Source organism: Megascapheus bottae, chromosome 31 (genome assembly GCF_031878675.1).
Source record: "Megascapheus bottae isolate mThoBot1 chromosome 31, mThoBot2.hap1, whole genome shotgun sequence".
Lineage (NCBI taxonomy): Eukaryota > Metazoa > Chordata > Mammalia > Rodentia > Geomyidae > Megascapheus > Megascapheus bottae.
The window spans coordinates 8,972,024-9,043,292 of record NC_143539.1 but is presented as its reverse complement, the minus strand read 5'-3'; the positions used below and the strand labels follow the sequence as shown (position 1 = coordinate 9,043,292).

General features: G+C 43.0%; 1 protein-coding gene and 1 pseudogene across 5 annotated transcripts; both read left to right on the top strand.

Moving 5' to 3' along the window:
• The first annotated feature begins 30,770 nt into the window (after positions 1–30,770).
• Positions 30,771–70,811, top strand: Lsm14a (LSM14A mRNA processing body assembly factor). 5 transcript variants are annotated; one of them, XM_090322241.1, is made up of 11 exons: positions 30,879–31,031; positions 47,099–47,262; positions 50,289–50,418; positions 52,132–52,254; positions 59,994–60,170; positions 60,670–60,735; positions 62,714–62,896; positions 63,018–63,189; positions 64,942–65,173; positions 68,905–68,953; positions 70,298–70,811. In XM_090322241.1, exons 1-10 carry the CDS (start codon positions 30,911–30,913, stop codon positions 68,926–68,928), a joined length of 1,392 nt encoding a protein of 463 aa, XP_090178367.1. In that variant the 5' UTR covers positions 30,879–30,910; the 3' UTR covers positions 68,929–68,953; positions 70,298–70,811. The 5 variants fall into 5 exon arrangements, with proteins under 5 accessions (XP_090178371.1, XP_090178367.1, XP_090178366.1 ...); XM_090322240.1 differs by lacking the exon at positions 70,298–70,811 and adding an exon at positions 66,630–66,686 and having other exon boundaries at positions 68,905–69,645; XM_090322245.1 differs by lacking the exon at positions 70,298–70,811 and having other exon boundaries at positions 30,771–31,031; positions 68,905–69,645.
• Positions 55,965–57,758, top strand: LOC150044008 (protein SGT1 homolog pseudogene; annotated as a pseudogene).
• Positions 70,812–71,269: the final 458 nt, after the last annotated feature.

The following is a 71,269-nucleotide window of genomic DNA, read 5'->3' as shown; positions in this document are numbered from 1 at the left end:
AAGGGTAGGGTAGTAGCCTTGAGCTGAAGAGCTCAAGGGCTAGAGGTAGGGTGGTAGCTCTTGAGCTGAAGCGCTCAGAATCAGTGTCCAGGTCCAGAGTTCAATCCCCATGATTCACCAAAAATCAAAAAACAAAAACAAAAACAAAACAAACAAACAAAAAAAACATGCTAAAACTATGCTCATGCCTGTAATCCTAGCTAGTCAGGAGGCTGAGATCTGAAAAATGGAAAAATGTGGTTCAAAGCTAGCCTGGACATGAAAGACTGAAACTCTGAGCTTCAACTACCCAGCAAAAAAGCCAGAAGTGGAGTTTGTAGGGTGTTTGTTGTTGTTGTTTTTCCAGTCCCAGGGCTTGAACTCAGCGCTTGAGCACGATCCTTGGGCTTTCTCACCACCAAAGCACCACTTCCAGGTTTCCTCTATGTATGCGATACCAAGGACTCAAACCTGGGTCTTTGTGCATGCTAGGCAAGCACTCTACCACTAGGCCAAACTCCCGGCCTGGAGTTGTGGTTTTAAGTGGTAGAATGTTAGCCATGAGCTTGAGTAGATAGGATTACAGGCATGAGCCACCCAGCCTGGCTTTAGCCTTCAGCCTTTTACATAGCAATAACCCCATACTGAGTTAACAACAGAATTAAAAAAACAAAAAAAGTTAAAAGAAAAAAAGAAAACACATGCCTTTATGGCATTCTGTGATAATGGCTTTGTTGCCAAAAGCCATATCAGCAGAAGAGGGAAGATTCAATTTATAGAATGTCTTCATGTTCAACAACAGCCTGTTTATGCCTACATGAACACATACCATGTACAATCTTTCCTTTCTCCTGTAAACCAAATAGGGACAAACATTCACCAAATGAATGGGCGAATCTTGCAATGGACTCAGCCAAAGTGAAGCTTTTGGAGATTAGATCCAACCCAATCATTACAATTAAAAGAAAAAAAGGAGGGTGGGGGGAACTACTTAAAACTACTCGGAGAACTGCCAGCAAAACTTCTCTTTGAGACAACGAAAACAGATGGAAAACTGCTCAGCTGTCTCAAGAATGTGGCACTTTTATAACATTTATGTCGCTCTTGAAAAAGAGTAAAAAGCAGCTTTAATTGACTTCTGGCTTGCCATGTCCTACTTCTGTCAAAACCTTCTATGAGCTTCTGTTTCTCTCTCTCTCTCTCTCTCTCTCTCTCTCTCTCTCTCTCTCTCTCTCTCTCTCTCTCTCTCTCTTCTCTCTCTCTCTCTCCCTCTCCCTCCCTCCCTCCCCTCCCTCCCCCCCCACTCTCTCCCTCTCTCTTTCTCATCCTGGAGCTTGAACTCTGGGTCTGGGCATTGTCCTTGAGCTTTCTCAAAGCTAACCCTCGACCTCCTCCACCACATGAGCCACAGCACCACTTGTGGATTTTTCTGTGTATGTGGTACCAAAGAATCAAACCCAGGGCTTAGTGCATCCTAAGCTAGAACTCTCCCACTAGGCCACACTCACAGCCTTTGAGATTTAAGTTAGAGGGGGAAAAAAAAATAAAACTATTGTGAGTATACCCTTTAATTACCACACATTTCTTTCTTGTGAACAGGATTGGGGCTCAGGGTGTCATGCTTGCTAGGCAGGTGATCTAACACTTGAGCCATCCCTCCAGTCTGCTCTTGCTTTAGTTTTCAAGTAGGATTTTGTATTTTCACAAGTGGCCTCAGATTTTGATTATCATACCTACAGTCTACTACTACATGACTGGTTTTTTTGTTGTTTGGTGGTTTGTTTCTTTGCTAATCCTGGGGCTCACAGCTGTCATCCTAGCTACTCAGGAGGCTATGATCCAAAGATCATGGTTCAAAGCCAGCCCAGGCACTACAGTTTATGAGATTCTTATCTCCAATGAACCACCAGAAAACCAGAAGTGGTGCTGTGGCTCAAGTGGTAGAGCACTAGCCTTGAGCTCCTGAGCTCAGGACAGTGTCCAGGCCCAGAGTTCAAGTACTACAACGGATTAAAAAAAAAAAAAGTCTCACAGACTTAGACTTTTCTGCCCAGCTGTCTTTGAACCATGATCTCAGCCCCCTGAGTAGCAAGAATGACAGCTGCATGGCTCACTGGAGTTTTTTATTTTTATTATTTATTTTTGCCAGTCCTGGGGCTAAACTCAGGGGCTAGGCACTGTCCTAAGGCTTTCTCAAGGCTAGTGGTCTACCACTTGAACCATAGCACCACTTCCAGCTTTTCTGTGTATGTGGCACCTATGACTCTAACCCAGGGTTTTGTGGATGCTAGGCAAGCACTCTACCACTTGGTCACACTTCTGGCCCTCACTTGAAGTGTTTTGTCCATTAATTACTTGTTAGTGTCACAGACATTCCTGTTGGAGTTGGTTTTGAACTATCATCCTTCAAATCTTAGCCTCCTAAGTATCTAGGCTTATAGTTCTGAGCCACCAGTACCCATACCATACCAGACTTTTTTTTCTCCAGAGCTGAGGACTGAACTCAGGGCCTTGCACTTGCCAGGCAAGGGCTCTTCTGCTGAGCTAAACCCCTAACCCCCCAAACTTTTTTTGGGGTCAGTTGTGAGGCTTGAACTCAGGGCCGAGGCTCTGACTCTGAGCATTTTTGCTCCAAGCTAGCGTTTTCCCACTTTGGGTCATAGCTCCACATTCAGTTTCCTGGTGGTTCAGTGCAGATAAGAGTCTCAAAGGGGGCAGGAGCGTGACCTAGTGGTAGAGTGCTTGTCTAGCATGCATGAAGCCCTGGGTTTAAGTCCTTGGTACCACATACACAGAAAAAGCCACAAGTTGGACTGTGGCTCAAGCGGTAGAGGATTAGCATTGGGAAAGCTCAAAGAAAGTGCCCAGGCTCTAAGTTCAAGCCCCAGGACTGGCAAAGAAAAAATAAGAAGAGTCTCACAGCCTTTCCTGCCTGGGTTGGCTTTAAACCACAATCCTCAGATCTCAGCCACTGGCACCTGGCTCACATCAGACTTTTTGGGGGGGTTTTGTTTTTTTTCTGTAATTCAGGGCCTGAGCTGCTTTTGCTCAAGGATAGCACTCTACCACCTGAGCCACAGTGCCACTTCCAGGTTTTCTATGTATGTGGTACTGAGGAATGGAACCCAGGGCTTCAAGCATGCTAGACAAGCACTCTACCACTAAGCCACATTTCCATCCCCACAAGACTCTGTAATTTAAATGGAGTCTCAATTTTTTTTTGCCTAGGCTGGCCTTGAACCTTGATCTCCTGACTCCTGTGTCTCCTGAAGACCTGTGGTTACAGGCATGAGCTACCAGGTCTTACTCATGCCATCATAATCCATCTTCTTCACTGGATTTTGAGGACCCACAGCCTCCTGACTTCCTTCCTGCCTTGTAGGAAATACTTAGATAAACTTCTTACTCATAAACTTCAGACACAATTCTGAAGTGTATACTCTATTCCTGAATTACAGGCTACCTAAACTATGACCTGCCCCTCTAGAGATGTGTACTGTTAGACTCGCTGATTACAGTCACAAAATTAAATGGATAATTATTAAATAATGCAATTACTGTCCATGAATAATGGATAAAGCAATCACCTTCACTAGAGGCCAAAGTTAAAATAATCATCGCACACACTAATCTGGTCCTTCATTTTAATTGGTTTTCTTTAACATTCCTCATAGACACCTGTACAAATGAGTGCAATTCATACCACAGAAATAAAAGAAAAGAGCTTTTTGGTTTGCTTAAGCACTTTTCTAACTGTGTTAATAAAATGAAAGCTCTTAAAAATTATTTCATACTAGACAGGCGCTGGTGGCTCACACTTGTAATCCTAGTTACTCAGGAGGCTAAGATCTGAGGATCGAGGTTCAAAGTCAGCCTGGACAGAAAAGTCCCAAGAGACTCATCTCTAATTAACCACTCAAAAACCAGAAGTGGTACTATGGCTCAAGTGATAGAATGCTAGCCTGAGTACAAAGAGACTCAGAGACTCGGCCCAGGCCCCGAGTTCAAGCCCCACAACTGACCCCCCCCCAAAAATATCATGCTGAAATCTTCTCTGTAGAGGCCCAAATTAGGAATTCCAGCAGAACTGAAACTTAGGTCCTGATCTTTAAAACTACAGAGCCGGTACAGTGGTCAGGCTCTGAGCTCAAGCCAAGGACTTGCCAAAAACAAAAAAAACAAAAACAACTATAGAGCTTGTTAAATGTAAATGAAACTACAAACTTATGTTTTGCCTGTAAAATGTTCTTATTTGAAATGTTCATAATTGTTATTAGTCAAAGGTCAAAGTGAACTGTATAGAAAATTACCACATAGCTTTTTTTTTTTTTTTTTTTTGTCCTGGGGCTTGAACTCTGGGCCTGGGTGCTGTCCCTGAGCTCTTCACCTCCAGACTAGCACCCTACCCCTTGAGTCATAGCACCACTTCCCCTTTTCTAGAGATAAGAGTCTCATGATCTTTAGTGCCGAGGCTGGCTTTGAACCTGCATCCTCAGATCTCAGCCTCCTGAGTAGCTAGGATTACAGGCATGAGCCATTATGCCTGACCACACATAGCTTAAAAAGAAAACAAAACTATAAAAGAACTAGTGAGCTGCTGAGTTGCTATCCATGTGACCTTCTATGACTTTCATGGTCTGATCTGAAAGGATTCAGCAGGTTCTCACTCTAGACTCTGTGTCAGCAAAGGGATCCCCTAAATTCATCTCTGACATGCTACAGATGCTTGGCTGTCACTCACCAGTAGGGGACACTGTACCCTGGACCTTTAAGGTAAAAACCACTCAAGAACAGAAGATTGTGAAGTCTAGATTTGATGTCTGTCCCTATGTCAGAGGCTGTTTGAGACCCTTAAAATGACAAATGAAATAGTATCGTGGGTGAGTCTTTTTTTTTTTTTATCTTTTTCTTTTCTTTCTTCTTGTCATCCATGGGGGGACTTGAATTCAGGGCCTAGGCACTATCCCTGAACTTTTTCTGCTCAAGGCTGAGATTGTACCACATGGCTCTATAGCACCACTTCTGGTTTTCGGGTGGTTCATCAGAGGTAAGAATCTCACGGACTTTCCTGTCCAGGAACAACGATCCTCAGATCTCAGCCTCTTGAATAGCTAGGATGACAGTTGAGCCACTGGCACTTGGTTCTAGGGTAAGTCTTAACTGCTAAGTCTTTCTGGAATCTTTTTTTCTTTTTTTTTTTGACCAGTACTGGGGCTTGAATTCAGGGCCTAAACACTGTCCTTGGGCTTTCCTCAAGGCTAGTGATTTACCAGTTGAGCCTCAGCACCACTTCTGGCTTTTTCTGTATGTGATACCAAGCAATCAAACCCAGGGCTTCATGCATGCTAAGTGAGCACTCTACCACCTGGCCATACTCCTGATCTTTCTGGAATCTTCTCACAGGAAAGTGATGTCTGTCACCAACCTGAGTGGACATGGAAGTTGATTCTTCCCCAGTTGAGTTTTCAGATAAGGATAGTCTAAAGAGTACATGCCTGTAATCCTAGCTATTTGGGAGGCTGAGAACAGGAACATTTCAGTTCCAGCCCAACCCAAGCAAGAAAGTCCTAGAGACTACATATCAAAAAGAAGGAAGAGAAGGAAGAAGAGGATGGAGGAGGAGGAGGAGGAGGAGAAGCAGCAGCTGCTGAAATTGATAAAGTGTGCTTTTTATCCCAGCTACACTAAGTGAAATAGGTGGGGGACAGTCTGGTCATGTCCTTAAGAGGGAAGGGACTGATTACCGTGCTAAATGCTGCTGATTTACAGAGACCAGCTTTGAGGACACATCCAAATTGTCCTAGACTTTTGGTTCTAGCCTTTTTATTGATTTCTTTTTTATTTGATTTCTTTTGTTGTTTGTTTGGTTGGTTTTTTGTTGGGTCTTTTTTAAAACTGCATTTCTTTTGTCTTTTCTTTTTTGGCACTGGGGATCGAACCCAGGATGTTGCAGTTCCTAGGCAAGCACTTTGCCACTGAGCTACATCCCAGCCCTGTTTGGTTGGTTTTTTGTTATTTTGTTGTTGCTGCTGGTCCTGAGACTTGAACTCAGAGTCTAGGCACTGTCCCTGAGCCTCTTTGTGCTCAAGAGCTAGCACTCTACCACTTGAGCCACAGCTCCACTTCTGGCTTTTTCTGAGTAGTTAATTGGAGATAGGAGTCTCACAGACTTTCCTGCCAAGGCTGACTTTGAACCTCGATCCTTAGATCTCAGCCTCCTGAGTAGTTGGGATGATAGGCTTAGGCCACCAGTTCTGAGCCCTGATTTCTGGCATGTTAATACCTTCATTATGATCCTCCCCTCATTTGCTACATTCTTGGGGAGGGAGGACCCAAACCTACTCTGCAGCTTGCATTCCATCTAAGGGTGTCATTAGACCTAGAATGGAAAAGCTTAAAGAATTAAATAGTGCTGGAGGCCTTGTATCTGTTGGTAAGCATTTTACCTACCCCATAGTGCGGTCCTGGTGTCAAACAGCTGTGTGTATTTAAAAAGAGGCCATCTGAATACTCCAGAGGGCTTTTTGAGATCATGAGTTAGAACTGTCTGGAAGATCTGATTGGTCCAATTGAACAAATAGACTTCCAATAGGTTTTAAAGCCTTCTGTCTCATTTCTTTGTGCGTTTGTTATTAGCTCCATAAATAATAAATAGAGGATTTACCCAGTGACTCATTTGTCTTTTCCTTTATCAAGTGCATTTCCAGTTTTAATAAATTGCTATTTTTCTACTATGAAATGTGTGCTTTCCTAGGCCTATCATTCAAACATAGGACTCTGGTGTGGATTTGTTGCTTTATCCGGACATCTGTTGTTCTGTGATAGTTTTTGTGGGACTGGATATCTGTTCATTTATTTCTGACTCTTGGCATATTCTTGGAGATGAGTGCTAGGAAAATGTGAAGCTTCTTTCACTTTGAAGTTCATAAGAAATAATTAAAGATGCCAATTTGTTTCTTCAATGTGTCTTTCTCTCTCTGTGTGTGTGTGTGTGTGTGTGTGTGTGTGTGTGTGTGTGTGTGTGTGTGTGTGTGTACTGGGACTTGAACTCAGGACCTGAGCACTGTTCCCTATACTTTTCACTCAAGGATGATACTCTACAACTTGAGCCATACCTCCACTTCCAGCCTTTTGCTACTGAACTGAAGATTTGAGGCTTATGGACTTCTCTCTATTGGCTGACTTTGAACCATAGCCCTCAGATCTCAGCTACTCCTGAGAAGTAGCTAAGATCACGGGCAGGAGCCACAGACACATGGAAACCTGGACCCTAATTTATGCAGAGTAATATCTGCACAAGTCATGTTCTGTGCCCATCACCAGCTTTTTCTCCCCCCAGATAGCTGAGTCATTTGTCTAATGCTCGATACTCAACTAGTAAAGCAACAAAGAACTGGTGCCAGTGGCTAATGCCTGTCATCGTAGCTACGCAGGAGGCTGAGATCAAGGATTGTGGCTCAAATCCATCCTGGGAAGGAAAGTCTGTAATATTCTTTTCTCTAACCACCAAAAAACCAATGTGGCGATATGGCTCAAGTGGTAGAGTGTTGGCCTTAAGCAGAAAGAACTAAGGGACAGTGTCCAGGCCTTGGGTTCAGACCACCACAACCAAAAAAATAAAATAAAGAGCAACAAAGAACATTTAGGAAAATCAAGACCGAGCCGAGTGCTGATTGCGTCTGTAATCCTAGTTACTCAGGAAGCTGAAATCTGAGGATTGTGGTTCAAAACCAGCTTGGGCAGAAAAGTCCCCACGAGAGTCTTATCTCCGATTAACCACTCAAAAACCGGAAGTGGCGCTGTGGCTCAAAGTAGTGGAGCAAAAGAGCAAAAGAGACTGTTACATTCCATGACAAATAACCCAAACATGTATCAAAGAACACACCAGAAACAAAGCAGAATGAAACGAATGAGAATAAAACACTAAAAGAGCAAAAATAAATTCATATAGAAGACAACTATTTTTCAAAATTCTTGCATGATTTTGGATGTTCCGTTTGCCTCCCAGCTACAAACACATTCTTCACCCATGCTGGGAAGAGCTGCACAAAGCAGAGTCAACATTCATAACCTAAAACCATACTCTCCGTGCTCAGCCTGGGGGCTTCATAGTCAGCCACTCATTTGTCCTCAGGAGAGGTTAGGGGTCGAAATGCAAATATGCAATCAACTGAATTCTTTCTCTCTGATAGCTGGGAAAAAATATGAACCCTACTGCTAATTTTTTTAAGAAGAAAAAAAAAGACCTATAAGCTTAGGGATGTTTAAATATCATTTTATATTACAAAATCACAGGGAGAAAAATGACAGAAAAGAACAAAAACACTTATCCTAGGTGAAATGAGTACACTAGAGAAAGGTTGACATATGTGTGACTAAACTCACTAAAGATTTATTGATTTATCAATCAGTACGTCAGCACTCAATTCTCCCTAAGGGGAAATTAACAATTCAATGAAACTAATATATTCTATTATGAATGAAGAAAATGAATCTGAAAATCAATTGTGTCATTATGTACCACAGCTAATTACAAAAAAAAAAAAAAGAGTATTCTTTTGGGGAAATATCTATAGTGAAAGCCAGGCACAGTGGCCAGCTCGTCAGGAAGCAGAGATCTGAGAATCAAGTCAGAGATAAACCACGCAAACACTTCCTGGAGATTTTATTCTCAAAAAACAAAAAAAAGTCAGGTGGGTGCTGGAAGCTCATGTCTGTAAAACTAGTTCCTCAGGAGGCAGAGGCTTGAGATTGCAGTTCAAAGCCACCATGGGCAGGAAAGTCTATGAGACACCAATGAACCACTAGAAAACTGGAGGTAGAGCTGTGGCTCAAAGTGGCAGAGTGCTAGCCTTGAGAAAAAAAGCTCAGGGACAGTGCCCGGATCCTGAGTTCAAGCCCCACAACTGACAAAATAAAAGCCAAACTAGGGCTAGAGTCTGGGCTAGTGTTAGAGTGCTTGCTTAGCATGCATGAACACCTGTGGTTCGATTTCTTGGTACCACATACATAGAAAAAGCACTGTGGCTTAAGTGGTAGAGCTCTAGCCTTGACAAAGTCCAAGGACAATGCTCAGGCCCTGAGTTCAAGCCCCACAACTGGCAAAAAAAAAAAACCCCAAACAAACAACAGATTAGATACATGGCTCAAGTGCTCAAGTGATAAGAGTGCCAACTGCAAGCAGAAAGGCCAAACACACACACAAGGCCCTGAGTTTAACACCCACTACTAGCAAAAGCAAAACCTGACCTATGAGTCAGGTACCAGTGGCTCATGTCTGTCATCCTAGCTACTCAGGCTGAGAGCTGAGAATCATGGTTCAAAACCAGCCTGGGCAAGAAAGTCCATGAGACTGATCACCAATAAACTCCTAAACAGCTGGAAGTGGAACTGAGGCTCTAGTGACTTTTGCAATTGCTATTATAAAACCATTTGGCCAGGCATGGTGGGTCATGCCTGTAATCCTAAATATTCAGGAAGCTGAGATCTAAAGATCCAGGTCCAAAGCCAAATCGGACACTGAAGTCCGAGAGACTCTTATCTCCAATTAACCACTAGAAAAAGGGAGTAGGGCTATGGCTCCAGGAATATGGTGGCAACTTGGAGCTGAAGAGCTCAGGGACAACACCCAGGTCCAGAGTTCAAGCCCCAGGACCTACAAAAACAAAAACATATACACTCCGTGTGTGTGTGTGTGTGTGTGTGTGTGTGTGTGTGTGTGTTATAGGGCTTGAACTCAGGGCTTCATTGCTCTCTGTGAGCTTTTGCACTCAAGGCGCATTCTACCACTTTGAGCCACAGCACCACTTTCAGTTTTCTGGTGGTTCATTGGCAGTAAGAGTCTAACAGACTTAGCCAGGTAAAGTGTCTCATGCCTGTAATTCTAGCTACTCAAGAGGCTGAGATCTAAGAATCACATTCCAAAGTCAGCTGGGGCATTAAAGTCCCTGAGATTCATCAACAAACACTGGAGAACTGGAAGTGTTGCTGTGGCTCTAGGAGCAGGGTTATAGCCTTGAGCTAAAGACCTCAGGGACAGCACCCAGGCCCAGAGTTCAAGTCCCACAATTGAACAACAACAAAAAGAGAGTCTAACAGAATTTTCTGTCCTGGCTGGCCAGCCTTGTACCATGATTCTCACATCTGAGCCTCTGGAGTAACTAGGATTACTGGTGTGAGCCACCAACACCTGGCTTCTTTGTGACTTTTTTTTTAAATGAGCTTGGATGCAACACAGAGAGAGTATCAGGGCCCACACACATCATCATGTATGACAAAGTGCCTTTGCAAGTTTTTGAAAGGGAATGAAGTCAGACACAGCAGCTCATCCCTATCAACTTAGTTCTTGAGGTCTAGGACCCAGAACCAGCACATACATACAGAGAGAGGTTTAAATTGTTCTTTCTTGGGCCAGGAGCATGGCCTAGCGAGGGAGTGTCCACCTAGCATGTACGAAGCCCTTGATTAGATTCCTGGGTACCACATACACAGAAAAAAAAATGCCTTTTTTTTTCTTTGTTGGTCATGGGGCTTGAACTCTGGGCCTGAGCACTGTCCCTGAGCTCAAGGATACCACCCTACTCCTTGAGCCACAAGCACCACTTCCAATTTTCTAGAGGTTAATTGGAGATAAGAGTCTCAAGGACTGGGCTGGGAGTTTGGCTTAGTGGTAGAGTGCTTGCCTAGCATGCACAAAGACCCGGGTTCGATTCCTCGGTACCACATATATAGCAAAAAAGCCAGAAATGGTGCTGTGGCTCAAGTGGTAGAGCCCTAGCCTTGAGAAAAATCCAGGGACAGTGCTCAGGCCCTGAGCCCACGCCCAGGACTAGCAAAAAAAAAAAAAAAGTCTCAAGAACTTTAGTGTCCAGGCTGGCTTTGAACCTTGATCCTCAGATCTCAGACTCCTCAGTAGCTAACAGGCATGAGCCATCGCACCCAGCTGCTCTTTCGCATTTTTAAAAAATTATTTTTTTGTTTGTGTGATACTAAGGAATTGAACCTAGGGCTTCATCTACATTCTGGCACGCACTCTACCACTAAGCCACATTCCCAACCCTTACTATTCTCTTTCTACGCATGCAAATTCAACTGCCATATTGTTCTTCATTCACCGTTTCCTGAGCCTCCCCGCTCTGGCTGGTATCCTCTCAGTTCAGAGGCTGTTCAATCTTCAATCTTCCTACTAAGGTATCCTTATTTAATTTATTTATTTTAAATCCCTCTGATCATTACATGCACTCTAAGCACATTTTGGCAACTACTATAGAACACTGCCCTCTGGTGTTCAACCCAGTCCATATACATATATATATATATATATATATATATATATATATATAATTTTTTTTTTTTTTGGTGGGTTATGGGGTTTGAACTCAGCCTGGGTGCTGTCTCTGAGCTCTTCAGCTCAAGGCTACTGCCCTACCCTTAGGCCAAGCCCCATTTCCTGTTTTCTAGAGGTTAATTGGCAATAAGAGTCTCCGGTTCTTTTGTACCTGGGCTGGCTTTGAACCTTGATCCTCAGATCTTAGCCTCCCTATACAGGAGTATAGGAGTGAGCCACCAGCGCCCGGCTTATATATATGTAAATATATATATCAAACAGAGATACCTTTTTTTTCTTTTCTTTTCTTCTTTTAAAAATGTTGGTAATAGAACTTGAACTCATGGCCTGGACATTGCCTGTGAACTTTTCTGCTTCAGGCTGATGCTCTACCACTTGAACCCACTCTACCACTTGAACCAGTTTTTTGCTGGTTCACTGGAGATAAAAGTCTGACAAACTTTTCTGCCCAGGCTAACTTTGAATCTCCATCCTCAGTTCTCAGCCACCCAAGTAGCTAGAATTACAGGGGTGAGCCACTGTAGGGTGCCCAGCCTACTACCAACAGACTCTTTTACTAGATACATTCAGCCCATGATTAAATAGTCCCAGCACATAGGCCCCAGCACCTAGGCCCATTATCTTCTTCCTGGAAGGAAGGAAAGAAGGAAGGGAGGAAGGAAGGAAAGAAGGAAGGGAGTTAAGAAGAAAGAGAGGGCCTAGACTGTGGCCTAATGGTAGAATGCTTGCCTAGCATTCACGAAGCCCTGGGTACCACGTACACAGGGTTCCTTGGTACCACATACCCAGAAAACCTGCTGTGATTCAAGTGATAGAGTGCTGGCTTTGATAAAGCTCAAGGACAGTGCCCAGGCCCCTGAGTTCAAACCCAGGACTGGCAAAGAGAGAGGGAGGGAGGCAGGGAGGAAGAGAAAGAGAGAGAGAGATCATGCCTATAATCCTAGCTACCCAGGAGGCTGGTATCTGAATATCATACATAGCTAGAAGCCAACCCAGGCTTTTATCTCCAACAAACTACTTAGAAGAAACTGCAAGTTGAGCAGTGGCTCAAGTGGTAGAACACTAGCCTTGACTTGATAGAAGCTCAGGGACAATGCTTAGGCCCTGAATTCAAGCCCCAGGACTAGGACAACAACAACAACAAAAAAAAGAGAAAGTAGAAAAGATAAAAGAAAACATAAAAAAGGAAAGGCTCCAAAGCTTCCCAAGGAAATTGACTTCATTCAAAACAACACAGTAAGGAAGAGGATGGAGAGTTCAAGTGGAGGCTGGTAGCCCCAAGAGAGACAAATGAAATTGTAGATGAGTAGGAAACCAGGGAAAGAGGCAGCTAAGAACCCTACAGGGGCCTGACCCCATCTCAAAAAAGATCCAGAAAACTATGATTATAAAGAGAATTGACTTTAATTGGATTGTAGCAATATACACCCTCAGGACATTGTTGGAAACAATAGAGCAATCACATGGTAATTAGTGGAGTCTCACCACTGGCTGCATGGCTGAGAGAGGCAGACAGCTCACCAGAAAGATGGAGGGAAGGGAAATAAGAAATCCTGTTAAACCTGGGTGGGGCCTGGCATAGTTGTGCCCAAGGTGCAACTTCAAAGGCTGCATGAGGGAGAAAACTTCACTGAAAACAGCCCAGCAGTCAATAACCAAATCACCACATAAACAAGTGAATAGCAACATGAACCCCCAGGGTGGGTCCAGACTAAATGTAGTGGGGTGCTGATCAATCACACTTGTAATCCTACTTACTCAGGAGGCTGAGATCGGAGGATTACAGTTGAAAGCCAGCCTGAGCAGAAAAGTCTATGAGTTCTTATCTCAACGAACCACCAGAAAACAGAAGTGGTGCTGTGGTGCCAAGTGGCAGAGTGCTAGCCTTGAGCCAAAAAGCTCAGGGATGGTGCCCAGTCCCTGAGTTCAAGTCCCATAACTGACCAAAAAAAAAAAAAAAACAGAGAAACCAGGAAAATGTGACCCATTCTTTTTTTTTTTTTTTTTTGCCAGTCCTGGGCTTGAGCTCAGGGCCTGAGCACTGTCCTTGGACTTTCTCAAGGCTAGAGCTCTACCACTTGAGCCTCAGCACCACTTCTGGCTTCTTTTATATATGTGGTAACAAGGAATCAAACCCAGGTCTTCATGCATGCTAGGCAAGCACTTTAACCACTAGGTCAAACTCCCAGCCCAATGTGACCCATTCTTCCTGGGGACAAACAAGCAACAGAAATTGCCTTTGCTGGGGCTGGGAATGTGGTTTAGGGGTAGAGTGCTTGCCTGGCTTTCATGAAGCCCTGGGTTCAATTCCTCAGTACCACATACACAGAAAAGGCCAGAAGTGGCACTGCGACTCCAGTGGTAGAATGCTAACCTTGAGCAAAGAAATTCAAGTCAGTGCCCAGGCCCTGAATTCAAGCCCCAGGACTGACCAAACAAACAAAAAGAAGGAAAGAGCTGGGCATGGTGGCTCATGCCTATAATCCTAGCTATTCTGGAGGCTGAGATCTGAGGATCTTGGTTCAAAGCCAGCCTTGCCACTAAAGACCATGAGACTGTTATCTCCAATTAACCACTAGAAAACTGGAAGTAGTTCTGTAGCTCCAGGAGTAACCTTGAGCTGAAGAGCTGAAGGCCAGCTCCTAGACTCAGAGTTCAAGCCCCATGACCAACCGAAAAAAAGAAAGAAAAAAGGAAATGTTCTAGTGTTCCTCATTTGAGCCATGCTCCCTACCCCTTTTTATTTCCTTTCCCTATTTTTCAGTTTTACTTTTTTTCTTCAGGGACCAATCTGGACTAAGCTCTTCCTATTGATGCTTCAGCTACAGCAAGGATACCAGGTACATGCCACTGCACTCAGCTCTTTACTAGTAGAGGTGGGGTCCTGAGAACATTTTGTACAAGCTGCCAGTAAAGCCTAATTGCTGTCTTATCAGTAGCTAGGATTACAAGCATAAGCCAGTGTACCAAACCATGCAGAAAGAGAGTACTTTAAGGAGAGAAGAGAGAAGATAAAAATTTGAAGAATGACTGAATACTTTCCAGATTTGATGAAAAACATTAGTACCAACATCCAGAAGCTGGAAAAAAAATTAGTAAGGCTGAGCCTTAGTGGCTCATGCCTATAATCCTAGCCACATAGAAGACTGGGATATGAGGATCAGGATTCAAAGCCAGCCAGAGCAAGGAAGTCCATGACACTTTTGTTTTTTTCCTCAAAGCTGGTGCTCTACCATTTGAGCCACAGCACTGCTTCCAGCTTTTTCTGTGTATGTGGCACTGAGGAATTGAACCAGGGCTCCATGCATACTAAGAAATCACTCTACCACTAGGCCACGCTTCCAGTCCCCAGGAGACTTTTATCTCCATTGAGTTACCAAATAAATAAATAAAGCTGGACCATGGCTCATGCCTGAAATCCCAGCTACTCAGGGGGCTGAGATCTGAGGATTGAGGTTCAAAGTCAGCCCCCAGGAACTAAAGTCCATGAGACTCTGATCTCCAATTAACCATTAGAAAACTGGAAGTGGTGCTGTGGCTCTAAGGGTAAGGCAGTAGCCTTGAGCTGAAGAGCTCAGGGACAACGCCCAGGCACAGAGTTCAAGCCCCAGGGCCAACAAAAACAAGCTAACTAAATGTGGAGCTCAAGTGGTATAGTGCCAGACTTTAGTGAAAAGTTGAGGGGCCAGCACCTGAATGTGGCCTAGTATAAGACCGCTTGCCTAGTATGCACAAAGACCTGGGTTCGATTCCTTGGTACCATATACATAGAAAAAGCCAGAAGTGGTGCTGTGGCTCAGGTGGTTGAGCTCTAGCCTTAAGAAAGCTCAAGGACAGTACTCAGTCACTAAGTTCAAGCCCCAGGACTGGCCAAAAGAAAAAAAGAAAAAGAAAAGTCAAGGGACAGTGCCTAGGCCCTGAGTTCAAGTCCTAGTACCAGAATGAAGAGAAAGAAAAATGGGAGATATTCTTTCCTTTCCTTTCTTTTTCCTTTTTTTTTTTTTTTTTGCCAGTCGTGGGCCTTGAACTCAGGGCCTGAGCACTGTTCTTGGGTTTTCTCAAGGCTAGAGCTCTTCCACTTGAGCCTCCGCAACACTTCCAGCTTTTTCTATGTATGTGGTATCCAAGAAAGGAACCCCAAGTCTTCATGCATGCTAGGCAAGCACTCTACCACCAGGCCAAACTTCCAGCCCAGAGATATTCTTTTGTATGTACAAAATAACACATAGAATGAAATAAAAAGTCCTTTAGTGAATAAAAATTAAAGTTATCAGCTGGGTGCCTGTGGCTCATACCCGTTACCCTAACTACTCAGGAGGCTGAGATTTGTGGATCATGGTTTAAAGCCAGCCTGGGTAGAAAAATCCTCTTGAGGCTCTTATTTCCAATTAACCACTAGAAAATGAGAAGTGGCGCTGTGGTTCCAGGGGTAGAGCGGAAGAGCTCAGGAACAGTGCCCAGGCCCAGAGTTCAAGCCCCATGACCAACCCATCCCCCCCAAAAAAGAAGTTACTATTTGGGGCCAGGAGGGTGGCCTAGTGATAGAGTAGTAGCCTAGCCACATATAGAAAAAAATCCAAGGCTAGTAGAGCACTAGCCTTGAGAAAGCCTAAGGGCAGTGCACAGAACCTGAGTTAAAGCACCAGAACTGGGAAAAAAAAAAAAAAGTTACTATTTTTCCCCAGTACTGGGACTTGAACTCAGGATCTCACCTTTGGTCCTCTGTTCATTCATGGCTGGTACTCTATCACTTGAGTCACATTTCAGTCCTATTTTGCCAGTTCATTGGCAATAGAATCTCAAACATGTCAGCTCAGGCTGGTCTCAATTTGTGCTCTTTCTGCTCTTAGCTTCCTGGAAAGACAGGATTATAAGAATAAGAGATCTGCATCTGATGATTTGATTTTGGAATTGTTTTATGTTTTAATGGCTATTTATTTGTGATACTGACATTTAAACTCAGGACTCATGCTTACTAGGCAGGCACTCTACCACTTCACATACATATATACACATGCGCGCGCACATACATATATACACATGCGCGCGTGCTCGTGCACACACACACACACACACACACACAGCTCTAGCCATTTTATTTCAAATAAATATATTAACTAGGAAAAACAATTTTGTAAATAAACATGCTAGAACAAGTCACTCACAGTTCCACTCTCAATAGCTAAGTTGCCACATTATATTTTTTTGAGCATAGTGTTTTTTATGAATAAACCTCTACACTTTTAAAATTGAGTTTTCTCTTTTTGAAGTACAGCTTCAAGCAACTACAAGTTTCCACTCTGCTAACCCCAGGCAGTAGTTGCTTTTAACTTCTATCTTTTATTTAAAAAACTTAATTGGAAGTTTTTGTAGCCAGAAGGGGCACTTCAAAGAAAGGGAAAAAAACTGCCAAAATTAATACTTTATGTCAGAGGTTAGTATGGAAAGAAACAAAGATTATAGACATGGGGATTAATGGTATATAAAAATGGAGCAAAGAGAAGGGAGAGTTGGGAGTAGATTGAAAAGAGAGGGAAAGGGAACCCCATAAAATAAAGAAACAAACTATAGCTGGGTTTACAGGGGCTTTTTATCCTAGCTAGTCAGGAGGGATCGAGGTCTGAGGATTGAGATTTGAAGCTAGCTCAAACAGGAAAGTTCATGAGACTCTTGTGTTTTTTGTTTTTGTTTTTTACTTTGTCGGTGGTGGGGCTTGAACTTTGGGCCTGGGCACCGTTCCTGAGCTATTCAGCTCAAGGCTACCACCCTATTCCTTGAGCCACAGGCCCACTTCTTCAATCGACCATTAAAAAAAAAAAGGCTAGAAATGGAGATGTAGTTCAAGTGGTAAAGCACCAGTTTTGAGCAAAACAGCTAAGGGACAGAGCCAGGCCTTGGTGGCTCATGCCTGTAATTCTAGCTACTCAGGAGGTTCAGATCTGAGGAGAAGGGTTCAAAGCCAGTCCAGACAGGAAAGTCTGTTAAGACTCTTATTTCCAGTGAACAACCAGAAAACTGAAAGTGGTGCTGTGCCTCAAAGTGGTAGTGCTCTAGCCTTGGGCAAAAGAGCTCAGGGACAGAGTCCAGGCTCTGAGTGTAAGCCCCAATAGAAATACATACACACGAAAAAAAAAATAAGAATTAAAAAAGAAGCCAGGTACAGTGGCTCGTGCCTGTAATCCTAGCTACTCAGGAGGCTGAGAGCTGAGGCTCATGGTTCCAAGTCAGCCCAGGCACTAAAGGTCTGTGAGACTCATCTCTAATTAATCACCAGAAAACCAGAAGTGGGTCTGTGGCTCAAGGGGCAGGGCAATAGCCTTGAGCTGAAGAGCTCAGGGACAATGCCCTGGCCAAGAGTTCAAGTCCATGTCGGAGTATTTCCTTGTAATGAACAGGATCAGACAATAGCGGACTTTATAACTTTCCATCCACCTATCCCCAGTCCTGGTAAGTCATTTACTCCTACCTGCAATTACACATCAAGGGACCAGAGTTCTTTATGGGCTTTAATTTCCAGACAGCTCTGTCACTGGAAAGCCTAAATCAACTCTGACAAAACAATACTAAAGCTGCAACTATAGCCAAGCCAGATGCTTGGCTGTGGCTCACTTCTGCCATCCTATCAACTCAGAAGACAGAGATCTGAAGATCATGATTCAAATCTATCCCAAGCAGAAAAGTCTAAGAGACTCTTGTCTCTTAGAAAGGCATGACTCAAGTGGAAGAACACCAGCCTTGAGGGGGAAAAAAAAAGCAAGAATGTGTGGCTCTGAGCTCCAGCCCCAGGAGTTGTATAGTAGAATACACAGACACACAGACATACCAAAGAGAGAGAGGAGAGAGAGGAGAGAGAGAGAGGAGAGAGAGGAGAGAGAGAGAGAGGAGAGAGGAGAGAGGAGAGAGGAGAGAGGAGAGAGGAGAGAGAGAGAGAGAGAGAGAGAGAGAGAGAGAGAGAGAGAGAGAGAGAGAGAGAGAGAGAGAGAGCGCGCGCGCAATGGACAGTGGCTGGAGCTTGTAGCTCAATAGCGGAATGCTTGCCTGGCATTGCAAGAGTTGGGATTCCATCCTCAGGACTCTGGTGGAAAAAAGATTCTGGAGAGTCTCTGAGAGGCTGTAGTGGGTTTGGGGCATGCGCACGTGTGTGTGTGTGTGTGTGTGTGTGTGTGTGTGTGTGTGTGTGTGTGTGTGTGTAAAGTACCCAAATCAGAAGTGTCCAAAGCCCCAGCACTAAACACTGCTCTATAAGATAAAATGGGCTGGGAGGGGGAGGGGTGAATGTGTCTTAGAGATCAGTAGAAAGAAAGAGAATTTCAAAGTAACTCGGCTAGAACAGTGAAGAAGAAAAGCTTGAAGAAACTGGAAGGGAAAAACACACTACATAATTGCTCCCAGACCACTGATGAGGCACTGGGTTCAATCCCACCTGGTAAAGGAGTGGCAGAAGAGAGAGAAAAGACAACGCTATATGACAAAGTGCTCACTATGTAATAATAAAAGGTGCAATCTTTTTTTTTTTTTTTTGCCAGTCCTGGGCTTGAACTCAGGGCCTGAGCACTGTCCTTGGACTTTCTCAAAGCTAGAACTCTACCACTTGAGCCTCAGCACCACTTCTGGCTTTTTTTTTCTATATGTGGTACCGAGGAATCAAACCCGGGTCTTCATGCATGCTAGGCAAGCACTTTAACCACTAGGCCAAACTCCTGGCCCTAAAGGTGCAATCTTTTAAAAAAAATTTTTTTTTGCCAATTCTGGGGCTTGGACTCAGGACCTGAGCACTGTCCTTGGGCTTTCTCAAGGCTAGTGCTCTGCCACTTGAGCCACAGCATCACTTCTGGCTTTTTGTATATGTGGTACCAAGGAATTGAACCCGGGTCATTGTGCGTGCTAGTACAGCACTCTACCATAGGCCAAACTCCCGGCTCTCTATTTAAAAAAAAAATTTGTAAGGGTGCTGTCCCCACTGTTCAAGCCCCAGGACTGGTCCTAAGTGAGCATCAGAGACTTTTCTACTTTAAAGCTGTCAGCCAGTTAGCTGAACCACCAAGGATGGAGGCGGGGCTATAGTTGGCCATGCCAGCTGATCTTCCCTAGGGGCTTGGGGTGGGGAATCTATCCCTCCTCTACTACATCAGCAAGTGGGGAGGTGATTCAAGTGCTCTGTAGTTTGCTTCTAGTTCCTCATCCTAGGCTGAATTTTCATTTATCTTTTGACTTTTGACTGAATGAGCATCTTTTCTCAACTCTGTTAACCATGTGTCATTTTTGTGTGTGTGTGTGTGTGTGTGTGTGTGTGTAGAGATGGGGCTTGAACTCAGGACCTGTGTGCTATCCCTGAGCTTTGTCATTCAAGGCTGGTGTTTTGGGGCTGGGAGTTTGGCCTAGTGGTAGAGTGCTTGCCCAGCATGCATGAAGCCCTGGGTTTGATTCCTCCATATCACATGTACAGAAAAAGCCAGAGGTGGTGCTGTGGCTCTAGTGGTAGAGTGTTAGCTTTGAGAAAGTGCAAGGACAGTACTCAGGTCTTGAGTTCAAGCCCCAGGACTGGGGGAAAAAAATGGGCTGGTGCTCTACCACTTGAGCGCCACTTCTGCCTTAAAATTTTTATTATTATAAAGGTGATATACAGAGAGGTTACAGTTATATAAGGTAAAGAGTACATTTCTTTTTAGACAATGTCATCTCTTCCCTCCCTGTCTTCTAGTTTTTCATTCTCATCCCCATCCATAAACCGAATAGTTCATTTTTAACTTTTTTTAAAATAGGCGATAAGGAAGTCTTATAGACTTTCCTGCCTGGTCTGGTTTTGAATCATTAGTTCTGATTAGGTAAAACTACAGGCATGAATCATGGGCATCTAGCTTCATTTCTTTCAAAAATTTCTTCCCCATGTTTGTTTCCAGATAAACTTTGGGATCAAGTCTTAAAATTCCATTGGAATTTTTCCTGGGATTACTCCAGAGTTGTAGTTAATTTGGAGATGCCTGTAGTATGGATCCCTCCATCAGACAAACCTGATCCTTTCAGTCAGACTTTAAGGTTTTCTTCATTTTCAACATTTTTTTCTGCATTATGTATAATCCACTATTATGGTGTGTTTATATTATAATAGAAATAAGTACCTAGTTGCATGCTCTAATCATAGCTGTTGCAAATGAACTATAGCCAGATACTGGTTGCTCACTCTAATCAATCTTAGCTACTCAGGAGGCTAAGATTTGAGGATCATAGTTCAAAGCCAGCAAAGACAGGAAAGTCTGTGAGACCCTTGTCTACAAAATCACAAGTGGTGCTGTAACTCGTGGTAGAATGCTAGTTTTAAGCATTAAAAGGTGCTTAGGGACAGATCCAGGGTCTAGAATTCAAGGCCTAGGCACAAACAAACAAACAGAAAGGAAAGGAAAGAAGGGAAGGAGGGGAAAAAAAGGAACTATATAAATCATGGGTGGTGATGGGGGAGAAAAACTGTGAAAGAGGATAGGAAGAGGTAACATTGTCCAAAAAGAAATACATTAATTAGCCAGGCCCAGTGGCTCACATCTGTAATCCTACCCACTCAGGAGGCTGGGATCTGAGGATTATCATTCAAAGCCAGTCCAGGCACTAAAAAATCCAGGAGACTCTTATCTCTAATTAATCACCAGAAAACTGGAAGTGATGCTGGGGCTCAAGGGGTAGGGGTGTAGCCTTGAGCTGAAGAGTTCAGGGACAGCACCCAGGCCCAGAGTTCAAGTCCCATAACTGACAAAAAAAAATACATTAACTACCTGTCTTAATTGTAACTGTAACTGTAATCCCTCTGTATATCACTTTTATAATAACAATAAAAAGGGGAGGGGAAAGTAAAGTACATTGTGGCTCACGCCTATAATCCTAGCTACTCAGGAGGCTGAGATCTGAGGATCTTAGTTTAAAGCCAGCCCCAGCAGGAAAAGTTGGTAAGACTCTTATCTCCAATTAACCACCAGAAAATTGAAAGTGGCTCTATGCTAGCCTTGAGCTGAAGAGCTCAGGGACAAAGCCCAGACCCAGAGTTCAAGTCCTATAACCAACCAAAAAAAAAAAAAAAAGTAAAGTACATGGTCCAATGACTGGATTCATTCAGTTGGATTTTCTTAAAATGTCTAGGTTTCTGGGTAAAATGTCAGACTCTTTTCCCTTTTTGTAAGGATTTGACATTTTTCTAGCTATGTTTTCCTGGAAACAGATAAAGATGGTATGTGTCAACTATGTTACTAGACAACATTGCTTCTGATGCAAGTAACCCCTAATTGTTAGGTTTTATCTGGGCTGGACATCCCCCTGGTTTTGGGTTCCTCTTCTGACCTGTGATTAAATCATGGGGCCCCTGGGGCTTTGCCAGCAGGGGGGTGGTCATCAAAGATCATTTGCCAGGGGACATGGCATCTCTAAATCACCTGGAACCTCTACAACAGAGCAATCTGTGCACTGACTTCATATCGAACGTGTGCGCCTGTGTGTGTGTGTGCGCCTGTGCTGGTACTGAGCCTGGTAGCTGGTCCCTTGGCTTTGGTGCTCAAGAGTGATAGCACTACCACTTGAGGCACAACTCCAGTTTTGTTGGTGTTCATTGGCTGGCTTAAATCCACAATCCTCAGATTTTAGACTATTGAGTAGCTGGGATTACAGGCCTGAGCTGCCAGAGCCTGGTTCAGTGCTGTCTTCTTTTATGTGAGACAGCACCAGTGAACTGCCACCCTCACCCCCAACCCTGCAGACTGAGTGGCTCCTGCCCTACATCCTTTCACAGGGTCTTTGAATACCCTTCCTTGGGCAGCAGTGACTAGATCTCCCAGGCTTCTCAATGCAATTTAGACAATAGCTTAGGAGATAAAACATGATGGGAAAGAAAGAATCAAGTGAGGCAGAGAGAGAGAGAGAGAAAGAGAGAAAAAAAGGAAGGAAGGAAGGAAGGAAGGAAGGAAGGAAGGAAGGAAGGAAGGAAGGAAGGAAGGAAGGGATGAAGAGAAAAAATAGTTCTTTGTGTGGAAAGGGTAATATAACAGCATAACCAAGAGTTTGACAAAAGCTATGAGCTGCCAAACATAGTGTCATATATCTATAATCTCATCTCGCCACTGGAGAAGCTGAGGCAGAAGGATAGAGTTCTAAGCCAACCTGGACTACAAAGTGAGACCATTCAGAAGAAAATTCTCTCTCTCTGCTATAGGATGAGTATTTTAATTTAACCTTAGAATCAAACCAGTGTCCTCTGCTGCCATCTAGTGTAAAATTAGAAGTGCATTTTCCAAAGTGACTGTGTGTGGAGGGTAGGTGTGTGTGACCCAGGACTCTGTGTATGCTACACAAGCCGAACACCACTGATATACATTTGTGGCTCTTGTTTTTTTTTCTTTATTATTATTAGTTTTAAATAGTTGCTGGGGAGGCTGGGAGCATGGTCTAGTGGTAGAGTGCTGGCCTGGCATGCATGAAGCCCTAGGTTCAATTCCTCAGTATCACATACACAGAAAAAGCTGGAAGTGGTGCTGTGGCTCAAGTGTTAGCCTTGAGAAAGACCAAGGACAGTGCCCAGGCCCTGAGTTCAAGCCCTAGGACTGGCAAAAAAAAGTTGCTGGCATCCATAACTCACACCTATGATCCCAGCTACTCAGAAGGTTGAGATCTGAGATCTGAAATTGTGATTCAAACCCACCCTGGGAAAGAAAGTCTGTGAGATTTTTTTTTGCCAGTCTGGGGCTTGAGCTCAGAGCCTGAGTACTGTCCTTGGACTTTCTCTACCACTTGAGCCTCAGCACTACTTCCGTTGTTTTTTTTTTTTCTATGTATGTGGTACTGAGGAATCGAACCCAGGTCTTCATTTATGCTAGGCAAGCACTCTACCACTAGGTCAAACTCCCAGAATCTGTGAGATTCTTAACGTCAATCAACCAACAAAAAGTCAAAAATGGAGCTGTGGCTCAAGTGGTAGAGTGCTAGCTTTGGACTCAGATGCTAAGGTCCTAGGTGCTCAGTTCTTAGGTCCTGAGATCAAGTTCCAGGACCAGCACAAACTCAATTATACAAGAGGGTCTTAATTTAAGGTATCATTCACTGTAAGTTGGTTTGGATGTACAAAGATTCTAGAATTTCCAGATTTCCAAAATAATAATATTCTACCATTTCAAACACTGATAGTTAAAGAGTCAGTTGCATGAGGTATGAAGGAAATAATCCATTGTGTTGTTCACAAAATTCACTAACTTGTCTTTCATTGCCTCGATGTCATGGGCAGAAAGTATGCAAAATGTATGTGCGAAGCCAGCCTCAGGGTCAACCATGTGGCAAGGCAAGATGCTGAGAGTCAAAATTCTCATGGGTTAATTGCAGTTAGTGATGGAATTATAAGAGGCTGTTAGTTATCTCCTCAGTGGGATTTTTTTTCTTTTTTTTCTTTTTTTTTTTTTTTGCCAGTCCTGGACTTGAGCTCAGGGCCTGAGCTCTGTCCTTGGACTTTCTCAAGGCTAGAGCTCTACCACTTGAGCCTCAGCACCACTTCTGGCTTTTTTCTATATGTGGTACCGAGGAATCGAACCCGGGTTTTCATGCATGCTAGGCAAGCACTTTAACCACTAAGCCAAACTCCCGGCCCCTTTCCTTTTTCTTTTTTTGGTGTAAGTCCTGGGGCCTGAACTCAGAGCCTGGGCTCTGTCCCCGAGCTTTATTTTGCTCAAGGCTAGCACTTTATCACTTTGAGCCATAGCCCCACTTCTAGCTTTCTGGTGATTAATCATAGATAAGAATCTTAGGACTTTTCTTGCCCAGGCTGGTTTTGAAAGGTGATTTTCAGATCTCAACCTCTTGAGTCACTAGGATTAGTGACCCACCAACACTTGGCTTTGGAATTTTTTTTCCCAGTCTTGCTGCTTCAACTCAAGGCTCAAACAGTCTCCGAGCTTCTTGTACCACTTGAACCACAGTGCCACTTTTGGCTTTTTCTGTTCATGTGCTACTGAGGAATTGAACCCAGGTCTTCATGCATGCTAGGCAAACACTCCTAGGCCACTAGGCCAAACTCCTGACTCCCTGGTGTCTTATTTTTATTGTATTTGTGTCGGTTGTGGGGCTTGAACTCAGGGCCCGTGGTGCTGTCTCTGAGTTCTTTTGCTCAGTGCTAGTGCTCTGTCGCATTGAGCCACAGCACCACTTCCAATTTTTGATGGTTAATTGAAGATGAGTCCCAGGATTTTCCTTCCTGAGCTGGCTTTGAACCACAATTCTGAGATCTCAGCTTCCTGAGTAGCTGATAGGCACGAGCCACCAGCAGTTGGCATGTTTTACTTATTTATTTTTTTTGCCTGTTGTGGGCTTGAGCTCAGGGCCTGAGCACTGTCCTTGGACTTTCTCAAGGTTAGAGCTCCACCACTTGAGCCTCAGCACCACTTCCAGCTTTTTTCTATGTACGTGGTACCGAGGAATCGAACCCGGGTCTTCGTGCACGCTAGGCAAGCACTCTACCACTAGGCCAAACTCCTGGCCCAGCCCATGTTTTATTTTTTAAGCATCTCTTTTAATGTTTATTTTTCCTTTCAATAAGAGAAAATGTGGGGGAGGGGGCACAATATCACTGACTTCCTAAATGACACTTTTTAGACCCTTCTCTGGTGCCCAGCTACCTTGAACAGAAAAGACAGTCAAGCACCCCTATTTGTCAGCTAGCCATACTGTCCTCTGAGGCCTCCCGGGCTGCTTTAAACACTCCACAGAAGCTTGGAGGATGCTAAATTCCAAGTATAGCTGCTCGTAGCTAAAACACAACTTTGGCCTCAGAAGGAACTCTGCCAAATCATATGACTCTTAACAATTCCCACCGGATTTTTTTTTTCCCTATAGCTTGTGAACTGTAATATTCATTCTCATTCCTGCCAGAGGGGGGCACACTCCCCCCAGGCGGCAAACAGAAGGCCTGATTGGTACAAAGCTTGTTGCAAGATTTGATGGTTGAACCAGATACCCGTAGGAGCCAGAGTTCTTTGAGTTTAAAGAACTTTTGAGTTTGCTTTTTCCTCAGAGAAAATGACTGGAGGGTTTTTCCTTGTGTTAGTATTGTTTCATTCTGGAGTCTTGCAATTAAGCTTTTCGGCTAAACACATAAATATGATAATGATAATTATTCAGGGATGGGGGGACATTTGTAAAAACATTGTATGCCATTAGAGTAATCAAGCTCAGCTCTAACACATCTTGGCTTTTCAGGATAATTAGAGCACACTGGAGGCCCAGATGGAGCGAATGAGAATGCCATGGGTGCCTGCTACATAGGAACAAGAAAATATCACACAGAACCATTCAACTGGCAATTCATATTGGCACGTCAACTTCTTCTCCAAAAAGAACTGGATAAAAATGCTTACATTTGGAAGCCAGAGATTTCATTTTTAAAAATAAACACAGAACACAGAGCCAGGAGTGTGGCCTAGTGGTAGAGTGCTCTCCCTGCATGCATGAAGCCCCAGGTTCCATTCCTCAGTACCACTTACACAGAAAAAGCCAGAAGTGGCGCTGTGGCTCAAAAGTGGCAGAGCACTAGCTTTGAGTGAAAAGTGTCCAAGAATAGTTCAAGCTGCAGGACTGGCAAAAAACAAACAAAGGTTGAGCTGGCACAGGTGGTTCATGACTGTAATCCTAGCTACTCGGGAGGCTGAGATCTGAGGATTAGGGTTCAAAACCACCCAGGGCATGAAAGTTTGTGAGACACTTATCTCCAATTAACCACCAGAAACCTGGAAGTGGCACTGTGGCTCAAGTGGTAGAGTGGTAGCCTTGAGCTGAAGAGCTCTGGAACAGTGTCCAGGCCCAGAGTTCAAACCCCACCACACACACACACACAAGAACATAGGCAATTGAAGTCCAACAGAACTAATTTGAAGCCCTCATGTTAAATAGAAGCTTTTTTGTTTTCTGGTGTTCATAAGGTTTAAACTAAAGATCTGGGCACTGTGCATGAGCTTTTTGGCTCAAGGCTAGTGCTCTACCACTTTGAGCCACAGGTCTACCTTCGGTTTTCTGGTGATTAATTGGAGATAAGAGTCTCACAGATGTTTTCTTGCCCCATGTGGCTTTGAACCGCAATCCTCAGACCTCAGCCTCCTAAGTAGCTAGGATTATAGTCATGAGCCACAGGTGCCTGACCTAAATTGGAATCTTATTTATTTTTGCTAGTTCTGGGGCTTGAACTCAGGGTTTGAACACTGTCCCTGAGCTTCATTTTGTTCAAGGCTAGCGCTCTACCACTTGAATCATAGCTCGACTTCTGGGTTTTTCTGAGATGTGGTACTGAGGACACAAACCCAGGGCTTCATGCATACAAGGCAAGCCCTCTGTCTAGCCCCTAAATTAGAATCTTTGTGTGTGCAGATGTGCACATGAATACACCATATTCTTTAAAGAACACAATCATCAAAATAAGAGCAAAAAATAAATTAAGACAAAAGTCCTTTGTTTCCATATCTTTGGAGTTCATTTCAGTAGGTATTTTATATACATAGGAAAATGTGCTTTGTGACTCTCTCCTAAGATTATCCTTTTTGTCTCACTGTTAGGTGGATATCTATAATTGTTTAATTTGTCGTATCCTGTAGTATTTTAATTGTAACATTCTCCTATCTGAGAGAACATGCACCATTTGTCCCTCTGATCTTGGCTTACCTCACTTAACATGATTTGTTCTAGTTTCATCCATTTCCCTGTAAATGACATTATTCTATTTTTTCTAATGGCTGTGTAAAATTCCATTGCATATAGGTACCACATTTTTTGGATCCATTCTATTGTGGGGCATCTGGGCTGTTTCCATATCGTGGCCATTGTGAATTGTGCGACAATGAACATGGTTGTGCCGATGTCCTTGCAATCTGCCTCATGATGTTCAGGATCGATGCCCAGGAGTGGTATGGCTGGGTCTATATAGGGAAGGTCTACATTTAGTATGTGAGGACTGCTTTCCAAAGTTTGTACTACATTACATTCCCACAAGCCGTTCAGTAGGGTTCCACATCTCCACTATCATTTGTTGTTGACTGAATCAGAATATTGGCCATTCTGACTGGGGTAAGGTTTTGTTTGTTTGTTTGTGGGTTATGGGGCTTGAACTCAGCCTGGGAGCCGTCTTTGAGCTCTTCAGCTGAAGGCTATCCTACCCTTGAGCCAAGCCCCACTTCAAGAGGTTAACTGGAGATGAGTCTCAGGTCCTTTTGTGCCCAGGCTGGCTTTGAATCTTGATCCTAGGATCTCAGCCTCCAGAGTAGCTAGGGTTACAGGTGTGAGCCACCACGCCCAGCCTAGAGTAAGGTTTTTTTTTTTTTTTAAATTTGTATTTCCTTTATGGCAAGAGATGATTAACATTTCTCATTGTTTCTTTGCTATTTTGACCTCTTTTTCTGAGAAATCTCTTCTTAGTAATTGGTGTATTAAGTTTGGGAGGGATTAATTTCTTGAGTACTTGGTATATATCGAATATTAGGCCTTTGATGTATTGCTGGTAAAGATCTTTTCCCAATTTATTGCCTGTCTACTTCAGTAACTATGAGCTAGCTGTGCAGAAACTTTTAATTTTAATATAGTCTCACTTGTTGAGCCTCTCCTATTTGTTGTGCCCCTGGGACTCTATTCAGGAAGTTCCTGCCTGTACCTATAAGTTCCTGTACCTATGAATTCTAAATGTCTCTCTCACTCTCTCTTGCAGCAGGTCTCACATTGAGCCACTTTGAATTGATATTAGTGCATGGTCTTAAACAGGAATCCACTTTTAGTTTTCTGCATATGGCTGCTCAGTTTTCCCAACACCAATTGTAGAAGAGGCTTGGACGTTTCCACCGTATGTCTTTGGCTCCTTTGTCAAATATTAGATCACAGTATGTACTTTTATTTCTGGGTCTTGTAATCTGTTCCACTGATTTTCAGATCTATTTTTTTTTTTTTTTGCCAGTCCTGGGCTTGAGCTCAGGGCCTGAGCACTGTCCTTGGACTTTCTCAAGGCTAGAGCTCTACCACTTGAGCCTCAGCACCACTTCCGGCTTTTTTCTATGTATGTGGTACCAAGGAATCGAACCCAGGTCTTCATGCATGCTAAGCAAGCACTTTAACCACTAGGCCAAACTCCCGGCCCTTTCAGATCTATTTTTATGCCAATACCAAACTGTTTTTGTTATTATGGCTCTGTAGTAAAGTTTGAGTCTGGTACTATGGTAGTTTCTGCATTGCCTTTTTGTCTAGAATTGCTTTAGCTACACTAGGTCTTTTGTTGTTCCATATGAATTTTTGGATTGTTTTCTCTATCTCAGTAAAGAATGTCATTGCAATTTTGATGGGGATTGCATTGAATTTATATGTCCTGGTTGGGAGTATGAATGCTCTACCACTTTGAGTCTACTTCTGATTTTCTTTGGTTAATTGGAGATAAGAGTTTCATTAGGAAGCTGAGATCTGAGGATTGCAGTTCAAAGCCAGCCTAAGCATTTAAAATCTGTGAGATTCTTATCTGCAATTAACCACTAAAAAACTAGACGTGGCACTGAGGTTCAAGGGGTAGGGAGGTAGCCTTAAGCTGAAGAGCTCAAGGGACAGTGCCCAGGCCCAGAGTTCAAGCCCCACAACCGACCAAAAAAAAAAAAAAGGTTTTATGGACTGTCCTGCCAGGGCTCGCTCCCAACCACAACCCCCAGTTCTCAGTCTCCTGAGTAGCTCGAATTACAGCTGTGAGCCACTGGCATTAGTTATTTTCAAATTATGCTGAAATAGGCCCCATCAGGGAAAATGAAGCACAGAAAACAGCAGCCAGAAAGTCAGGACAAGCAATGTATTTCTGAATAGGTTAAGTACACAGGCACTATTTTCTTGTCTGTTAGGGACAATTATACTCTTTCAATCAATTGCAACATTTAGTAAAAAAAAAAAGAAATGAGAAAGGGAAAAAGAGCAGATTTCTCTCTTTGTCCCCTTGTCCCAGAGATTAAGTTTTGGGAGGGGAAGAACTACAATATCCTAAAGATACATAGCATGGAAGAAAACACTTGGGAGAGTGACTCCTCTGGGAACAAAATGTGTTTACATGCAAAGCAATCAATTTATCTCAAAGACAGACATCTGTCTTGAAGGGAGAAAGCTGACAGAACCATCCTTTGTTTGAAGGGCTGCTCAGGCACCTATGTCATAATGCCAAGAGAACTAATCTTGAAATTCCTAGGGCCAATTTTAATAATCAACAGCAGGCTGGGATTTGGCCTAGTGGTAGAGTACTTGCCTAACATTCATGAAGACCTAGGTTTGATTTCTCCATACCACATACATAGAAAAAAAACCAGAAGTGGTGCTGTGGTTCAAGTGGCAGAGCTCCAGCCTTGAGAAAACCCAACGACAGTGCTCAGGCCCTGGATTCAAGCCCAGGACTGGCACAAAAAAAAAAAAAATCAACAAGCTTGTGAATCTACCTGCTGATTAACTAGCAGAGCCAGAACTGGTAGAGCTGTGGCTTAAGTGGTAGCGCACAAGCCTGGGGTGAATTGTGTGTATGTGTGAGTACATCACAAACTCCACAGTTAATGGTTAAGTGAAGGCTAACCTCTGCCACAAGAGTGGTTATTCTTTTAAACAGTCAAGGGATGTCATCATTGGGTGAACATTTGAGCAGACACTGGAATAAAGTGTGTTAAATTCTGTATGAAGAATGAGAGTGACCACATCAGAATTGGGGGAAAGAAGTAACAAGAAACTTAATCGTCCAGGATTACAATAATCGTAGTGGTCAGGAGGCAGAGATGCCAGGAGCACCAGGACTTGGAGAACTGAGGATCTGAACTGTGGAAGCCAATGGGGGGGGGGGGGGGGACGGGGAGAAAAGTAGGAAAGTCCATGGGACTCTAAATGGCCCATTCATCAGCAACACAAAACCAAACCCCAAACACAGGGAAACCGGAAGTGGGCCTGCGGCTCCGAGAGTGGAAAAGTGAGGGGGGCGCAACCAAGGCCTTGACTTCAAGCCCCCCCGGATTGGCGAACACCAGAACCACAACGGGGAAAAAGAAAAAAAAAAAAAAAGGAGGGGAGGGCACTTCACCAGTTGGGATGACGTGCGTCAGTACCACACAATACTCCAGTCTGGCGGCGTCAGCCTCCACTTCGCCAACGTCTCTTCAAATCACCTCGAGCGTCCCGAGCGACGTCAAGGTGATGTGTGTTGTGGGGTGTGGGAAAAGGGTGGGAAATCTCGCGAGAACTCCCCCCCCCCCCCCCGCTAGGCCTCGCCCTCCCAGCATGCTCCGCGCCGCCGTCACCACCACCGCCGCTGCTGCCGCCGCCGCCGCCGCCGCCGCTGCTGCCGCTTACTGCCGCGCCGCGGTTTGAGGGCGGGAGGCCGGGGGGCGGGGGGAGGGTAGCGGAGCCGGCCCTGCCGCCATGTTGGGTCTGAGGCGGCTGCTGTGAGGCGCCGACGGGAGCGAGCGAAGGGAGCGAGCGAGCGCGCTAGAAGTAGTGTGCGGGAGCGGCCGTAGCCGCGTGGGAGCTGCTTCTCAACAAGCAGCCCGGAGCGGAGGCGGCGGCGGCGGCGGGCGGCGGGCGGCAGCGGGCGCCATGAGCGGGGGCACTCCTTATATCGGGAGCAAGATCAGCCTCATCTCCAAGGCGGAGATCCGCTACGAGGGCATCCTCTACACCATCGATACAGAGAACTCCACCGTAGCCCTCGCCAAAGGTACGCCGGCCTGGGCCTCCCTGGGCCCGGGCCTCGGGGAGTCGGGGCCGGGTTAGGCCGGGCCTGCGGGGCCGGGGACCGGGCTAGGCCTGGGGGGGACGGGAGGGGGCCCCCCCCCGGGGTCGGGCCGGGCGTCCGCTCAGGGTTGCTTGCCTGACTTTTCAACCCCATGTCCTCATCCTCTGTCGTTTTCAGGCGAGGCCCGGGCCGCGGTCCGCCTCCCTCCCTCCCTCCCCCCCCGCGAGGTTCTCGACTTCGCCTTCCGCTCCGTATTAAATCCGGGCAACTACGAGGCCGAATACACGGCGGGCTGGCGGGCGGGGCGGCCCTGAGAACCCCGACAATTGGTTGTGTTCGAAGACCTCAATTCCGTAGTTCTGTCTCCTTAACCACCAAACAAAGCCCGAGTATTGAGAAGAATTTTTCCGCCTCTCTGTGGAGTTTTTCCCGTGCTGCTTTGTAGATTAGCCTCCTCATACTTTTCCCACCCCCATTTCCTGCCTCCTCCTCCCCCCCCTCCCCTTTTCCCGGCTGTTCCCCATTTCAATTCGTTGTGATGTTTTTCTCAAGCGCACTTTGTTTTTGAGTAATGTGCCACAAACTTTTTTGGCTTTGCTCTGCGGACTCGGGTGATCCCGAAATGCCACTTCGGACCCCCTCGAAGCTCACATTCCTACTTGGTTTGTCGTTCTGTGGTTATGTTCAACCTGTTCAACCGGAAACCTTCGCCACCTGCATTGTGCAACCGTCTCTTTAGGGGCGCACATTTAAAATGCTTGCTTAAGACCCTGGTTCAGGGGGTAATGGGGAGAACACCCTGGTAGGAAGCAGAGTTCCAACTTGATCCAGAACACCGGTCCTTAGGGGTCTGTAGGCGCTTGATCGAACCCGCCCCCTCCGGTGATCTCTGGGGGAAAAGAGATGGTTCTGTCATGAGGAAGGGGTCCTTAACCCACTGTTTAGCCACGAGCACAGTCTGTTATTGGGTTTTATTTTCCCTTCACACATGCTGGGCAAAAAGCTCTGCTAGGAAACCGGGGGGGGGGGGGGGGGGAGGAGGGTGGGGAGGAAGGGGAACAAAAACAAAAACCAACTTCAGCTCTTGATCTTAAAGGACCTCACACTAGTTTGTAAACCTTAGGAGGGAGAAGCAAAATAGCCTCGGTAATTTTTTTAGCACATCTGGTAAGAGTTAATTATCAAAGGCCTGGCATGGTACTCACAGAGGTTCAGGGGTAGGAAGACATTCTTTTGAATCTGAAAAGGTTTTAAATCACTAGCTGGAAGGAATAGTCATTTCACTATACAAAACAAGATTAGTAACATACTAAAAAGTAGATCCTTTAGTAGCACTGGTTGTCACAGATCTTATTTTTGTAGGGAAGTTTTTTCTTAAGCCGACCTATCCAGTAGATTGGTTCCGGGTGCAGCCCAGTGATAAAATACTTGCTTGTTTTGCCTGGATATTCTCAGCATGGCAGGCAAAAATGAAACAAAACAAACTAGTCCCCGACTAAAGAGCATAACTAGATTGTGGTGATGATTGCACAACTCTGACTAAAAATCAAATTGACCAAAATATACACTTGGGTGTATTGGGGCTTTAACTCGGGGCCTGGGTGCTGTCCCTTAGTAATTTCCACTGAAGGCTAGCTGCAGCTCCATTTCCTGTTTTTTTTGGTGGCTAATTGGAGCTAGAAGTGCATGGGCTGGTTTTGAACTTCAGTCTCAGATCTCAGCCTCCTAATTAGCTAAAATTATTCGTTTGAACCACCTTAGTGGTTCAACACATTTTAAAATTACCTAATCGTTTTAAAAGAACTGTGTGAAGCTGGGTGCTCTTAGGCTCTTGTGCAAGGGAGAGTTGTATGGAAAACCATAGAATACTCTAGACACCACTGTACTTAGGATGCAAGATTCTATCTGTAGTTATTACATTCAAGCAATGATACTTTTTTTTTTTTGCTGCTAGTTGTGGGGCCTGAACTCAGGACTTGGGCACTGTCCCTGAGCTTCTTATGCTCAAGGCTAGCACTATTCCACTTAAGCCACAGCACCATTTCTGGATTTTCCTGTCTGTGTGGAACTGAGGAATTGAACCCAGGGCTTAAATGCATGCTAGGCAAACTACCACTAAGGCACATTTCCCACAGTGATACTTCTTAAATAACTTAGTTGGGTTTTTTTTTGTTTGTTTTTCCAGTCCTGGGGCTTTAGTACCACTTCCAATTTTTTTTTGTGTATGAGCTTCATGTGTGCTAGGCAATCATTCTACCGCTAAGCCATCTACCACTAAGCCAGGCTCCCAACCCCCTACCCCCTCTTTTTTTTTTTTTTTTCTTTTTTTACAGCCCTACCTTGGGCCTGGGTGGCTTTGAACCTTGATCCTCAGATCTCAACCTCCTGAAGTAACTAGGATTACAGGTGTGAGCCACTGCACCTACCCCCCCCCCCTTTCTTTTTTTTGCCAGCACTGAAGTTTGAACTCAAGGCATGAGAGCTGTCCCTGAGCCTCTTTGTATTCAAAGCTAGTGCTGTACCATTTGAGACACCGTGCCACTTCCTCCTTTTTCTGAATAGTTGATTAGAGATAAGAATCTCAGACTTTCCTGCCTGGGCTGGCTTTGAACTAAGATCGAACATCAGCCTCTTGAGTAGCTAGGATTACAGATGGGGTAAGCCATTGGTACCCCACTATAACTTAGGCTTTGCTTACCCTTATTTTAAAATCATTTTGTGCAGGGCGTGGTGGCTCACACCTGTAACCTTAACTACTCAGGAGGCTGAGATCTGAGGATCAAAGTTTCAAAGCCAGCCTGGGCACAAAAGGACCTGAGACTCTTATATCCAGTAAACCTCTAGAAAATGGGAAGTGGGGCTTGGCTCAGTGGTATGACGGGTAGCCTTGAGTTGAAGAGCTCAGGGACAGTTCCCTGGCTGAGTTCAAGCCCCATGATGGGGGGTGAGGGAGGGAGTCTTTGAACCATAATCCTCAAATCTCAGCCTCCTGAGTAGTTAGGATAGCAAAGACCAAAAAAAAGCATATATATTTAAGCTTTTTTTTTTTTTTTTTGCCATTCATGGGGTACTGTCCTTGGAAACTTTTTACTCAAGGCTAGTGTCCTGCCACCTGAGCCACAGCGTCACTTCTGACTTTTTCTGTGTATGTGGTACCTAGGAATTTTGAACCCAGGGCTTCATACATGCTAGGGGAGCACTCTACCACAAGGCTACGCTCCTCCTTTTTTGTTTTTTGCCAGACCTGGGGCTTGAAACTCAGCACCTGGGCACTTTCCTTGAGCTGCTTTTGCTCAAGGATAGCATTCCACCACTTGAGCCATAGCACCACTTCTCACCTTTTCTGAGGAATCACATCCAGGGTCTCATACATACTAGACAAGTACTCTATCACTAAGCTGCATTCTGAGGCCCATGTTATTGTCTTTGAGATGGGCTCTTGCTAGGTAGTATAGGCTGGCCTCAAACTCAGTTTTTATGCCTAGCTTCCCAAGTGCTGGATTACAGGTGTATGCCATCATGCCCAGCATAAAAAATTAACAATTTTCTTAGCTGGGTGAGGTGGCTGTGATCCTAGCTACTCAGGAGGCTGAGGATGGCAGTTTAAAGCCAGCCCAGGCACTAAAAGAACCTGAGACTCTTATCTCCAATTAATCACTAAAAAGGGGAAAGTGGGGCTGTGGCTCAAGGGTTAGGGTGGTAGCTTTGAGTCAGTAAGCTCTGGGACAGTGCCCAGGCCAGAGGTAGTAGGGTTGTAGCCTTGAGCTGAAGAACTCAGGGACAGCACCCAGGCCCACAGTTCAAGCCAATGACTCACCAAAAAATTTTTTTCTTTTCAATAACTTCTGGAATCAATATTTTATTATTTTGTAATTAAGCTCAGTGTCTCAACTAAGTTTATGACAGTCATTTCTTTTTTGTCATAATAATGTAACAATGAAATATAGTAACCTACCTTTATTTGTGTCATTGATATTTAGTTGCTATATCCATATATGCCTTTTTCTAATGAGCCACATATTGCTGTATACTTTCAAGTTTTCAAAATTAGAACTGAGAGGTTCTGCCTAGCACCATGGCTCACACCTGTAATCCCAGCTACTCAGGAGTTTGAGATCATGGTTTAAAGCCAGCACAGGCAATAAAAAAATCATGAGACTCTTATCTCCAATTAATCACTAGAACTTTAATCACTAGAAAATGAGAAGTGGGGCTGTGGCTCGTGGGTAGGGCTGTAGCCTTGAGCTGAAGAGCTCAGGGACAGTGCCCAGTCTAGAGTTCAAGCCCCATGACCCTAATCTCCCCCCCCCAAAAAAAACTGTGAGAAGTTCTAAATATTTTTGATTTTACATGATTTGTAAAGTAATTTGATACCTGAAAATTCCTCTTTAAGTTTTAGATGAAGAGGGTTAAAAAATTAAAGATTAAAATTTATTTACAGAATTTAGAATAAAATACTGTTTTATTAAAATTATGTTATTTATTTATTTGAGACAAATTCTTGCAAACATAGCTTAATTTAGCTTCAAACTTTCTGATCTCCTGACTTAAATTCCTGAATGATGGGGTACTTTTTATTTTGTACTTACTTTCTTGTGCTGGAGGTCTAATTCAGGACCATGCACATTGCTGGACAAAGATGTGCTGAGTTACATCCTGCCCTTCTCTTACTCTTTCTAAACTTTTGATTAAGAAATAATCTGCCCAGGTGCCTGTTGCTCCTGTTTTTGTAATCCTAGCTACTCAAGAGGCTGAGTCTGAGGATCAAGGTTCCAAGCCAGAAGTGGCTCAAGTGGGAGAGCATTGAATGAATAAGCTTAGGGACAGCACTCAGGCTTTGAGTTTTCTTCCTCGGACTGACACAAAAAACAAATGAACAAAACAGTTAATCTGTTTAGAGACTGAGGTAGGCTAGCCTGGGCTACATAAGCAAGTCCTTGCTTCAAAAAAAATGCTTGTTTGTTTGTTTTTAATCTTTTAAAATAGTTGTAGAAGCTGGGCCCTGGTGGCTCATGCTTAGAATCCTAGGTGCTCAGAAGGCTGAGATCTGAGGTTGAAAGCCACCCTCGGCAGGAAAGTCTGTGAGATTTTTTATTTCCAATTAAATCACAGAAAAAGCTGGAAATGGTGCTGTGGCTCAAGTGGTAGAGTGCTAGCCTTGAGCAAAAGGAGCTTAGAGACAGTGTCCAGGCCCAGAGTAAAGCCTCAGGACTGCCTCCCCACAGGGGGAAAAAAAATATTTCGTTTGTGTTATTGAGGCAGGGTCTCAGTGTACCCCAGGATAGCCTTTAACTGATTTTACAATATTCCTACCTCAGCCTCCAGAGATCTGAGATGGCTGATATATACCACCATACCTGGCTAGTCTTATTGTTTTTGTTTTGTTTCAATTTCTCTTGGGAGTTTCTTCCCCTCCCCCCTTTTTTTAAAAGATTTTATTAACATTGATTTTTTTTTTTTTTTTTTTTTTTGGCTAGCCATTGGGCTTGAACTCAGAACCTGGGCACTGTCTTTGAACATTTTTTGCTCAAGGATAGCATTCTTATCACTAGGGCCACAGCTCCACTTATGGTTTTTTCTGAGTATGTGGTACCAAGGAATCAAACCCAGGGCTTCATTCTTGCTAAATGAGCACTCTATCACTAGGCTACGCCCCAGGCCCCTTAACATAGCTTTTTTTTTTTGCCAGTCCTGTGGCTTGAGCTCAGGGCCTGAGCGTTGTCTTTGGGCTTTCTCAAGGCTAGCACTCTACCACTTGAGCCACAGCACCACTTCTGGCTTTTTCTATGTATGTGGAGTGCTGAGGAATCGAACCCTAGTCTTCGTGCATGCTAGGCAAGCACTCTTACCACTAGGTCAAACTCCCAGCCCCTTAACATAGCTTTTTTTACATCATATTTTAAATGTCAAGTTTAACAAGTATTCAAGAATGGAATCCTACATGCTATCACTGGCACATAAATTTAAAAGCAAAATTAAAATTAAGCTGAGAGTTTGTCATAGATACATATCAATCTATATAACATGTCTATAGAGTTAAATCCCTTCATGGATTGATTTTTTTTTTTTTTTTGCCAGTCCTGGGCTTGAGCTCAGGGCCTGAGCACTGTCCTTGGACTTTCTCAAGGCTAGAGCTCTACCACTTGAGCCTCAGCACCACTTCCAGCTTTTTTCTATGTATGTGGTACCGAGGAATCGAACCCGGGTCTTCATGCATGCTAGGCAAGCACTTTAACCACTAGGCCAAACTCCCGGTCCCCTCTTCATGGATTTTTATGTCTATGTAGTTATATCTCCAAGATCGTGTCAGTGATCTTGAGTACCCGAATATTGAGTCACCACTCTTATATTGTTTGAATATAATATCCACATATCAAGGAGACCATGCGCCTTTTGCTCCTTTGGTCTCAACATATTTCACTCAACCTGATTTGCTGTAGTTTCATCCACTTTCCAGTGAATGCCATTATTTTACCTTGTCTGTTGGCTATGTAGAATTCCATTGTATATATGTACCATATTTTTAGTATCTATTCATCTGTAATGGGGCATCTGGATTGTTTTCATCCCTTGGCTATTGTGAATAATGCAGGGGTCCTTATCATATCCTGGGTTATGATGCTCATTCCTCCCCTTATAAAATATGAACTGTAAGATGGCATGATGGCGCACGCCTATAATCCTAGCTACTCAGGAGACTGAGATCTGAGGATCAAGGTTCAAAGCCAGCCTGGGCACAAAAGGACCTGAGACTCTTATCTCCAGTTAACCTGGAGAAAATGGGAAGTGGGACTTGGCTCAAGGATAGGGAGGTAGCCTTGAGCTAAAGAGCTTAGAGACAGCCCCTAGGCTGAGTTCCATGACCCCCACTTCACTCCCCCCCCCAAAAAAAAGAACCGTAACTACACATTCTAAAAAGATACCTAAAATAAAAAGAATATTTGAAAGCAGATCCTTATGGCATCCATTTAGGGCTATACATGTTGGCAGCAACCCAGAAACCTCCCTCTCCTTTATCCTGCCATTGTAATCACCACCTTTCTAAAGTCTTTGTAGTTTACTATGTAAGTTCATATCCCTATAATAAGGCCATTTTTGAATTTACATAAGTGCAATTATTTTGTATACTATTTTGCTTTAGATTAAAATTTTTTATTATATAAACATGATGTATAGAGGGGTTACAATTATATGTTAGGTAAAGAGTGTTTTTTTTTTTTTTTTTTGCCAGAACTCAGGGCCTGAGTACTGTCCTTGGGCTTTCTCAAGACTAGCACTATACCACTTGAGCCACAGTACCACTTCCAGCTTTTTCTATAATGTGGTACCAAGGAATGGAGCCCAGGTCTTCGTGCAAGCACTCTACCACTAGGCCAAATTCCCAGCCCCTGGAGAGTACATTTCTTTTTGTTTACATGGTGCTGAGGGAATCATGCATGCTAGGCAAGCACTCTACCCCTGAGCCACATTCCCAGACCCAGTAGTATATTTCGTTTTGGACAGTGTCACCCTTTCCTTTATTGTGTCCCAGTTTTTCCCTCCTGTTCTCACCCATAAGTTTGGTTTTTTTTTTGTGGGTCATGGGGCTTGATCTCTGCCTGGGCGTTGTCTGTGAGCTCTTCAGCTCAAAGCTACTATCCTACTCTTGAGCCAAACCCCACTTCCCAATTTCTCTAGGTTAATTGGAGATAAGAGTCTCAGGTCCTTTTGTGCCCGGTTAGCTGTGAACCTTGATCCTCAAATCTCAGTCTCCTGAGTAACTAGAATTACAGGCATGAGCCACCGTGCCTGGCCCCACCCATAAGTTGTATAGTTCATTTTTTTTTTTTTTTTTTTGCCAGTCCTGGGCTTGAGTTCAGGGCCTGAGCACTGTCCTTGGACTTTCTCAAGGCCAGAGCTCTACCATTTGAGCCTCAGCACCACTTCCAGCTTTTTTCTATGTATGTGGTACCGAGGAATCGAACCTGGGTCTTCATGCATGCTAGGCAAGCACTTTAACCACTAGGCCAAACTCCCGGCCCCCCACTGCTGCATTTATATGCTCACCCTTTTTGACCTCCATTTTTCTACCTCCCTTGCCCCTCCCAAAGACAGATAAAGGAACAAATCAGACAAAAAGAAGAAACAAAGCAGGGAATCCATGGCTTCTGCAATCCTAGCTGAGATCGGAGGGTGGAAGTGTGAAGCTAGCCCAGGCAGGAAAGCCCATGAGACTCATTATCTCCCAGAAACTGCTTGAGAAAGCCGAAAGTAGCAGTATGGGCTCAATTGGTAGAGGGCTAGCCTTGACCACAAGAGGCCCAGGACAGTACCCAGGTCAAGTTCAAGCCCCACAATTGACAAAAAAAAAAATCTCATTTTCATTTCTACTGTCGGCTTTTGCTACATAATGCTCCAGCATGAGTATAACAGGAGTTCATCTCTCCTGGGGTTTTGGATTGAGATTGTTTACAGATTTTGGCTGTTATGAACAATGCTGCTAGAACAGGCAGGTTTAAGTACATGTTTAGTTTCTAGAGGTTGCATGGTTAGAATTTTTTTTTTTTTTTTTTTTTTTTGCCAGTCCTGGGCTTAAGCTCAGGGCCTGAGCACTGTCCTTGGATTTTTCTCAAGGCTAGAGCTCTACCACTTGAACCTTAGCATCACTTCTGGCTTTTTCTAAGTATGTGGTATCGAGGAATCGAACCTGGGTCTTCGTGCATGCTAGGCAAGCACTCTACCACTAGGCCAAACTCTCGGCCATATGGTTAGAATTTGAATCACAAAGAATATAGGGAATATGTGTGTGTACCTCTGTCTTTTTTAGGTTATGGGAAACAGTTTTTCATAGTAGTTGTTACTAGTTTTTTAGTTCATCTGTACAAGAGTTTTGGTTCTATATTCCACACTAACAATAATACTTTGGATCCTAGGTTATCATTCTACGTGAGTCTGAAGTCTATAGTGTGATATTCATCCCCATTTTTATTAAATACCAGTGAAATTAAAGGTCTTTTATCTTTTTAGATTTCATCTTTCATGAGATACCTTTGAAATTTATTGCTCAATTTTCAATTGAAATGCATCTTTCCTACAATTATTTATTGGATATATGTATTGCAGATCTTCCCATTTAATGATTTCTGTGTGTGTGTGTATATATGTGTGTATATGTGTGTATGTGTATGTGTGTGTATGTGTGTGTATGTGTGTGTATCATAGGGCTTGAACTCCACTTGGGTGTTGTCCCCCCTCTGCCCTTAAGCTAAGCCCCACTTCTCCTTTTCTATAAGTTGATTGGAGATTAGAGTCTCAGGTCTTTTTGTGCCCAGGCTGGCTTTGAATCTTGATCTTTAGGTCAGGCCTCCTAAGTAGGTAGGATTACAGGCATAAACCACTGTGCCCAGCCCCATTTAATGATTACTTGTAAAGTTCTGAATTTAAGTGTAGATACGTTCATGAAGCTTTACTTTTTTTTTTTTTTTTTTTTTCTTCTTTCCCCTGGTCATGGAGCTTGAATTCTGGGCCTGGACTTTGTCCCTGAGCCCTTCAACTTAAGACTTATTCCCAGAGCCACAGCCCCACTTCCCATTTTCTAGTGGTTAAATGGAGATAAGAGTATTCTTTTTTTTTTTTTTTTTGCCAGTCCTGGGCTTGGGCTCAGGGCCTGAGCACTGTCCTTGGACTTTCTCAAGGCTAGAGCTCTACCACTTGAGCCTCAGCACCATTTCCAGCTTTTTGCAATGTATGTGGTACCGAGGAATCAAACCTGGGTCTTCCGTGCATGCTAGGCAAGCACTTTAACCACTAGGCCAAACTCCCGGCCCGAGATAAGAGTATTCTTTAGTGCTGGGCTGTGATCCTTAGATTTCAGCCTCCTGAGTAGCTAGGATTACAGGCTTGAGTCAACTTTTTCTACATATGTGGTACCAAGGAACCTGGGTCTTTGTTGCATGCTAGGCAAGCACTCTACCATTAGTCCAAACTCCTGGCCCTGTACTGTTTTCTTTTTTAGGTGTCTTTCTCTACCCAATGTCACAGAGATACTTTTTATCTTTACAAACCTGTTTTTTTTTTTTTTGCTTTTTCACATTTAGATCTGTAAGGTACTTGAAACTGATTTTGTGTTATAAGGTATTTAACAATTTGTTGTTGTTGTTGTTGGTCATGGGGCTTGAACTCTGGGCCTGGGCACTGTCTCAGAGCTCTTCAGCTCAAGGCTACCTCCCTACCTCTTGAGCCACAGCACCACTTCCAGATAAAGAGTCTCACTTCCAGATAAAGAGTCTCATGGACTTTAGTTCTCTGGCTGGCTTTGAACCTCGATCTTCAGATCTCAGCCTCCAGAGTAGGTAGGGTTAGAGACGTGAGCCAACCTGCCCTGCTTAATAAATCTTTAAATTTAGGAACCGATTGATTTGGCTTATGTGCTCCATGTTATAATTTAGGTCTTCAATTTGGATATTACTTATAATTTAACTATATGAAAACAAACTGCTTTTCAAAGTTTTGGTCATTTAACATTTGTTTGTTGGTTTTTGCCAGTCCTGGAGCTTGGACTCAGGGTCTGGGCACTGTCCCTGAGCTTTTTGCTCAAGGCTCTAGCACTCTGCCACTTTACCCACGGTGCCACTTTCGGCTTTTTCTATTTATGTCAGATTGAGGAATTTAGCCTAGAGCTTCATGCATACTAGGCAAGCACTCTATCACTAAGCCACATTCCCAGCCCTGGGCAGTTAACATTTGATATATGGGATTACAGAGCTCAGAGGTCCTGGTGTGACTGTTATAATTTGTGTTTGTTCTAGTGTATTTATTTTTTTTTAAAGCCCTTTTCCTCTTGAAAATGTTCCTATTTGGATAATAAATTGTGTGGTCACACAGTGTGGAAAACCTAGTAGTCACAGAGGTACTGTTAAATGGTTGATTTTTTTTTTTTTCATAGTCTTATTAGAGATTTCACAGACTAACTTCTAGCTTGGGGTGAGTTTGAGGGGCTTTGATCCTAGTAAATGTCAAGAAACGTTAAAGACAATCTGAAAAGGCTTTGATGTCCATCTGTTAAGTATGTTCAGGAATAATCTGGTCCACAGTTTGTTTCAGCCATCTGTAGCAGTTTATAATCTTGATCATAGGTCTGTGTTCCTAGCACAACCTTTTATGCTTAATCTTCTTTGCATATTTGCATATGTGTTTATTATTTGTCTCCACCTTCAACCTGCCTCTTTCAGAGTTAGCTCCTGGGATGAGTGAATTTTTACTTAATGAGTTAGTAAATGCAAATGATTTAGCCTTTTAGCCTATTAGTCTGTAGCTGTGTCTTGGGGATAATTCCAAAATAATGTTTTCTCATGTTCACAACTGTATTTCCCCTTTAAAATTAAAATACCTAGTTCTTTTTTTTTTTTTTTTTTTTTGCCAATCCTGTGCTTGAGCTCAGGGCCTGAGCAGTGCCCTTGGACTTTCTCAAGCTAGAGCTCTACCACTTGAGCCTCAGCACCACTTCCGGCTTTTTTCTATGTATGTGGTACCAAGGAATCGAACCCGGGTCTTCATGCATGCTAGGCAAGCACTTTAACCACTAGGCCAAACTCCTGGCCTAAAATACCTAGTTCTTGCAATGAGAATACTAAAGGATTTCACTAACAATGCAAAAGATTTTTAATTTATTTTTTTCAATCATAGGACTTGAACTTAAGACCTAGATAGTGTACTTGAGCATCAGAACAGTCACTCTTGGAAACCAGGAGGCTTCAAGAGTGGGAAGAATGATTATATAAGTCAGTTGCTTAAAATCAGCAATGGGGCCAGGCACTTATTGCTCATGCCTGTGATCTCAGGAAGCTGAGAACTGAGGATCAAGGTTCAAACCTATCCCAGGCAAGAAAGACTCATTACCATTTAAGCATCAGAAAATCAGAAGTGATACTGTGGTTCAAAGTGGTAGAGCACCAGCGATGAACAAAAAGACTCAGACAATACCCAGGTCCTGAGTTCAAGCCCCACATCTGACCCCCCCCCCAAAAAAAAACAATAAACCAGAAATGGGGGAAGAATATAAATATGGCAAGTTATTAGATAATTTACTTTGTCATCTGCTAGGTCTTGGCCACTGGCCACTGTCATAGTTTATGTACTTTTTTTCCTTTTTTTTTTTTTTTTTTGGTTGAGGTGGAGCTTGAACTCTGGGGCCTGGGTACTGCTGTCCCTGAGCTCAAGGCTAGTGCTCTACAATTGAGCCACAGCGCCACTGCTGGTTTTCTGGTGGTTAATTGGAGATAAGAGTCTCATGGACTTTCATGCCTAGGCTGCCTTTGAACCAGGATCCTCAGGTCTCAGCCTCCTGAGTAGCTAGAATTACAGGCCTGAAACACTGGTGCCCAGCTTATATACTTCTTGTTAATTTAGCCATAGTCACCTATGGATTTCTTGGATAACTTGGAGATCTAAACTCAGCATTCACAAAGTCACTACTTAGAAACACCAGGGATCCTCCAGCCGATTCTTTTAGTTGCCCTATTTAGTGGAGCATTAGAACTCGTAGCCTTGGGGAAAAAAAAAAAAAGAACTCGTAGCCTTGGAAACAGTTTTTTGTTTCTAGAACGTTCAGTAATTCTGACATGATAGTCTGAAGTCAAGTGGCAAAAACTATCTGTTCATTTTCTAGTAGGGTAAGATGAGCCATGAATTTGCATATCAGAAGTAGAACAATGTAAGTCTAGAGAAAGTGATAGTGGAAGGAATAAATAAGGTTAGTGAAATTTTATCTTTAGCCAGGCTCAGTGGCGGCGCCTGCTTGTAATACTAGAGGGAGGTAGAGGCCAGGAGGGTGTCAGGTAAGGTCTGCCCCCTTGAGATCTGTCTCAAAAACAAAATACAAAGAGAAGAGCTAAGGGCTAGACTTAGGGGAGAGCACTTGTCTAGCATGCTTCAAGGCTATAGGCTTAGTCCTCAGTGCCACTACAGATTGGAGGGAGAGAAGGAGAACCTATGTACAATAAGATAGCAAGGGTTTCATATTTAGCTCTTGTCACATTGATAATAGTAGTAACTACAGGTAGTTTAACTTGGATTGATTGATTGATTTAGTGCTGGTCCTAAGGCTTGAACTCACGGCATGGGCACTGCCCCTGAGTTTTTTTACTCAAGGCTAGTGCTTTACCACTTGAGCCACAGGTCTACTTCTGGTGGCACTAAGTTTTGAACTCATAGTTTCTTGCTTGTAGGCAGGCACTTTACCACTTGAGTTGTGTGTTGTATGTGTGTTGGACCTGGGCTTTGAACTCCCTTCCTGGTATGGATCATGGTTAGAAGCCAGCCCAAGCAGGAAAATCCATGAGATTCATCTTTTAAATTTTAATTACCAAAAAGCTGGACGTGGATTTGTGGCACTAAGTAGTAGAGTGTAAAGCTCAGGGGCAGTGTCCAGGCCCTGAATTTAAGTCCAAGGAACATACAAAAAAAGGAGTAGGGCAATAATTCCAGTGGTAAAAGGCCCACCTAGCAAGCATGAAACCTCGAGTTCAAACCTTGGTCCTGGCAAAGGAAAAGGAAAGAAGAGATACCACATTGTGGCTTGCTGTATTTACCTGCAGTTGCCTGCATGTGTGAAAATAATGGGTGAGCCAATTTCTGTATTCCAGAATTCCTTCACCAACTGCATATGCACTAATTCACATTGAAACTGGTATAGCAGGATGATCACAGTCTTCTACTTTCCTGCACTTGCCATGCCTCCTTCCTTTCATTGGATCCTTCAGTGTCTGCAGCTGACTTTGGCTCTTTTGATCACATTCTGCAATGTCCTCTTCAGAGCTGTAAGAATTACACTTCCTGGAAATCCTTCAAGATTAAAGTATGCTTTATAAATTTAGAGTGTATATAAATCAATCTTTATGAGAGATAAACATTTTCGTAAGTCTCTTGAGACAATGAACTTGAGACCTGAAGAGACTCAAGAGGTCTGGGAAATTGGCTTAGTGGTAGAGTGCTTGCCTAGCATGTATGAAGCCCTGGGTACAGTTCTTCAGTACCATATACACAGAAAAAGCCAGAAGTGGTGCCATGGCTCAAGTGGTAGAGTGCTAGCTTTGAGTAAAAGAAGCTCAGGGACAGTGCCCAAGCCCTGATTTCAAGCCCTAGGACTGGCAAGGTGGGGTTTGGGGGAAGATAGAGGAAGAGGGGGAGGGACACACACACACTCAGAAAACAGGTTCAAATTCAAATTGCTGGACCCTGCCCCCAGTGGACATTTTGTAGTCAGCTTACCCTGCCTGGTGCAGGTGGTCCACAGTTTAACTTTGAATAATACTGTCTTCCATGTTTAAATAATGAGATTTAATTATATGGCAGCTATTTTAGGTAAGTAGGGCATTTTAGGCTGCCCCATTTGTCTGAAGAGCTGACAGTTGCTCGGCTCAGCTTCTTGAGGACTTAGGCTTACAAGGTGAATGTTACCTGCCACCTTCTTGTCTTCTCTGTCTCAAAGCTCAAACTCTGGTTTTGTGGACTATGAAAAATAGTTGCCACCCCTCTCCAACCAAGATGTATGACATAGGTGGACAAATTTTTATTTGACTGAATGAAGATGTTAAAAATAAATGAAATAGGCTGGGAAGGTGGCTTAGTGGTAGAGTGCTTGCCTAGCATGCGTGAAGCCCATGTTGTGTGTGTGTGTGTATTATATATAATATATATATTTACACACATAAAGAGGTGTTTGGGTATTGCACCTTTGTGATTTTATTTTACTAATTGAGGATATTAGAAATGAATGAGTGAGCCAGGCCTCGTGGCTGAAGCCTGTAATCTTACTCAGGAGGCTGAGATCTGAGGATTGCAGTTCAAAGCCAACCCGGGTACTGAAGAACCTGAGGCTTTTTTTTTTTTTTTTTTTTTTGGTAGGTCATGGGGCTTGAACTCAGTCTGGGCACTGTCCCTGAGGTCTTCAGCTCAAGGCTACTGCCCTACCCCTGGGCCTGAACATTGTCCCTGAGCTCTTCAACTCAAAGCTACTGCCCTACTCTTCAGCCAAGCCCCACTTGCTGTTTTCTAGAGGTTAATTGGAGATAACAGTCTCAGGTCCTTTTGTGCCCCAGCTGACTTTGAACCTTGATCCTCAGATCTCAGCCCCGAGTAGTTAGGATTACAGGTGAGAGCCACCATGCCCAGCAAAAAATCCTTGCGACTGTTATCTCCAATTAATCTACTAGAAAAGGGGATGTGGGAAATGGGGTAGGGTGGTAGCCTTGAGCTGAAGAACTCAGGGACAACACTCAGGCCCAGAGTTCAAGCCCCATGACCCACCAAAAAAAAAAGAAAAGAAAAAAAGAAGAATGAGTGATTCAACAAAGGATATTTCTAGGGCTGGGAGCGTGGCCTAGTGGTAGAGTGCTTGTCTAGCATGCATGGAGCCCTGGGTTTGATTCCTTGGTACCACATACACAGAAAAAGCCGGAAGTGGTGCATTGGCTCAAGTAGTAAAGCCTTAAGGAAAGCTCAAGGACAGTGTTCAGGCCAAGTCCAAGTCCCAGGACTGGCAAAAAAAAAAAAAAAAAAAAAAAGAATATTTCTAATAACTTACCACAACCACTAAATGTACGAATAAAGTTTTAGGAGGAGCATAGCCTTTTACTATAAAGTGCATACATTTATGCCAGGCACCATTGGCTTATTACTGTAATTCTAGCTAATCAGAAGTCTGAGACCTGGAATGGTGGCGATTTAAAGCCAGCCAGGGCCGGGAGCTTGGCCTAGTGGTAGAGTGCTTGCCTAGCATGCATGAAGGCCCGGGTTCAATTCCTAGATACCACAAACAGAAAAAAACTGGAAGTGGTGCTGAGGCTCAAGTGGTAGAGCTCTAGCCTTGAGAAAGTCCAAGGACAGTGCTCAGGCCCTGAGCTTAAGCCCAGGACTGGCAAAAAAAAGAAAAAAAAGCCAGCCAGGCAAAATGTCTTTGAGATTCCTATATTTTACTATCAATGAGTACTACTTAATACTTGGAGTGCAATTGTTAGGGCCTACTTGAATGAACAGTAGACACAGCTTATGTTCTCTTGTTTTCTCACCAGTTCGATCCTTTGGTACAGAAGATAGGCCAACAGATCGTCCAATACCACCTCGAGATGAAGTCTTTGAATACATCATATTTCGTGGGAGTGATATTAAAGACCTCACTGTCTGTGAGCCACCAAAACCGCAATGTTCTTTGCCTCAGGACCCAGCCATTGTTCAGGTAACAATAATAGATTGGTCTTAGGGTGCAGTGAACTTCACACCATGGCTTAGTATTGGCTTTTGCCTCTCCCAATTGAGCAAACCTGCAGCTTACCATTTCCAAGTTCCCTGGATATCTAAAATACCTTAATGTTCTCATTGGGTGTTTCTTTTTGGATTATAAATTAGAACCATATAAGGTGAATCATTCTATTTTTATTTAAAGCGTTTTCTAATTTCAACAAGATTGTTACAGAAGTTACTGACATTTATTGAGCAATAACTGTAAGAAGCACCTATTAAAAGCATAGGCAGGGCTGGGAGTTTGGCCTAGTGGTTAAAGTGCTTGCCTAGCATTCATGAAGACCCGGGTTCGATTCCTCGGTACCACATACGTAGAAAAAAGCCAGAAATGGTGCTGAGGCTCAAGTGGTAGAGCTTTAGCCTTGAGAAAGTCCAAGGACAGTGCTCAGGCCCTGAGCTCAAGCCCAGGACTGGCCAAAAAAATAAATAAAAATAAATAAAAAATAAAAGCATAGGCATTGTACTGTATGTGTCTATCCTCAGAATACCCTTGGAACCAGATACAATAACTTTTCTCACTTTTACAAGTGTGGGGATTGAGATGGAACTGTTATTTACAGAACTTAGGGTCCATGCCACTCTGCTGTTCATTCAGATAATGGCTCATATTACAAATTATAGACATAATAGCTACTGTTAATTAGAGTTATTAGGTTTAATGGGGGGGAAAGGCTAAATCATATAGTAAATGATAGAAAGTTATATATAATAGTACATACATAAAAGTTTTTAGTATAAATGAGGTCTTAAGTTTCCTAAATTAAAAATGGCCCTAAGTATTCATTCTCAGAATTGAGAATTTGCCTATCAAATAGAAGTATCTGACATACAAACCATTGTAAATTATGAATTAAAAGATACTGTTGCGATATTTGTATTTATTTATTTATTCATTCATTCATTCATTCATTTTTGCCAGTCCTGAGGCTTGAACTCAGGGCCTGACCACTGTCCTCGGGCTTTCTTAAAACTAGAGCTCTACCACTTGAGCCATAGCACCACTTCTGGCTTTTTATATAGTATCAAGGAATCAACCCCGGGTTTTAGTGCATTCTAAGCCAGTACTCTGCCACTAGGCCAAACTCCTGGCCTCCTGTGTTTTTCTCCCCACCCCCAATATTTGGTATCTAATTATTTATTTTATTTTTATTGTCAGGATAATGTATAGAGGGGTTACAGTTACATTTGTCAGGTAGTAGGTGCATTACTTCTCACACATTGATACCTCTTCTTATGTTTTTGTCCTCATTTCCCTCCCCCCACCCCCTGGTTTGGTTTTTTTTGTTGTTGCTGTTGGTTTTTTTTTTTTTTTTCTTGGTCAATTGTGGGACTTTAACTCTGGGCCTGGGCGCTGTCCCTGAGCTCTTCAGCTCAAGGCTACTACCCTACCCCTTGAGCCACAGCCTCACTTCTGATTTTCTGGCAGTTAATTGGAAATAAGAGTCTTACAAACTTTTTAGTGCCCAGGCTGGCTTTGAACCACAATCCTCAGATCTCAGCCTCCTGAGTAGCTAGGATTACAGGTGTGAACCACTGTATCCAGCTCCCTGTGGTTCTTTTTAATTATTTGCTTCATTATTCTAAGGGTTATGTACCGAGGAATTGTTATGTACCGACAATTGCACGAGTCATTTTCTCCCCTAGTCCCTTTTTTCCATTTCTACTGATGAGTTCCATAGTTCACTTTCATCAATGTCCAGTAATCTCTACTGTTATACTTTTTCACTCTTTCCCTTGAGTTATGTATCCTTTCCCTAGCCCTGCCTAAGAGGTACTCTTGAATACACCCTACACAAGGTAAAGATGACAGAATCATTAAAAACTTTAAAAAAAGAAAAGTCTTTTCCATATCTTTGTTTTATTTATTAATTATTTTTATTGCCAGTCCTAGTGACTGAACTTGACCTGGGCACTGTCCTTGGGCCTTTTCAAGGCCAGAGCTCTACCACTTGAGCCATAGCACCACTTCTGGTCTTTTCTACATTTGTGGTACCAACGAATCAAACCCAGGTCTTAGTGAATGCTAGGTGAGCACTCTTATCACTGGGCCAAACTGGCATCCATGTATCTTTGTTTGAAAGGAATTAACTACAAGGAGGGAAGGTGTTTTGTTTTTTTTTCCCCTCTCACATTTGAAAGATTTCAGTCCAGAGTCAAATGATTGCATTGCTTTATTTTGAGATAAAGCAGAAATTTGGGGGGAATGGGGAGAATGTGAGAGAAAGCAGAAAGGGAGAGGAGCTGGGGGCAGGGAGGTACAAGAGAGAGGCGGGGCTGCGCTAGTCAGACTTTATTTCCTTCCTCTTTTGTTTCTGCCCAGTCTGCTGTATGCTGCCGCCAACACGCAGGGCAGGGCAGGGCAATGGAGATCACAGTTGATTTAAAATGCTCCTCAGCTTAATGTAAAAGTGTAATTCGTGGGGCCAGGAGTTTGGCCTAGTGGTAGAGTGCTTGCCTAGCATGCACTCGGTACCACATACATAGAAAAAAGCCAGAAATGGTTCTGAGACTCAAGTGGTAGAGCTCTAGCCTTGAGAAAGTCCAAGGACAGTGCTCAGGCCCTGAGCTCAAGCCCAAGGTTGGCCAAAAAAAAGAAAAACCCAAAAAAGTGTAATTCGTTTTATTTTTTGCCAGTCCTGCAGCTTGAATTAGGTGCTTGGGCTAATAGGCAAGCACTCTACCACTAAGTCATATTTCCAACTCTGAATGTGACTTTTCTTGTAAGTTTATTATGAAACTAAGCTCAGAGAATGACTTATGATTTTAACAAAGAAGAAGGACTTATAGATCACATTGTCTGAAACTGGTACATATATAGAAAATACTGAATCAGATTTTTTAAACTGTTACCTTAAATGCATATTACTATAAGCTAAGTTTAAAGCTTCTGATTTCTATCATGTATATATGTGTATATATTCTTCTTAGAGCTTAGAAAACTAACCTGTGGTTTTCTTTCAGTCCTCACTAGGGTCCTCATCATCTTCATTCCAGTCAGTGAGTTCCTATGGACCGTTTGGCAGGATGCCTACATACAGTCAGTTCAGCCCAAGTACATTAGTCGGGCAGCAGTTTGGTGCAGTTGGAGTTGGTATGTGGTACTTTTTCTTTTTGTTTGTTTGTTCTTCCTTTACCACAAACTGTTGGAAATGTTGCCTGATACTCCTTTTGTAACTTCATTTGATAGTGTTAAGAACATGAGTTACTAAGATTTTGTAAGAATTTGTAATTGGGGGCTGAGTTTACTCAGCGCCTAGAACCTGCTTGACATTTGTTCCATCACTTTGGCCAGGCCTACAGCCCTGAAAAGCTTTTATTTTGGCGTCTGAGTAATAACTAGTTTCATGGAGATCATTTTTTCAGAATAAGCACCTATTGTCCTTAGATGTGTCCAGTTAACAGATTTCATTTAGTGTTCTTTTAAGACATGTCTACTTAAGATGAGATTTTTTTTTTTTTTTTTAATGGATTCTGGTCCTAGCTGGAGGAGCTCAGGATACCGAGGTCTGAGAAACTTCGAAGCCTGCTCAGTCAGAAAAGTCTGAGACTCTAACCAGAAAAAACAGAAGTTAAGGTGACTCAAGAACACCATCCTTGAGTAAGAAAAGCCATAAGTTCAAGTCCCAGTACTGGTACTGGACTGGGAATGTCTGTGTGCATTCCCACACACAAGATAGAGGAAAGACCAAAAATGACTACTACTGTAGAAACTTAGAGAAGATTGACCTGGCTGGGTAGAGCAGGGAATGAGGCCCTTCTAGGGATTCTGTGGCTTATATGACCTAATTTTTTTTTTTTTTTTTTTTGCCAGTCCTGGGCTTGAGCTCAGGGCCTGAGCACTGTCCTTGGACATTCTCAAGGCTAGAGCTCTACCACTTGAGCCTCAGCACCACTTCTGGCTTTTTTCTACGTATGTGGTACCGAGGAATCGAACCCGGGTCTTCATGCATGCTAGGCAAGCACTTTAACCACTAGGCCAAACTCCCGGCCCCTTATATGACCTAATTTTGTTTGTGTGGGCACAATCCTTAAGAGGAAAGAGTGAAGGGCTGGGAATATGGCTTAGTAGTAGAGTGCTTACCTAGCACGCATGAAGCCCTGGGTTTCGTTCCTACTTACACAGAAGAAGCCGGAAGTGGTGCTGTGCTCGAATTGGTAGAGTGCTAACTTTGAGCGAAAGAAGCATAGGGACAAACCCAGGCACTGAGTTCAAACTCCAAGGCTGGCAAAAAAAAAGAAGAAGCCAGACACCAGTGGCTCACGCCAATCCTAGCAACTCAGGAGGCTGACACCTGATGTTCATGGATCAGAGCCAGCCTGAGCATGGAAGTCTGTGAGACTCTTATCTCCATCCAGTTAACTACAAGAAAACTGAAAGTGGCACTGTGGCTTAAGTGGTAGAACATTAGCCTTGAGCTGAAGAGCTCAGGAATAGCACCCAGGCCCAGACTTCAAGCACCATAACTGACCCATAAAGAGAGGGGGGCAGGGCAGGGGAGGGGGAGAAGATGGAATACTGTTTGTTGTCTTAGAGATTTTGAAAAAGCTCCTGGCCATATGTGCATGTACATGAAGTTTAAGGTGGTATAGAGGTTACCAGTTCAGCAATCTTATGTCGGTCCTTGCTAGTGCAGAGACCCACATGTGTTAGTTAGGTTTCCAAATAATTATTTTGTATACTTTAATGAATTCCCCAAATTATTAATTTATACAAGTATTATAGGAGATAAAATAGCAAATACTGTATACTAAAGGTGTTAAACTTTTTCTTTTAATGTTTTTATCATTTAAAAATCTCTTCAAGCTGGAAACTCCTTGACATCTTTTGGAACAGAAACGTCAAACAGCGGTACCTTGTCCCAAAGTAGTACAGTTGGTTCTGCCTTTACGCAAGATACAAGATCCATAAAAACTCAGTTATCTCAAGGTAAGCTGTTTGTTTTACCTTTATTGTGTTTTTTTTCCCCCCTGTTTAAATACATGAGCTTTCGTAGTTTATCAATTACATGTATGGTTTGTATTTAGTTTTGTTTTATGGAAAGGTAGCATTAGTGACTTCCATTATTTAGACTTACAACTCTTAGATCATGGAACTGAAATGGTAGACATTATCCCAAGTTTGACTTTTTTTTTTTTTTTTTGTCAGTCCTTGGGCTTGAACTCAGGGCCACTGTGCTTGGGCTTTCCTTAGGGTTAGTGCCCTACCACATGAGCCACAGCACCACTTTCCAGCGTTTTCTGTGTATGTGGTATTAAATTGAACCCAAATCTTCGTGCGTGCTAGGCAAGCACTCTGCCACTAGGCCAAACTCCTGGCTCCATAAGTTTGACTTTTTTTTTTTCCATAAAGCAGTCGTATAACTTGTGAATAACACTTAAAACGTGCATATCAAGTCAGTCCCAGACTCAGCCCTACCAGGCTGATAAGTGATCTCCCTGGCATTTTCCTCAGTGTAGACCACCAACAGGAATGTCTACACTGCTACTGGAATATATGGTTCCTTACTAACATCTGCCACATCCTGGGTCTTTTCCTTTTTTTTTTTGGAGGGAGTTTGGGGGGGTTGGGGGTGGGGGATCAGTCATGGGACTTGAACTGTAGGTCTGAGAGCTGTCCCTGAGCTCTTCAGCTCAAGGCTGCCACCCTACCCCTTGAGCCACACAACACCTCTTCCAATTTTCTGGTGGTTCATTGGAGATAAGAATCCCTTGGACTTTCATGCCTAGGCTGGCTTTGAACTATGATCTTGGCCTCTTGAGAGTAGCTTTTATTGCCCCCCCCCCTTTTTTTTTTTTTTTGCCAGTCCTGGGCTTGAGCTCAGGGCCTGAGCATTGTCCTTGGACTTTCTCAAGGCTAGAGCTCTACCACTTGAGCCTCAGCACCACTTCCGGCTTTTTTCTATGTATGTGGTACTGAGGAATCGAACCCGGGTCTTCGTGCATGCTAGGCAAACACTTTAACCACTAGGCCAAACTCCCGGCCCTGCCCCCCTTTTTTTGAGTGGTTAATTGGAGATAAGAGTCTCATTTGGACTTTTCTGTCTGGGCTGGCTTGGGAACTGCAATCGATGCTCAGATCTTGAGTAGCTAGCTAGTATTGCAGGCATGAGCCACTGGCACCTAGCTTCTCTGCAGTTTTTTTTTTTTTTTAATTAATTAATTAATTAATTTAGTGGGTCATGGGGCTTGAAACTCTGGCCTGACCTCTGTCCTTGAACTTTTCAGCTCAAGGCTACTGCCCTACTCCTGGGCCTGGGCATTGTCTGTAAGCTCTTCAGCTCACAGCTACCCCCCTACCCTTTGAGCCAAGCCCTACTTCTCGTTTTCTAGAGGTTAATTGGAGATAAGACTCTCAGGTCCTTTTGTGCCCAGGCTGGCTTTGAACCTTGAACCTCAGATCTCAGCCTCCTGAGTACCTAGGATTACAGATATGATCTACCACACCTGGCCTTCTCTGCATTTTAATAAGCTTCCTAAGAGAGTTTCTTTCCTTTTTAAAAAAAAAATACATTTTTTTCAGCCAGTCTCACAACCTTCAGAAGTATAAATATCCCAAATCTGTTGAATCTACCGCTTAAAGTGGATATGACTCGCTTATTGCTTCATATGATTCATTTAAGCAATATAAAGTCACTTCAGAAAGATGGAATAATTTCAAAGCTATACATTGTTCTATTTATTCGGTGCTATATCAGGGTTTGAACTCAGAATCGTGTGTAGTCCTAGCTATTTAGGAGACTAGAATCTGGAGGGTTTGCTTTTATTGTTATTGTTGGTCGTGGGGCTTGAAATCTGGGCCTGGGCGCACTGTCCTTTGAGCTCTTCAGCTCAAGGCTACCGCCCTACCCCTTGAATCATAGTGCCAATTCCGATTTTCTAGTAGTTAATTGGGACTTTAGTGCCTGGGCTGGCTTTGAACTGAGATCCTCAGATCTCAGCTTCCTGTGTAGCTAGGGTTACAGGTGTGAGCCATCACACCAAGCTGTGGGGGTTTGGGGTTTTTTTGGTTTTTGGGGGGTGGGGGACTTGAACTCAGGGCCTGGGCACTGTCCTTGGGCTTTCTCAAGGCTAGTGCTCTATCACTTTGAGCCACAGCACCACTTGCAGCTTTTTTCTGTGTATGTGGTGCCTAGGAATCAAACTCAGGGCTTCATGCATGCTGGGCAAGCACTCTACCACTATACCATGCTCCTGGTTGTTGTAATTGCTGTTGTTTTTCCTTTTGGTTAGGGAACTTGAACTCAGGGTCTGGGTACTCTACTTGAGTTCTTTTTGCTCAAGGCGTTTACCACTTGTCATTCCAGTTTCCTAGTGGTTAGTTGGAGGCCAGAGGCTCACTGTTGCCTGACGCTGGTGGCTCATATCTGTACTCCTATCTATTCAGGAGGATAAATCTGAGGATCACAGTTCAAAACCAGCCCCAGCAGAAAAATCTATGAGACTCATCCAATTAACTACCAGAAAACTGCAAGTGGTTTTGTGGTTCAAAATGGTAGAGCAGTAGCCTTACTGGAAAAGCTCAGGGACAGGGCTCAGGCCTTGAGTTCAAGCCCCACAATGGACAAAAGAAAAGTCTCATGGTCTTTCTTGCCCAAGCTCACTTTGAGCCATGCTCCTCAGATCTTAGCCTCCTAATTAGCTAGGATTACAGTTATGAGCCTCCAGCATCTGGCTGAAGGCCACAGTTTGAAGATAGTTGGGACAGAAAAATCTGAGACACTCCATCTCTAGTTAACTAGCAAAATATCCAGTTAGAGGTGTAGCTAACATGATAGAATAAACTGCCTGATGATTTAGGAATAATAACCATAGATTACTTCTCTCATCCTGAGCACTTTGAAGAATTTTTGAAAATAGATTAAAATGTTAAATTTTAGTTGAAAACCAATGTAATCTTAACCTCAAGCTGCTGTGAAATCTGAGGGTCATTGTTTGAAGGCAACACCAGGCAGGAAAGTCTTTGAGAGTCTTATCTCCAATGAACCACCATAAAAAGCTGGAAGTAGAGCTGCGGCTCAACTGGTAGAATTCTAGACTTGAGCAAAAAAGCTTAAGGTCAAAGCTCAGCCCTTGAATTCAAGACCTAGGATTGGCACTAAACAAAAATTGAATTTTACATTTTTTTTCTCCCCAGTCCTGGGACTTGGGGCCTGGGTCCTGTCCCTGAGCTGCTTTTGCTTAAGGGTAGTTCTGTACTACTTGAGCCACAGCTCTACATCTGGCTTTTTCTGTTTATGTGATACTGAGGAATCAAATCTAGGGCTTCATACATGCTAAACAAGAATTCTACTATTAAGCCACTTTCCCAGCCATACATACATTTTTGTTAAAATAAATATGGCCGGGCGGTTAGCCTAGTGGTAGAGTGTTTGCCTAGCATGCACCAAGACCTGGGTTCAATTCCTCGGTACCACATATATAGAAAAAGCCAGAAATGGTGCTGTGGCTCAAATGGAAGAGCTCTAGCCTTGAGAAAGTCCAAGGACAATGCCCAGGCCCTGAGTTCAAGGCCCAGGACTGACAATAAATAAAGAAACAAACAGGTATGTATTTAAATTATTACAGAGAAATTCTGGGAGTCTGTATTTTCATATAATCAATTTATGTTTGTGAGCATCATAAAGTGGAAGTTAAAACATGGGCTTTTATTTGGTAAGAACAGGAGGAGTAACTGAATGGTGCTTTAATTATGCTCAGATAACTGTCTGGGTTCATTCCTACTACAACACCTGTATTCTCTAATCATAACAAATTGCCGTGGTGATTCGTACATGATAATAGTAAAAGAATGTAAAGGCCAGGCCTTGATGGTCCACACCTATAATGCTAGCTACTCAGGAAGCTGAGATCTGAGGATCATGGTACAAAGTCAGCCAGGGCAAGAAAGAAACTAAAAAAGAAAAGCCTGGTGCCGATTGCTCATGTCTCGAATCCTACCCTGCTAATTCAGGAATCTGAGATATGAAGACTGTGGTTCAAAGACAACTTGGGGAGGAAAGTTTGTGAGATTGTTTATTTCCAATTAACTATCAAAAAAGGCGGTGGCACGATGGTTCAAGTGGTAGAGTATGCTAGCCTGGCAAAAAAAGCTCAGGGACATCAAGGCCCTCAGTTCAAGCCCCAGGACCCGAAACAACAAAAAGAATTTAAATATACAACAAAGAAATTTGTCACTTGCTCTGATTACTCCCTTACATATAATTCCGTAATACTTTTGAGTAACAGAATCTTTTCTCAAAATATGGATTTTTGAGGATATATTAGTATTTTTATACAATTCAATATAATTATGTCATTTAATGTGATACTTAAAAAATTAATTATAGCCATAGGATCTTCAAAAAACTTACTAGCTCTTAAAAAACAAAAGGCCAACTGCTACACTGAGAAAAGGAATATGTGAATACCATGAACAAAACTATGCTGCTGCTCTAGAAAGTTTTACAGAAGGACAGAAATTAAGTGCAGATGCAGATTTCAGTGTTTGGATTAAAAGGTGTCAGGAAACTCAGAATAGAACAGAATCTGAGATGAATTAATCTGCATCCCAGCGGACTCAGTCAAAAATCAAGTATGATTGGTATCAGACAGAATCTCAAGTAATCATTACACTAATGAACAAGAATGTTCAGAAGAAATGATGTAAATGTGGAATTTTCTGAAAAAGAGTTGTCTGCTTTGGTAAAACTTGCTTCGGGAAAGGATTATAATTTGAAACTGAGACTGCTCCATCCTATTGTACCAGAACAGAGTACATTTAAAGTACTTTCAACAAAGATTGAAATTAAAATGAAAAAGCCATAGGCTGTGAGATGGGAAAAGCTAGAGGGGCAAGGAGATGTGCCTACACCAAAACAGTTTATATCAGATGTAAAGAACCTATATCCATCATCATCTCATTATACAAGAAATTGGGATAAATTGGTTGGTGAAATCAAAGAAGAAAAGAATGAGAAGTTGGAGGGTGATACAGCTTTAAACAAATTATTTCAGCAAATCTATTCAGATGGTTCTGATGAAGTGAAACGCGCCATAAACAAATCATTTATGGAGGGCCCGGGAGTTTGGCCTAGCGGTTAAAGTGCTTGCCTAGCAAGCACAAGGACCCGGGTTCGATTCCTCGGTATCCCACATGCACAACCAAGCCGGAAGTGGCAGAGACGAGACACAACCAAGCCGGAAGTGACTGAGACGAGACTGCAACAAGCGACAGAGAGCGGAGGCGAGCAAGCGGAGCCCAACCGAGTGGTGGCCGGAGCGAGCGGGGCCGAGCGAGCAGGGCCAGAGCCAGCGAGGCCGGAGCGAGCGGGGCCAGAGCGAGAAGGGGCCGGAGCGAGCGGGGCCGGAGCGAGCGGGGCCAGGAGCATGAGGGAGCGAGCCTGACCGGAGCGAGCGGGGCCAGAAAGAGAGAGAGAAGGGGGCCAAAAAAAAAAAAAATCATTTATGGAGTCTGGTGGTACAGTTTTGAGTACCAACTGGTCAGATGTAGGTAAAAGGAAAGTTGAAATCAATCCTCCTGATGATATGGAATGGAAAAAGTACTAAATAAATAAATTTGCTATCAAACAAACAAAAGGCCAATTGTGATAGCTCACATCTAGCTACTCAGGAAGCTGAGAGCTGACAATCAAGGTTCAATTGAGTGAACATAAGATACTATATTTAGCCAGCAAAATACTAGAAGTAGAGCCATGGCAGAAGCGGTATAGCACCAATCAGAGAGCCAAACTCTGTACCAACAAATGAGTTAAAAAAAATAGCCTTAATCACCTCAAACTGGGTGTGGTGTGACATATCTGCAGTCTGAGCACTGAGAAGACCAAGGTAGGAGGATCATTGAGTGCACTTAAATTCAGGGTGAACCTGGGCAGTACAATCAAATACACACAATCTATCTCAAAAAATAAAATAAGAAAGAAAGCAGAGAAGCTTAAGCTTTGTAATCCCAGCTACTCAGGAAGTAGAGGTCAGGAGGATGCTGTTGCCAGCCTAGGCAAAAAGTTAGTAAATCCCTGTGTCAACTAATTTTCAAAAGACTGGGCATGGATGCCACATACTTGTTATCCTAATTATATGAGAGGAATAAATAGGTTAAGGTTCTAAGCATGGCCCAGGCAAAATAGAAGATTGCATTTTATGTGATAGGAAGAAAAGAAAAGGAAGGGGGGGCGGATAAATGATTATAAAATCATTTCTCAAAAGTAAAAATTTATACAAAACCATAATTTATCCGTTAAAAATCAGTGGAAGGGGCTGGGAGTTTGGCTTACTGGTAGAATGCTTGCCTAGCATGCATGAAGACTAGGGTTCAATTCATCAGTACTATATCCGTTGGAAAAGCCGGAAATAGTGCCATGCATCAAGTGGCAGAGCTCTCTCCTTGAGAAAGCCCAAGTACAGCACTCAGACCCTGAGTTTAAACCCCAGGACTGGCAAAAATGAGAGAGAAAGGGGGGGAGGGAGGGAAAGGAAGGGGGAGAGAGAGAGAGAAGAGAAGAAACAGTGGAAGCTGGGCGCAGTGGCTCACACCTGTAATCCTCTATACTCAGGAGACTGAGATCTAAGGATCTCAGTTTAAAGCCAGCCCTGGCAGAAATTGAACTTGTGCCACAGCACCATTTCTAGCTTTTTCTGTACTGAGGAATTGAACTCAAGGCTTTGTGCTTTCTAGGCAAGCACTCTAACAATAGGCCACATTCCTGGCCCCAGAGCATAATTTTTAATCACACTGCATATCACGCAATAGAGTTCTGAGCAGAGATACACAGCGAACACTGTAAGGAAGTGCCTTACATGATTGGAGTGCCTGGTGCATTCTTCAGTACATAGTGAGTAGGTGCTGATTTAAAAGAAAAATGAGAGGCTGGCAGTTTTGCCTAGTGGTTAGAGTGCTTGCCTAGCATGCATGAAGACATAGGTTCAGGTCCTCGGTACCATATATATAGGAAAAAGCTAGTGGTGCTGTGACTCAAATGGTAGAGTACTAGCCTTGAGAAGTCCAAGGATAGTGCTCTGGCCCTGAGTTCAAGCCCCACAACTGGCAAAAAAAAAAAATGAAAAATGAAATGTGTCAGCATAAACTTCAAATTAAAGGAAATCATGCCTAGAGATCTTGAAAGTGGCAAAGAATGCCAGTGGCTGCCATGTAGCTATCTGGATGGTTTGTTTTGATTTTTTTAAATTTAATTTTCCAATCTATTGCGTTTTAAAATCCAACTCTCTCACTTTTTCCTTCTCTATTGTTTTGTGATAGGATTCATCAGAAAGGTCCTGCAGAAAGGTCCTGCTTGGTTCATCTACAGAAAATACTAAAAATTGAAGTGTGTCAACATAACCTTGTTAGTTGGGGGTTGCCTCCATTTGAGCTGTTTACAATGTGATTGTTGATGATATTTCTAGGGAATATCCCATGGCAGTCTTTGAAAAACCGTTCTGCTTGTTCAAAACAATGTTGTGGAGGGAGGTGGGTATTTTTGTTTGCTTGGTTTGATTTTGAGGAATTTGGGGGACAGTTTTGGACAGGTTAAAGACTAGGACAATCCTAGGTTATAGCTCTGGTCTAATAAGTAGATTCAAATTTATGCTAAGAATTTGATTTTTTTTTCAGCCTAGATTATTTTGAAATCCCCAATTAGGATAGTTTCTTATCTTCTGGTTACATTTTAGGTCGTTCAAGCCCTCAGTTAGACCCTTTGAGAAAAAGTCCAACCATGGAACAAGCAGTACAGACCGCCTCGGCCCACTTACCTACTCCAGCACCTGTTGGGAGAAGGAGCCCTGTATCAACCAGGCCTTTGCCATCTACCAGCCAAAAAGCAATAGAGAATCAAGAGCACAGGCGAGGTAGAGCTTGAGCTGTTTACTCTTCCTTAATTGACTCATCAACATTTTTCACTTTCCCTGTTTTCATTTAGAGGATTTGCTTTCTGTGAACAATCCTGAAAGGATTATATATAAGAACTTCATATACTGTTTAGGGGCTGGGAATGTAGCGCAGGTAGAGCACTTACCTAGCATGCATGAAACCCTGGGTTCAATTCCCAGCACCACAAAAGGAGAAGGGAGATTTATTTACCAGGCATGGTGGTGCACACTTGTAATCCCAGCACTTCAGTAGGCTGAAGTGGGAGGATTATGAGTTCAAGGCCAGCCTAGGCTATGTAGCAAGAAGCAAGATCCTGTCTCCAACAAAAACATTTAACTCAAGTGATAATGAGGATTTAGTTTTGGGGACTTTTAAGTTTTGTTTGGTAGTTTCACCCTCCATACCTCATTTCAGACAAAAATGGAAATTTTTGATTATCCTTGGTTGATCTGTCACTTTGCATGTTTCCTTGTGCAGCTGAAGTACACAAAGTATCAAGGCCAGAAAATGAGCAACTCAGAAATGACAGCAAGAGACAAGTAGGTAAGTTATTTAGATCCCAAATAAATCCTGTACTTCTTAATAAAGTTATTTAATTGGTATATGAAAGTATATAATTCATATGTGAAATGAAAGTTGAAGGCTACTGATGAAAGAACTAACAAGACTATAGTAGTGATGTGGATCTCTGGGTGGGGTCAGATTGTACATAATAAAAGATAGCCAAAAATAAGGTTTTTTTTTTTTTTTTTTTAAATTACTAATCTGGAGAGAAACTACTTGATGGTGAGCAGTTATGTTTAATATCATCTTGTATATTACCAGCGAGTAAGTACTGTTGCATTTATATTCACTTGATGGCTTTATGGCTTCTACTATTGTGTTTTTTGTGTTGTATCATAAAACTGGGACATGTTTTCCATGTCTTGTGAATGGAATCATTTGTTTGGTAATCTATAACATCCTCTAAAACAGATTTTTTTTTTTTTGCCAGTCTTTGGCTTTGAACTCTGTGCTTGAGCACTGTCCTTGTCAAGGCTATGTGCTCTGCCACTTGAGCCACATCACTACTTCTGGTTTTTCTATTATGTGGTACTGAGGAATTAAACCTAGGTCTTCATACATGTTAGGCAAGCACTCTACCAGTAGGACAAACTCCTGTGCCCCCCCTTTCCCGCTTTTTTGGCAGGGGGCAGTCATAGGGCTTTAACTCAGTGCCTGAGGACTGTACTTGGTCTTTTTTCCTCAAGGCTAGCGCTATACCATTGAACCACACCACTACTTTTCTATGTATGTGGTACTGAGGACTTGAACCTGGGTTATCGTTCATCATGCATACTAGGCAAGCACTCTACCACTAGGCCAAGTCCCCTGGCCCCCCAGCCTTTGTTGTTGTTGTGGGGGTAATGAATAGAGGGGTTACAGTTACATTCAACAGGTAGTACATTACTTCTGGGACCCTTCTCATGTTCAGGGATAGCACCACTTCGAGCTTTTTCAGTATATGCAGTACTGAGGAATAGAACCCAGGGCTTCAAGCATGCGAGATGAGAGCACTCTACCATTACACTACACTCCTGCCCCCCACCCCCACACACAACCCCTTTTTTTATTTTATTTTTTTGGTTGGGGCTTGAACTCTGGGCTTTGGCACTGTCTCTGAGCTCTTCAGCTCAAGGCTACCGCCCTACTCCTTGAACCACAGCACCACTTCTGGTTTTCTGGTGGCTAATTAGGGATAAGAGTCTCCACTTTAGTGCCCATGCTGGCTTTGAACTGTACTCCTCAAATCTCAGCCTCCTGAGTAGCTAGGATTATAGGCATAACCACTGTATCCAGCTCCCCTCATTTATTATTTTTTTATTTTTTTTTTGCCAGTCCTGGTCCTTGAACTCAGGGCCTGAGCACTGTCCTTGGACTTTCTCAAGGCTAGAGCTCTACCACCTGAGCCTTAGCACCACTTCTGGCTTTTTTTCCCCTATGTATGTGGTACCTAGGAATCGAACCCAGGTCTTTGTGCATGCTAGGCAAACACTCTACCCGTAGGCCAAACTCCCGTCCCTCCCCTTTTTTTAAAAATATATTTTTATTGTAATTAATAGAAGAATTGCATTATATTCTCCAAATAGAAGGTACATTACTTAACAGACATTGCCCCTTCTCATGTTTTTGTCCCCATTTCCCTCCCCTCTCCCCCCCTTTTTTGAACCTCAAATCTATTAATAGAGAACTAATTAGAATACTTTTGTGCCAGTACTGGGATTTGAACTTGATTCCTTACTCTTGCTTTTTACCATTTGAGCCACATCTCTGGTCTGGCATTTTGCTGGTTAATTGGGAATGGAATTTGACGACTTTTATTTCCAGGCTAACTTTGAGCAGGAATCCTATAATCCTGGGTAGTGAGCAGTAAGCACTGGCTTCCAAATTAGATGAAAAACTAAAACAAAGAAGGCGATATATAAATCTCATTGTTTAGATCATTTAGTAACTTTTAATAACTTGTCATTTAATCACATAGTTCCAAGTGCTCCTTCAGCTCCAAGAAGAGGGCGTGGGGGTCACCGAGGTGGAAGGGGAAGATTTGGCATTCGACGTGACAGTCCAATGAAATTTGAGAAAGACTTTGACTTTGAAAGTGCAAATGCACAATTTAACAAGGAGGAGATTGACAGAGAGTTTCATAATAAACTTAAATTAAAAGGTAAACTTTTGTTTTTCTACTCAGAAACTAATCTATGACTTAAGTATGCTTTTTACATTAGATGTCTTAATTTATTTAGACTTTTATGGTGTGTTTTTTTTTTTTCTTTTTTTTTTATTAGAAGATAAACTTGAGAAACAAGAGAAACCTGTAAATGGGGAAGATAAAGGAGACTCAGGAGTGGACACCCAAAACAGTGAAGGAAATGCAGATGAAGAAGACCCGCTTGGACCTAATTGTTATTATGACAAAACTAAATCCTTCTTCGATAATATTTCTTGTGATGATAATAGGTACAGTCTTTTAAGCTATCCTGTTCTGAAATGTTCAAGTTTAGTAATTTCATATAAACTCATGTGGTCTAGTGAATGCCCTGGGCATGGTGGCTCACTCCTGTAATCCTAGCTGCTCAGGAGGCTGAGATGTGAGGATCAAGGTTCAAAGCCAGCCCAGGAACAAAGGGACCTGAGTCTCTTATCTCCAGTTCACCTCTAGAAAACAGGAAGTGGGCTTGGCACAGGTGTAGGGCAGTAGCCTTGAGCTGAAATGCTCAGGGACAGTGCCCAGGGATCGTGGTCTTGAGCTGAAGAGCTCAGGAACAGCACCCGGGCTGAGTTCAAGCCTCATGACCCACAAAAAAAAAAGTTCTGACCATGTTACCAGTGTGGTTCATAACTACTCAGAGGAGTAGGTTGAGACCTGAGAAGTGCAGTTTGAAGCCAGCCTGGATAAACAAGTCCATCAGACTCTTATCTCTAATGAACAGCTCAGGATTACTGCCCAGGGCCCTGGGTTCAAACCCCTAGGACTGACACCAAATAAATTTGGAGAGGGGTCAGGGGGAGAGTGGGAGAGAGAGGAAGAAAGTGCACACGCATGTAAGGACTTTACCTAGCATATGCAAAGCAGAGAGATCAATCTCCAGCACCACAACCAAGAGAAGGAAGAATAAATAGCTTATGTATTTTTCCTTAGGGATTTATTCATATTTGCATATTAGTAATAAGACCAAAGCATTCATGCAACATCTCAGAGCTTTTCCTTTACCTCTGCTGTAATTCAGATGAAACCAGAACCAAAATAAATGATTTCTTTGAAGCTTTCAGATACAGTACAACTGCTCTACTGTATTATGCACTCGTCCAGGGGTCGTTGTAAGTGGGAGGATCCAGCATAATGAGTTGAGTTTTGTTGCCTATCATTTTTGTCCTGGCTGCAATGTGGTGCCCCCTGGTGGCAGTTGTTTGCTTCTGCTTATGCATAGGTAGCAAAGATGATTATGAGTCCTGCAGTTACTTAGGCTGGATGCTAGCAACAATTCAGAAAATCCTGGGTTAACGGCCAGGTTTTGCCCTCTTTTCCAGTGCGTCCAGACTAGAATCAATTGCAAATTCCCTTATATTTGAATAACCATTGTATTGATGGCTTTTTTCATATTTCTGTGATGTCAACTGTTTTTGCACAGAACTATGATCAATAATGTTTTCTCATGAAACCTAACAGTATTATAGGAACATACTGAATTTGTATGCCATTTGCAGCTTGTGACCATATAAGTGAAAGCTTTTTGTTTTTATTTGGGGGTGAGTACTGGGACTTTAACTGAAGGTCTGAGCACTGTCGCTTAAGTTTCATGCTCAAGACATGAGCCTTCCAGTTCTGAGGTTTTTTTTTTTTTTTTTGCCAGTCCTGGGCTTGAGCTCAGGGCCTGAGCACTGTCCTTGGACTTTCTCAAGGCTAGAGCTCTACCACTTGAGCCTCAGCACCACTTCTGGCTTTTATCTATGTATGTGGTACCGAGGAATCGAACCCAGGTCTTCATGCATGCTAGGCAAGCACTTTAACCACTAGGCCAAACTCCCGGCCCCTAGTTCTGAGTTTTTGCTGATTGACTCAGATTTGCCTGTACACATTGGCTTTGAACAGTAGTCTTCTGGTATCAACTTTGTCTGAGTTAGCTAGGATTAATTTGGAAGTATTGTTATATTTGCTGAGAAATATGCATTTTAATCTGGTATGCTGAAGATCATTTTCTTTTGTAATAGAGAAAGGAGACCAACCTGGGCTGAAGAGAGGAGATTAAATGCTGAGACATTTGGAATCCCGCTTCGTCCAAACCGTGGCCGTGGAGGCTACAGAGGCAGAGGAAGTCTTGGTTTCCGTGGTGGCAGAGGGCGTGGTAGTGGCAGAGGAGGGACTTTTACTGCCCCTCGAGGATTTCGTGGTGGATTCAGAGGAGGCCGTGGTGGCCGAGAGTTTGCAGATTTTGAATATAGGGTAAGTGCTATGCTTTAGACTTGGCATTCAGCTGACCTTTATCTAATTTGGATAGTGATTTTGCTGAAAAAAATAAGGGATAAAAATATGGTACCTCTACTGGGTGTGTTGGCTCATACCTGTAATCCTGACTACTCAAGAGGCTGAGATCTGAGGATCGAGGTTCAAGCCAGCCCCGAGGTTCAAAGCCAGCCTCAGCACTAACGAGCATGAGACTCTTATCTCCAATTAATCACTACGAAAGGGAAAGTGGACCTGTGCCTCAAAAAGTAGAGTGGTAGCCTTGAGTGGAAGAGCTCAAGGATAGCGCCCAGGCCAAATTCAAGCTCCATGACCCACTAAAACAAAATAAAACAAAGAGAAAGTACCACTCTCCCCTTTTAAAGTTAGAGAAACATGGTTTTAGCTTTTACAGACTGATAGAAATCTCCCCTCTAAACTTGGTGTATGGCTCATCCTAGCTACTCAGGAGGCTGAGATCTGAGGATGGTGGTTCAAAACCAGCCTGGGCACTAAAGTCCATGACACTTTTTTTTGCCAGTCCTGGGGCTTGAACTCAGGGGACTGAGCATTGTCCTTGGCTAGAACGCAACCACTTGAACCACAGCACTATTTCCAGCTTTTTCTATGTATGTGGTACGGAGGAATCAAACCTGGGTCTTCACGCATGCTAGGCAAACACTCCTCCACCAGGCCAAACTCCTGGCCTACATGAGACTCTTATCTTCAATTAACCACTAGAAAACCGGAAGTGGGGCTGTGGCTCAGGAGGTCCGGGAGTAGCCTTGAGCTGAAGAGCTCAGGGACAGGACCCAAGCCCAGAGTTAAAGAAGTATCCAAGAAAAAAAAATCTGCGTGTGTGTGTGTGTGTGTGTGTGTCAGTCAGTGTGTCAGTCAGTCCTGGGGCTTGCATTCAGGGCCTGATCACTGTCCTTGGGCTTCTTCAAGGCTAGAGCTCTACCACTTGAGCCGCAGTACCACTTCCAGCTTTTTCTATATATGTGGTACAGAGGAATTGAACCCAGGTCTTTGTGTACCTGGGTCTTTGTGCATGCTAGTCAAGTACTCTACTACTAGGCCAAATCTCTTACGCTTACTCTAGTAAAATATCAAAGAAAAGATAGAAGTAGATCTGTGGCTTGAGTGGTAGAATGCTAACTTTGGGCAAAAAAAGCAGCTCAGGAATAGTGCCCAGGCCCTCAGTTCATATCCCAGGACCAGCATAATTTTTTTTTTTCTTAAACTAGTCTAGCCAGAAACACTCATAGGATAGAAAGTAAAGCTTTTTTCCCCTGGACATGTTAAGTCACACAGCTAATAAGTGGTGGTTCCTGAGTCATTATCATGGTTTTGAATGTTGAGATTTTTATTTTTTTGATTAATTATGTGACTCAATACAGCTCTCCTGCACCCCTTTATCTTTCTTCCCTTTTGTCTTTTTTTTTTTACCTTTCAGAAAACCACAGCTTTTGGACCCTAAGAGGTCTGGATTGGTCGTACTGCTTTCTGAAAGGTAAAAAAAAAAAGATAAAAATAAACAAAATAAATGAATAAATTGAGAGATGTTGGTTTTTTGGGGGGCAGAGAGCAGATTTATCTCTAGTTCATTTATTTCTATACCAACCTACCCCATGCCATATGTATTTTAATAATATTAGACAAGTGGTTTGGTGGTGTGTACTCATATGAAGCAGCATGTCTGTTTCTATAACAGACAGTTGAGATGAATAACAGCAGTAAAAATATTAGGTAGCCATTCCTTGGCATCTCAGATATTCACCAGGATGTTGATTGTGTTATTGTGTTATTACATAAAACAACATAATGTCTGCATATAGCCTGTGCACATCTTCTTACCTATCTGTTCGTTGTTTTCATTATTTTTGGGGGTGCTGAGAATTCAACCCAGAGGCTCACCTACTACGCATGTGTTCTACACTGAACTACACTGCCTGCCCACATTGGTTGAATATGCGCCTACAGAGAGCCAATGAATATAGTGATGCCTAGTCTGGAAGAAATGAAAGCCCGTTTTGATGCCACAACCAGGCCCATCCTGTAGCTTTCAATGTGTCTGGCTGGAAAGCTTCAGATTTCAGTTGCTTTCTCACAGCATACCTTTGCTAAATCATTCCTTTCTCATTGCTTTTTAACAAAATTTTAACTTTAATGAATTATCTTGCTCTCTGGATGTTTTATTGATATGTAAAGCTGACAAAAACAAGGTTTTGTTTTTTGTCATAGGGCTTGAACTCAGGTCCTGAGTTCTTTTTGCTCAAGACTAGTGTTCTACTACTTTGAACAATAGCACCACTTCAGGCTTTCTGTTGGTTCTTTGGAGATAAGAGTTTTCCCAGACTTTTGCCTAGGCAGGCTTTGAACTGAGATCCTCAGAACTCAGCCTCCTCTGAGTAGCGCACCCAGCAACTCTGGACCTGGGCGCTGTCCCTGAGCTCTTCAGCTCAAGGCTTCTGCCCTACCCCTTGAGCTACAGCCCCACTTCCCATTTTCTAGTGATTAATTAGAGATAAGAGTCTCATGGACTAATGTGCCTGGCCTGGCTTTGGACCTCAATCCTCAGATCTCAGCCTCCTGAGTAGCTAGGATTTCAATCATGAGCCACTGTGCCCAGCTTAAAGACAGGGTTTTTATGTGGCTGATTTTAAGACTAGTTGGTGTGCTAGCTGCCAGCTGTTCATGCCTGTAATCCTAGCCACTCAGGAAGGAGCCAAAGATATGAGTATCAAAGTTGGAAACCAGCCTTGTTAGGAAAGTCTTAAGACTCTTACCTCCAATTTAATACCAAAAGCCAGACGGAGAACTGTAGCTCAAGTAGTAGAGCGCCATCCTTGAACACAAAATCTCAGGGATAACACCAAAAGAGAAAGAAAGAGTATTTGGTGAGAAGTTTTGTGTCACTTTTTTAAATTAGTAGGCTAATGGGATAAACATGCTAAGAACATTCAATCTGTATGTACTAAAGGAAGTGAGAAATACGAAATAAGTCTGGGAGGAGGAAACTAGAAGAGTGATATAAGAAGTAACTGATCAAGAAGTACTAGACAGGCTGGGAATGGTGGCTCATACCTGTAATCATAGCTATTCAGGAGGCTGAGATCTGAGGATCAAGGTTCAAAGCCAGCCTGGGCACAAAAGGACCTGAGACTCTTATCTCCAATTTACCCGGAATTACTCAGTACCACATACATAGAAAAAAGCCAGAAGTGGTGTTGAGGCTCAAGTGGTAGAACTCTGGCCTTGAGAAAGTCTAAGGACAGTGCTCAAGCCCTGAGCTCAAGCCCAGGACTAGCAAAAAAAAATGGGGCTTGGCTGAAGGGCTCAGGGACAGCTAGCAGGCCCATGGGTAACCCACCAAAAACAAACAAAAAAAGAAGTACTAGACAGTAGTTGGTAGCCCTCTTGTGTAACCTAAAAAGTAAAAAATGGAGGATATTACAAGGACTAAGATATAGATAGATAATGAGTAGAACCATCAAAATAGAGAGTATATATGAGTGTCTAGAGACTGGAAGATTCAGTCATCAATAATGACTGTTTCTGGGTGGGGAAGTTTAGAAAGGAGGGTTTCCTAGAAGTCCGGAAAGCATTTCCATGAAAGACAAAGCAAAACAAACTATAAAATATGTGAAAAAAAAAAAACTTCTGAAATACAAAAAGAAAGGCTTATATCTGGTGCACTGACTAACACTGTTGTTTCTTCCTGTTTCTAGAAAGACAACAAAGTTGCTGCATAGTCTACAAAGAAGTCTTTGAAAATAGGTGAATTTCTAGCTCTTCATGGTCCTGAAAATTGGTTTCTGTCTTTGTGAAGAATGAAGAAGTGAATTTGCTGTAAATTTGTCACCAGCACTGGGTTTTGTTTATTTTCTGCTTAATTTCAAAGATAAAATGCAGTTACTTTTTTTGGGGGGGTGGGGGTGAGGGGCTCATCTTTTTGAAAAATGAGCGTTAAATATATTTGGAACAGCAAAACGTTAAGTAACTTTTTATGTATAGTTAAACTAAAGCTGTACTTCAGTGGGACTTACAAGTTTTTGTTTTTGTTTTTCATCACTGAAAGGATTTTTCTTATCACTGAGTTGTATTTGGCAATTATTGCAAGTTGCCCATAGACAGGGCCGTGATACTGTGTTTGGAGCCACAGAAGGTTGTATGTGTGTGTGCGTGCGTGCGTGTATGTATGTATGTGTATTTGTATGTGTGTGTATCTTTCTGGAAATCCTATAATGAGGTAGCTTATTTCGTTGATTAATTAGGGTGCTGGATGGTAGAGACTTTTGTCAGTCAACTATGTATACACAGTAAATACTGTTTCTTAGGCAAAGGTAACTTTTTTATATAGTTGTAAAATTCCATTATATTCCATTGCCAAAGAAACATTAAGAACTTTGTATAGCTGTATAAAAAGCAACTAATTTTTTAAAGAATAAACATTTTAAAGTCAGCAACCATACTGTGTCCTTGCAGAAATCAATGAGCTGAGGAGCAGGGCCACGGCGGCTCTTTTTTCTCTGAGCTTTCCAGGCTATGGTTTTTGATTTCTTTTTTTAATGTTTGGAACATAAATGAAGATTTGATACATTCTCTTCCATTATCTAAAAAAGGATAAATTGTTCCTGCTCCATGTCAGAACTTCTTTTTGTAGCAAATGGCATACTACAGAATCTGTCAAATAGATATTTTCAGAATATGAATGTAAATAAGCATAGATAAGAATGTACTAGCTGTATTTTCAAATAAGCAATCCTCCTTTTTTTTAAAAAACACATTAAAACTAGGCACCAGCCTATTCCTTGGACATGCCTGCAAAAACAAAAATTTGGGGGGTGGCGGGGGGCCAATAATATTGACTTATTCCATTATGTTTAAAGAGGATTCAGAATATTCAAAATTATTTTGGCAGCGTTATCATTGACATTGGTCCTTGGGCCTGTGGCCCTCAAATGACTCTATAGAGTTAACAGCTAATTACACATTACTGATCAAACCTTTTGATATTTAAGCTGCAGTGGGGGGAAAATCTGGCCACTTTCGTGTTTTTATGAAGGCCATGGAATAAGGGGATCCAAAGATTTAAATATTTTATCTTTTTGTTGTTTCCAGATCTTTGTCCTTACAGCATTCAGGAGTGACAAAGATGTGAGAAAACTGCACTGTAGGAGAATGGGAGGATTGAAACATGGTTAATTGTTTTCATTTTCTATTTTTTGTATAGATCTACAAGGAAATATTTTGTAATTTGGTTTCACTATTAAGATCCAATACTCGGCAGCTGTAGTTTAATTCTGTTCAGTACCACTTGCTTGCATGTTACCAACAAAACCTTTTGGAGGACCCCTAAACACATTACGGAGGTGTTTTGAGCATCTAAGCAAAAGCTATGACATCTGTGTAGAGTGAGGTAATATGTCCAGGCTGATTTCCAGGAGAAAAATTGTAAGGAGTGATTTTATGTGCTCTGGAAGTCTGAGCTCCCAGCTTCCCCTGGCCCTGGTCACTGGCTGGCGCATTTGCTGTCTGGTAACAACTGGCCGCATGGCATACCTACAGTGTGCCTGACAATATTAAAGCAAGGTTTTTATTCTACAGCAGAATAAAACTATTGAAAAAATGTTCGTCAGAGTTCTTTCTCTTCCAACAGAAATAAAATGAAAAGAACTTTTAACGTATCAGATCAGAACTGAGTACTGGAGGTTTGTGTGTGTAATCCTGTCTGCTGAGGAGGCTGAGGTCCGGTTTGAGGCCAGCCTAGGGAGAAAAGCTTACCCCGCTCCATCTCCAAAATAATCAGCCAAAAAGCAAGACTGGGGGTGTAACTTATGTAGTAGAACAGCCTACCAAGTGAGAGACCCTGAGTTCAAACCCAGTATGGCCAAAAAATGGACCAGAATTATGATAATGTTTATAGTCTATAATCACAAAACCTAGCTTATCTTCTGGGGGTAGAGAAGATAAAATAGTGACTTGGGCTCAAGGTAGAGTGCTTGACTAGTATGTGTGAGGCCATAGATCCCATCTTTAGTACCACAGAAATGAAGATGGCGGTGGTTGGTAAAGAAAATTTGTCCATTAGAC

Bases quoted from the DNA above. Each gene is read 5' to 3' on its own strand.
- Lsm14a (XM_090322241.1), top strand. From the start codon at position 30,911: ATGAGCGGGGGCACTCCTTATATCGGGAGCAAGATCAGCCTCATCTCC. The intron at 31,032-47,098 runs GTACGCCGGCCT...TTTTCTCACCAG, and splicing joins CACCGTAGCCCTCGCCAAAG to TTCGATCCTTTGGTACAGAA. The intron at 65,174-68,904 runs GTAAGTGCTATG...TCCTGTTTCTAG, and splicing joins TTGCAGATTTTGAATATAGG to AAAGACAACAAAGTTGCTGC.